This window comes from Tripterygium wilfordii, chromosome 19 (genome assembly GCF_013401445.1).
Source record: "Tripterygium wilfordii isolate XIE 37 chromosome 19, ASM1340144v1, whole genome shotgun sequence".
Lineage (NCBI taxonomy): Eukaryota > Viridiplantae > Streptophyta > Magnoliopsida > Celastrales > Celastraceae > Tripterygium > Tripterygium wilfordii.
In genome coordinates, this window is record NC_052250.1 from 3758423 (window position 1) to 3830511 (window position 72089).

General features: G+C 35.2%; 7 protein-coding genes across 9 annotated transcripts in view; 5 read left to right on the forward strand and 2 right to left on the reverse strand.

The window, feature by feature from the left end:
• Window positions 1–13277: 13277 nt before the first annotated feature.
• LOC119985488 (probable disease resistance protein At4g27220) lies at window positions 13278–18285 on the forward strand. Its single transcript, XM_038829781.1, has 2 exons — window positions 13278–13878; window positions 16496–18285. Exons 1-2 carry the CDS (start codon window positions 13302–13304, stop codon window positions 18283–18285), a joined length of 2367 nt encoding a protein of 788 aa, XP_038685709.1. The 5' UTR covers window positions 13278–13301.
• A 1459-nt stretch (window positions 18286–19744) lies between these two features.
• LOC119985856 (zinc finger BED domain-containing protein RICESLEEPER 2-like) lies at window positions 19745–21579 on the reverse strand. Of its 2 annotated transcripts, none has more exons than XM_038830301.1 (2): window positions 21438–21579; window positions 19745–21314 (listed from the first exon to the last, which is right to left on the reverse strand). In XM_038830301.1, exon 2 carries the CDS (start codon window positions 21299–21301, stop codon window positions 20261–20263), a length of 1041 nt encoding a protein of 346 aa, XP_038686229.1. In that variant the 5' UTR covers window positions 21302–21314; window positions 21438–21579; the 3' UTR covers window positions 19745–20260. The 2 variants fall into 2 exon arrangements, with proteins under 2 accessions (XP_038686229.1, XP_038686230.1); XM_038830302.1 differs by having other exon boundaries at window positions 19745–21352.
• Window positions 21580–23797: 2218 nt separating this feature from the next.
• LOC119985489 lies at window positions 23798–24610 on the forward strand. The gene is made up of 2 exons (XM_038829782.1): window positions 23798–24158; window positions 24467–24610. The coding sequence occupies exons 1-2, from the start codon at window positions 23799–23801 to the stop codon at window positions 24608–24610; spliced, it is 504 nt and encodes a 167-aa protein (XP_038685710.1). The 5' UTR covers window position 23798.
• Window positions 24611–28622: 4012 nt separating this feature from the next.
• Window positions 28623–32053, forward strand: LOC119986022 (BES1/BZR1 homolog protein 4-like). Its single transcript, XM_038830551.1, has 2 exons — window positions 28623–29194; window positions 30863–32053. The coding sequence occupies exons 1-2, from the start codon at window positions 28979–28981 to the stop codon at window positions 31670–31672; spliced, it is 1026 nt and encodes a 341-aa protein (XP_038686479.1). The 5' UTR covers window positions 28623–28978; the 3' UTR covers window positions 31673–32053.
• Window positions 32054–36577: 4524 nt separating this feature from the next.
• On the reverse strand, window positions 36578–46948 carry LOC119984952. The gene is made up of 5 exons (XM_038829079.1): window positions 46791–46948; window positions 44390–45307; window positions 43685–43885; window positions 39220–39415; window positions 36578–37035 (listed from the first exon to the last, which is right to left on the reverse strand). The coding sequence occupies exons 1-5, from the start codon at window positions 46857–46859 to the stop codon at window positions 36851–36853; spliced, it is 1569 nt and encodes a 522-aa protein (XP_038685007.1). The 5' UTR covers window positions 46860–46948; the 3' UTR covers window positions 36578–36850.
• Window positions 46949–48895: 1947 nt separating this feature from the next.
• On the forward strand, window positions 48896–51388 carry LOC119984933 (replication protein A 70 kDa DNA-binding subunit D-like). Of its 2 annotated transcripts, XM_038829053.1 has the most exons (6): window positions 48896–49076; window positions 49929–50221; window positions 50325–50619; window positions 50700–50982; window positions 51104–51169; window positions 51247–51388. In XM_038829053.1, exons 3-6 carry the CDS (start codon window positions 50552–50554, stop codon window positions 51334–51336), a joined length of 507 nt encoding a protein of 168 aa, XP_038684981.1. In that variant the 5' UTR covers window positions 48896–49076; window positions 49929–50221; window positions 50325–50551; the 3' UTR covers window positions 51337–51388. The 2 variants fall into 2 exon arrangements, 1 of the variants encoding a protein (XP_038684981.1); XR_005465018.1 differs by lacking the exons at window positions 49929–50221; window positions 50325–50619; window positions 50700–50982; window positions 51104–51169; window positions 51247–51388 and adding an exon at window positions 49352–49413.
• A 14654-nt stretch (window positions 51389–66042) lies between these two features.
• LOC119985967 overlaps window positions 66043–72089 on the forward strand; it is a 9427-nt gene continuing 3380 nt past the window's right edge. The window contains exons 1-4 of the mRNA XM_038830477.1: window positions 66043–66911; window positions 68787–69020; window positions 69439–69528; window positions 71959–72089. The exon at window positions 71959–72089 is cut by the window's right edge and continues 19 nt beyond it. Of these exons, the coding sequence (XP_038686405.1) occupies window positions 66342–66911; window positions 68787–69020; window positions 69439–69528; window positions 71959–72089 (1025 nt within the window). The 5' untranslated portion in view covers window positions 66043–66341. The remainder of the gene's footprint in view (window positions 66912–68786; window positions 69021–69438; window positions 69529–71958) is intronic.

The window sequence follows — 72089 nt, forward strand, 5'->3', positions numbered from 1 at the left end:
CAGACGAACTCTCGGGGGTTCTATGGTCATATCATACAACAGTTAAAACTTCAACTGGTGAAACTCCATTTTTTTTACTTATGGAACTGAAGCAGTGCTACCAGTTGAAGTTGGCCTCCCAACAGCACGATTTGAATGGCAACGAGATGAGAAGAATAGCATCGTCCGCATGAAGAGTTAGATATGCTCGAGGAACGATGGAACAACTCATCTGTTAGAACAGCAGCCTAGAAGCATCGGATCGTAAAATATTACAACAAAACAGTCAACTCAAGAGTTTTCAATATTGGTGACTGGGTTTTACGAAAAGTTTTCCAGAACACACAACAGTTGAATTCTGAAAAACTGGGGGCCACATGGGAAGGACCACACGGAGTCATAGATGTCATCTTACAAATTGCAAACCAAGGAAGGGAAGATACTTAACAACAATTGGAATGCAAAACATCTCAGGTTAAATCTGTCCTAAAAATAAATAATAAATATATATATATATATATATGTCTATTATAAGGATCTGGATGATGAATCACTGAAATGTATATATTTTCTCAATCGAGTTGAATATATACATATATATGCTTAGCATATATAAGTGCCTGACAGACCGCATTACATCTCCCCCATCGTTCTATACTTGATTTTTGTAGGATCCATTGGCACATTGGATAAAATATCCAAAATCTGAACAAAGGTCAAAGCGACGAAGCTTGATATGGTCTAATTTCCTAAAAGGTCATGTACACTTAACTCTTTATTTAAGCACAATTTTATTCTAAGATTATTATTTGCATCATAATTAAAACCATAAGCAAATAGTTAAAGTCATAAATTTGATAAGAGAGATAAAAGAGTTACAATTGTATTTAGGGTTACAAAGATAAAAAGGGAGATGCAAGATTCCAACAATAAACGGTATAAGCCTAAATATCATCTTCGGCTTCAGAGGCAGAAGTTTGCGTTGCATCGATAACTTTGAATTCCTCATATTCTTTGATCATTCGATCAACTTCTCCCTCATTTAAAGTACCGGCCTTATATTGCATCATCACTTCCCCCAAAGCCTTTATTCTCTCCTTACCAGCAGCAAGAGCACATTCTCCTTTATAGAAATCGGCATCTTCCTTTGATTCTATCAGTTCATGTGATAGCCGATTCGCTTTCTCGATGGAAGCACTTAGCTCAATTTCACAATCTTTCAATTTAGAGTCAACTTCCTGTAGATCCTTCAATTTGATTTCCTTTTCTTGAAGTTTGACTTTGAGAGCCGAAAGTTCCTTTTCCGAATCTTTCTGCCACTGCATTATGTTGGACAATTGCCTACCCTGATCTGTAAAGTCAGTTTTCAGAGTGACGTGCCTTCTATCCAATTCATCAAATTTATCTTCAGCTTTCTTTAACACTTCAGCAGCAGCACTCTTCGTCTTCTCCAATTGAGCTTCGGCCTCCATCCTTAACTTCTTCTCCTGCTCTTCGGCCTCCATCCTTAACTTCTTCTCCTGCTCTTCGGCCTTCGAAATTTTTTCAATGTCAGCTTGTAATAATCCGCTAGAAAGACGAAGACTTTTTATTTCCTCCCTTAAATTTCCGATTTCTTTATCAACGTAAAGCTGAACTGACAAAGCTTGAAAGAGAAAGACGAAGGTTAATCTTAATTTAACATTGAAATAAAAAGTAAATTAAGTTTTAAGAATACCTGAAAAGCATGAGAAATACTATAAAGAGAAGCATCCTCAAGATCCAACTTAGGAGGAGTGAAACCAAGGGGATAAGCCAATTTACGTAAATCAGGAAATAACTCAATAGGCCTTGAATAAAGGGGAATGTTAGGGATCGACATTTCGAAGCTCCTCGTCGGAAGATAGATGGAAGATCAGCACCCGATAGTCTCAACTCCTTTTCAATCAAAGCTCTTAGAGGTGAAACTGGATGAACAAGATTTTTTCCCTCCCTTCTTACTGTTTCCTCTCTCACATCATCATCAGCTTCCTTGCTCAACCCTGCATTTTCACCTACCAAAGAAGGAGATGATAGCCTAGGTTTCTTCTTCCTTACAAGTGTAGAGTCATCATCTACATTGCTCTCAAGAACTTCAGGAGTCTCAATAACTTCAGCAATTGTTCCTAATTCACTGTGAAGTCTTGAGCTAGACTCATGTTTCTTCTTCATTCTCTTTTCCTTAGAGTTTCTCTGGATTTTCTTCTTCTCAGCAATCTCTTTTGGAGTCAAAGGAATGATTGTTCTTGGGGCCATATGAGGTTCTGTCAAAAATCAAAAAGAAATTGTTAGAAACAAGAAACAAAACCAAAAACATAGATGTTTCGTCAACTTACTTCCAAAGAGATACTTTGCTGAAACGAGTTTCCAATCTCTTTCAGAACGAGGAATCGTCTTCAAAAATAATTGACAATTCCTCTGAGCTTCTTTAGTAATGGTTATCTTAAGAGAGTTTCCTACAATAAAAAGACAATTAGTCATAGTAGGATTAAATGAAGATAAAAGAAATCAAACTAATTATACCTTGAATACTCCAAGAAATAGGGATAGCATCATCATCTTCCAAAAGAGTTTCCTTCCTCCCCAAGAAATACCTCTTTTGCCAGTTATGATCACTAGAAGTAGTTCCAACAATCAAATTTTCCTTATCTTTCTTTGATAACATAAATCTTCCTACATCCTTTTTATTTTCTTGCCAAGAATAAGCAGCAAGAAATTCATGAAGGCCAAAGGTAAGATTAAATTTTGTACTTAAAGCTTCTAAAGAAATTAAAATACGCCAAGCATTAGGCATAAGCTGACTGGGGGCAACTCCAAAAAATCTTATCACAGATCTAACTAAAGGTCCTAAAGGAAATTTCAATCCACATCTCAATGCTAACACATACACAACAATCCACCCTGGAAATTCATCCGAAGCTGACTCACCAGGAGCAGGAATTTGCATTTCTATCTCTTGAGGAATTCAAAATTCTAACACAGAAGAAGGATCCTTGTCCACTATTATATCTTCCTCAACAGCCTTTTGAGTCTTACTTTTTGAACGAGTGGTTGGTAAAAAGCTAACCTTAGGTGGACTAATCACCTTTTTGCTCAATACTCCTTCAGATTCAGAATATGATGAAACCCTAAGACTAGTGGTTTGATCTCCTAGTTCTTTTTCAGATATATCGCCTTCAGGAAACTCATCTTGAGTATCCATAATAGCCTGACTTTCGCTCGGAATGATCGAGAGACCAAAATTAGATTCGTCCCTTTCATTTTCTCTCTCAAACCTATCGATAAATTCTTCGGAGGAACCAAGCCAAGCCATGCTTGAAAGCTCAAAAAAGAAGAAGTCAAGAAACATACCGAAAGTCGAATCGTGTTCTTGAAGTTTGAGATAGTGGGTGGTTACAGTAACCCATTAAAAACCCTCAATGACTAAATAGTAAATTCGAAACTCACAAGTTAAAACTGCTCGAAAATCGTTCTTCTCGAACTAATCAGAGCCGTTCGATCAAAAGTAACTTCTCGATAAATGGCGAAAATGGGGGCACTACATTATCACATCTCCTTAAAGACTAGTTAGAATCGAAACACGATTTAACTTCTAAAGTTGTGCTCCTTTCCCTATAAATAAATACACTAAGGAAAACCAAAGAACCATCACTGCCAAAACCCAAGAAACTTCTACAGTCATGAGTTCTTCCAAGCTTCCTATTAGGCCAGAATATCGAAAAATAATGTCCAAACCATCAGCCAATTCAGATGAAGGACCATCTGAAATTGCAGAAGAACTTCAACAATTGAAGTTCTATCCCGACGGGTATGATCCTCACCAACATGTCTCCGATCTGCAAGATCTGGTGATACGCTTGGATAAAGACCTCCATGAAGCAGAGAGAAGGATAATGGAACTTACCAGAGCCTACAAGTTGGCAGGAAGTTCACTTTATCGGCTTCAGGATATGTCAGAATATGCTGCCATGGAGGAGGATCCTCAGAAGCTACGACGAGCTTTAAAAAACATCAATCTTTTGATGAAAAATAATCTAGTTAGAATGTATCACGCCTTATGGCCAAGACCCTAAAGGATTGAGTAGCTTATATGTTAACTTTTTCTAAATCTTATTCCATGTTTATTTGATCTTCGTCAAACATAAAGTTCTTAGACGAAACAAAAATTTCCTCGTTAAGAAGACGAAGCTTCACAAAGTTCCAACGATAACTCAATTTCAATAAATTAACAGTTAACACTCAAGCAACCGAAAGGCATTCCAACTCCTCGAGAAGAGACGTGGATTAATTTCGCAACCGTCCATCTTCCCATTATCTATCACAACTTCCAAGGGAAATATAACTTCCTCCATATTCCATTTCTATAAATATGTTAAAGAAGGAATTAACAGAAAACAATATTTTCCCCAAAAAATCTTCGAGGATGGATACTCCCAATTCTCCACCCACGAAGAAATCCAAAATCGATGAAGGATCTACTTCTAAGGGAGATAAGGATGGAAATGATCCCAGATTCAACTTCTCTCCTATAAGAGAAGAAGTATATGAAGAAGATCATCAGAAAACCATTGAATCTCTAAAAGGAGCTTTGATGGAAACCAAAAGAAGACTAGAGAAAACAACCGACAAAGTTCAAGACTATAAAAGACAACTTATGGTCTCAAAGTATGCCATACAAGGCATTCAATATATGTCATGAGGCAGACAAGCAAGTAGTCATGATCCAGATAAATTGCACGAAGCAATCACTGAGATCACAGTACAGCTTAGATCTGTTGTAAATGGAATAGATAATGTTCTTTACACCCTAGATTAAAATTTATGTTTAGTTTCCTTCCTTCAATTTTATTTCAAAAAAGACTTCCAGGAAATTTCATGTTATTTTCTTGAAAAGAAACGATTTACCACGAATATAAAAGGCGGGATATTTGAATCATTTATTTCAAATTCAATTCTAAAATACGAAGAGACACTATAATATTCAAAAAACGGTACAACCGTTTAGCTTCCCCACGTTCTTAAGAAGTAACTACTTCTTTGAACGTGATTCCTTCACCCTTAAATATACGACAAGAAGGAGGGAGAGGACATTCCTTCTTCCTTTCAAAAAATCTCTCAACAAAATGAGTTCTTCTGATTCAACTCCTACGAAAAGAACATTGGATGACAAAGAGAATCCCATTCCTTCAAAGAAGGCAAGAAACGAAGATCCATCATCTTCAAAAAAGGTAGGGACCAAAGGAGAAGGTTCCACATCTCGAAACAACGATGAACCAGACGATTCAGTCATTGAAATATTTGTAGTGTCTGAAGAATTGTATGAGGAAAACCCTCAAAACTCCATTGAAGGCTTAAAAGGACTTCTGGAGGAGGCCGAAAGAAATCTTCAAAATGAATACGAATGAAACCAATCTTATACAGACGTGCTTCGAGCAGCCAGAGATGCGTTGAACAGAGTTCGTGATAACGCTTGGGGTCATTCTCCAAATCAGAACGTTTATCGATTACAAGAATCTCTTTTAGACCTTGCAACCCATGTTGGGAATGCAATGAATATCGTAAATGATGTTATTCGTACCTGCGCTCGTTAAGAGTCATATCATTGCATATTTATATCCATGAATGAAGTATTTATGTTTTATCTTGAAAGAGATATCTTCACGAGATATCTTCACTGTTACTCTCATTGTTCTGAAATTGTAATTGCAGAAGAACTTCAACAGTCGAAAATACAAAAATCGCAAACAGAAGTGAAGAGACGAAGAACTCTAAAGAAGACACAACCCCAAACAAAATATTTTTAAGTTTAAATCAAACTTAAAAATAGGGGGCAAAGTGTACGTAAGCTTTCGCTTGGTTGTTTTCATTCATTTTGAGTTTATTTATTCTCTTGAACTTGCTAGAGATGATTTACTAATCCGTTTTTGTGTTTTTTATGTTCAGAAGATGTAAATCCCCAACTCCTCCATCAGTTAAGCCAGGAAGAAAACCTCCACAAAAGAATAGCGTCTTGAGAGAGAGGAGAGTTTCTCTTCCAAGTTTCGTGATCCTCGGAGTTGAAGAGGATGATAAAAACCAAACCGCATTAGATTCTCCCGCTCGCAGGAACTCTACATCGAGGCATTAATCTGCGGTTAAATGTCTGTAGAGAGGGCATTAGAGTTACTTATTGCAAAGCATGTCTGTAATACCATACAAATCCATCATTATTAGCACAAACATGTATATCAATATTCTTTAGATGTGTTCTCTAATAGGAAAAACACAAGTCAGTAATGCCAATTAATTCATTTCTTAAAGATGATTGTACATGATAGGGTGTAAATTTGTTGCTTTCAAATCTTAAAATTGATAATTTATTATCTTAAATTTGTGTCAGGTGTAATATTATGTTTAAGTATGCTTACTGATTTCTCCAAAACACATGTATGTGATAAGAATCGATCTCTTAGAGTGGCATGTAAAGTTGGGTGGACAAGGTGAGAATATGTAATATTGGGTTTGATGCATATCCTCCAAACCCTTTTAATTAACTAGTTTTGTTCAGGAATCATAATCTCAACTTCAACATATATAACCACTTAAGGATGAAGTTAGAAAGCACTCTCATATCAAAACTATATGACTTAGCCTAGTTATTGAACAACATGTCACATCAACAGGTTGATTGATCGAAATTGGTAAATTATGTCCGAATGACGAAATTAGAACAAATTAGAGTTTGAGTGATTAAATTGACAAATTTTGACGGTTATTGATCAGTGAACAAATTGGAACACGGGTAATTTTTCAATGACAACATGTTTCTATTAACCTTTGAAATGAAGATTATCCAAGTAGTACCCAGAAATTTTTAAAGAATCAAACACACAAGATTACTTTATTAAAAAAAAAAACTAGAACATTAATGTATTGATGTGCAAATTAAAGAACTGTAAATAATATATGAATGGAATGAATTCAAAACCGGGAAGATAGATTTCCATAAAATGATTTGTGGACGGATGGCCTACAGCCAATCCCGTTGACCGGCAAGGAGAACATATGACCGGACTGGGCAAGCAAGGAGATCATACTAAAGGACAAAAAGCGGTAGTGAAGGGGCTGGTAAGATGCGCGAGAGCGGTAACTACTGCGAGTGATTCAAGGCGAGCCGGTTAGAAAAAAGGGTAAAATTGTAACATCTCGTTATAATTTAAAGAAATTGAAATGGATTAGAGAAGGAAATGAGAAATAGAAGAAGAAGGTGAGAGAGTTTGGCATAATCCACTTGAGTTATTATTCATTTTGGACGCAAGACCCGTACGATTTTATCCTTTAAAAAAGGTGCCTCAAGAGTTTGTGGGTTAGCTTGGCCAATTTTAACAATTTGAGATATTGTCCCTAGGCCTTATTGAGGATGCCTTGGCGTTTTATTTTTTTTATTGGCGTCTCATGTAATGCCCTATTCTAATGGGGGTCTACCAAACTACAAAAATATCTTCAACTACATTTATTATGCAAAATTTCAAGAGTTGAATTCAAATAAATACTAGAAAAATTATGAATACTGTCCATAATTAAGTTTAACAAATCGAAATATGTGGAAGAGTGAAAAATCAAATCATACGCTAATCATTCCTAACCCTATAGAATTCTAGTATCCATGTCATCGTGAATCACTCCGCATGAAATCTGAAGTTGACTGGCACTCGAAAGTCTGGACTTGTGGTGCAGGATTTGTGTGAGATAAGACTTTTGGGTCCAGTCCAAGTTGAAGAATAAGAAATGACTCATTCCAAATCCGGAAAGGGAGGGTTCCAGGATCCTTCAGTACTCGTGACCTTTTGGTAACTAAAATGTGTTTAATCCTTACCATCTGGTGGCTTTGAAGGACAGGAGAAAGTAGATATCGATCTTCTCTTTTTTGGCCTATTTTCTCAGTTCCTTCAAATGGATCAAGGATGTGATTCATTGCCAGAGACACTCCAACGCTCGCTCAAGTCAATACTTAGAGAATCAAAATGAAAGTGAATCAGTGAATAGTATGAAGCGTACCTTGTCTCAACCTCATCCTCCTTTATATATGAGTTGACAAGGTGAGGAGATAATTGCATTTGATGTTATCGTCCTAGAGTGTGATGGTAGGATCAAATATTTTGATCCTGATCTCTTGAGTTTGAACGTGTTTGTACATTAGCTTGACATATTCGCTGGGAAGAGCTGAGAGTTATCCTAATCAATATTCAATTCAATGCAAGATGTGATACAATATGTTGAATGATCAAATATCAAATAATAAAGAATTGCACAAAACAGATTTTCAAACAACACACTGCGGACAGACTTTGCAACACAGATTTCACCTATCAAATGATGTCGAAATGCAACGAAATTTTATATGCAATGTCAAAACGCTTTAATAGACACTATATCTAAATTTTAGATCAAAATTCAAAGTTTAAGTCAGCCTGCTAATTTCGGACAGATTAGCATTTTTGAAATTCCTACAGTTTGAAACAAGTAGCAAGTAGAAACAAGTAAACAAACAAAATCAACACAGTGATTTATAGTAGTTCGGAGACCATTCTCCTACATCTACTATCTAGATTCACCAACCTAGGATTTCTCAACTCCACTAAGGTGTGGTTTTAAGAGACCCAGAAAACTCCTTATCCAAGGGTTATTTGCACACCCCCAAACTCCTTACACAAGGATGTAGGAACTTCCCTTTTGCAAAAGCAAGAGTAGTGAGAAGTCCTTGATTGTAGACGCTTGTATTGGAGAAGATCGAGAAGATCTTTCACTTGATGAAGAAGATGACGTAGCAATATAGCAAGAAAGTTTGATGATTGTTGAACTTGATAGCAATTTCTCTCAAAGATAATTTTCAATTTTCTTCTCCAAGTTTTCCAAATATGAGAGAACCATAACTTCATTTGTCTCTAAACATTCTCACTCTCTCAATCTTGGCCTTCCAGTCATGACTCAATCTTGGCCCTTGATATATTTGAATCAACAAATCCTAGCCACCCATAATATTGCCGTCGGAAGCATGTAAGAAAGATGCAAGCTTTATCTTCATTGTGTTGTCGCAAGCTCCTCTCTTGGATCAAACTTGGACGTTTCATCTCGACCTTTCATAGAGGGAAAAAAAAACACAGCTGGGCCGTAGGATGTAGATTGTAGGCTTGAGTAGATCTGATCCCTTGAACACATACCCGTTAGAAAGGAACAAGTCTCAAGGAAATCCTTAATTTGATTGTAGGAGCCAAGTGTTGTTTGGATGGGGCAGGGAGTACTTCTTTGCAGCTAAAGACATCTTCTTCTAGTGGCCAAACAAAGCCTTGTCCACTTTTGGAAAACTGAGCTTAACCATCCCTTCACATGCCCATGCTTTGACAAATCTCACAATGACCTTGTTGGCATCTTCCTAGCCAAGTCTTTTAGGCTCCAAGAGTGCTCCTTAAAATTAAGTTCTTTTAGAGCTTCCCTCGAACAAGAGACAAGCTTCAGAATATATTAGGTCACTTTCCAGCGTAATATGTCTTCAATATACTGTCCAAACATTTCATGTGTGTCCCGATCGATCTCCCACTGATTCAGATTGATCTCAAATCTGTTTTGTCGCCAAAATTTAAGACTTCTTCAATTTATGAAATTTGACTCTGATGACTGCTTGAATACCTTCCATATGACCCCACTGCTTAATCCTAAGGCTCTTTTCGATCATTGCATCAAGTCCTTAGTGGTAAGTTGATGAAACTTAGGATTTTCCGTAATTTCCTTGAGCTCCAAACTCATTCTTAGAAACCGAACTTCAATTCTCTTGAGCATACTGAATTTTGAGTCATATGAGACCACAATGATTATTAACCTACAAGGAAATAAGTGGTACAACTCTCCAATCGCATGTAAGTTCATAGAGTTTCATATAAAGTACATAGGTTAATTATATTCAAAAAATAACCCAGAAAATTCATATTAATGCATGATAAATAAGTTTATACATATTAGAATGCTCTTATAAAATTTCATAACAATCGAAAAATCGTTTGGTCGCTCAACCAAGCAAGTAGGTCACTTATAGTGAAAACTAACAAATTCTAAGTGTAACCTTACTACAATTTTGCAAACTTAGTGTAAATGAAATTTTCTCTTGAACTTTCCTGAGTAAAATATGTTCATAGTGATGAAACTAAGGTGCACACAAAATTTCATATAAATCAGAAGTCATTTGGTTCACCACATTCACAAAGAACACGTACACAAAATTAGGTTAAACCTAGTTTTGACGGAATTTAAGCATATGACCAAATATATATGCGATTCACTTAATTTCAGATAATTATCGTCCTAGAACATATATTAGACCCTCATGTGCATGTGGTTCAAGTTTCAAGTCATTTGGCTCTAAATTGGTTAAAATATGATAATTGAAGAATTGATGCCCTAATTTAGTCCATTCCAATTCAATTGCAAAACTGAATTTCCATCATATATTAAATCATGTGTACATGTCAAATTCACATAGTATTAGGCAAAACCCTCACTTAGAACATGTGATCATATAAGATAATTAATAAGATACGTTCATTTAAATTCAATTCACATAAATCAAATATTGTTTTAACGTTTCAATATCATTTAATATCATCAAGATTAGACATGTAACATTGGATTCCGGGTTTCATTCATAAATTTGCTCAATGTCGAAGTACCACTGTATTAGCTCGGCCTGCAAGTGTGGTTGGTCGCTGGATTTCTCCTCAGCATGGGGAGACTTCCGTCAATGTTGATGCCAGTAGAGATGGTGTTACGCATATGTCAGCTATAGATTGTATAGCACGTAACTCTGCTGGACAGCTGCTTCGGGCCTCAGCAGTTTCGGTGGGGATCGACTCTTTCATCTGTGGTGAGTGCAGAGTTGTATGCCATAAGGGAGGGTATAAAGCTGGCGGCCGGTTGTGGAATGGACGGTGTGATAATTATTAGTGATGCTAAAGGTGCGGTAGACAGGATTAATTTCGCCCTCGAACGTATAACAAGGTAGCTCATAGCCTTGCGAGATTTGCTTTAAGTTGTTCAGTTTTATGTGTCTGGAGTGACTTGAATATGTCGTTTTGGCTCCAAGAAGCTGTATTGGCAGATTTATTGCCTATTGATTCATAATAATATATAGACTTTCCTTTCAAAAAAAAGATTAGATATGTAGGACCAAGGTTCAACACGTACATCGTGTTTGTCCATGACCTCGTCCATTACGGGAACCTTGTGCATGTTAGTTTTTTTTTTTATAGTTCTTAACTTCAGTCAACTGGCTTATTTGTTGAGGTTTAAAAATAGGCAAAAATATACATTTGGTCCCTCAACTATACCCTTGATTTCGTTTTTGTCCTTAAGTTTTTTGCTCTTAAAGTCGTTCCTCAACTATTCAAATGTACCCCGTTCGTCCATCAAATGATTTCGACATCAGAAAAATCATACGTGACATCTTAGTTAGCATAATTTTTACATTTGTCATCCCACTTGACTTAAATTTAACACTTGTCATCTCACAAAACTCCCAAAATACAGAACTCTTCAAAATCCCCTAATTATTTTGTTGTATAGTTTAAGTACTAAAAGTGTCAGGTATTAATAGTTTGTCAAAATTTATCAACTAGGATTACTTTGATATGCCAAATAGATGTCATGTTGGATTTTTTCGGATATTCGTTCATTTGCAGGGCGAAATAGATATCTTTCTATAGTTGAAGGATGAAGTTAAGAGCAAAATAAGTTTAAGGACAAAAGTGAAACTAGGAGTATAGTTGAGGGACCAAATATTATATTTTTTCTTTAAAAATATCACTACACTCAAGAGCTAAATTGATGCCCACACTTACTTCCAAGAGAATCCTCCTCAAGACATCCAGATTATGTTCCTTAGATGTCTAACTTGTTAGTAGGGCTCAACATTTGGCCCGCGGGCCTAGTCCCGGCCCGAGCCCAGCCCAGGACTACGGGCCAAAGTGCGGCCCGGCCCAAAAGTAGACCGGGCCTGGGTAGCCCGGCCCGACCCCTTGGGCGGGCCTAGGCTCCATTTTTAGGGCCCGGCCCTGCCCTAAGCCCGATACCTCTGGCCAGTTTTGACCCAGCCCGAGCCCGAGCCCGAGCCCGAGCCCGACATTATTTATTTTTATATGTATATATTTACATATATATATATATATATACACACACACACATACATATATATATATACATACACAGACAGTGCATGCACTGTGTACTTATATATACATACATATATATATGTAATATATATACACACACATATAAAAATAAAATATTGCAATGTATTATTGCAATGTATGTGTATATATACACATAATACGTATATATTTCACCATCTATAAAATATTGTTCAATTGTATAAAAATTAAAGTACAATTATGGCAATAATCAATTGTAAGAAGGGATGACAATTTGTCCCCGCCCGATCCGACCCGCACCGCGCGAATTTAATCTCCAAAACCCTAAAGGCCTTAAACTCTAAACCCCAAACCCTAAACCCCAAAACCATAAAGGCCCTAAACCCTAAACCCTTAACCCTAAAGACCCTAAACCCTAAATGTCCTAAACCCTAAATATCTTAAATCCTAAACCCTAAACCTAAGCACTAACCCTAAAGCCATAATATGACCATCTACTCATAAATGTTAATAAAATCTTAAGACCCTAAGATTTTAAAAAATAAGTATAAAATTAAACTATTTAAAACTATAGATGTGTATAATATAAAATTTAAAATCAATACTCATTAAGTAAAACTAAAATTATTTAATTGTGTTAAAAATATAAGAGGTGATATGTAAAGATAATAATTTAATTAGTTGACATGTATAACATGAAAGTAGCTTTGGCTTGTTGGTTAGTTCATTACTCTCCTATCTCAAAGTCCCGAGTTTGAATCCTATGATGAAAAATTTAATTTTATAATTTTCAAAAAGGATAAATAGTGACGGGCCGTGAGAGCCCGGCCCGAGCTTTATGAGCCCGAGCCGGGCCTGGGCCTCATATTCTTAGTTTGGGTAGGCCCGAGCCCGACCCAAGGCCCGAAGAACTAAACCAGGCCTGGGCCCAAAAAAGTAGGGCCGGCCCGGCCCGGCCCGATGCCGAGCCCTACTTGTTAGTTTAGGCACCGTAGATTGCGTTAATGATGCCTAAAGACGTAAAGTGATGCCTAAAGACGTAAAGTGTGTTTGGCTGCCTAAAGACATAAAGTGCGTTTGGCTGATAACCTAATTGGTGAATCAAGAGCATGGCATTTGGAAAAAACTATGGCGGCCTTAAAAGATCCTACTGTCAACATGATTGGTGTTTGGGGTACGGGTGGTGTGGGCAAAACTACTCTCGTGAAGAAAGCTGCTGAACAAGCCAACGTAGATAAGATTTTTGATGTGGTGATTTTATCGGAGGTATCTTTAAATCAAGACTTGAGAAGAATTCAAGGAGAAATTGCAGAAGCCTTAGGCTTCAAATTCGAGGCGGAGACAATTTCTGGGAGATCCAACCAGTTACGTGAACCTTTGCTGAAAGAAACAAAAATTCTAGTGATTCTTGATAATATTTGGGCAACGCTTGATTTGGGAGAGTTGGGAATACCTTTCGGGGATGACCACAAAGGATGTAAAATATTGATGACATCTAGAGATGAGTGTGTATTAACAGAGATTGGTACTGGTAGTTTGAACATCAGGGTTGATGCATTAGATGATGGGGAGACTTGGAATTTATTTGAGAAAATGGCAGGTGATGTAGTGAAGGTTCATAATTTGCAACGTCTTGCCATTGAAATAGCTAAAAGATGTGCAGGTTTGCCAATTTTGATTGTCACAGTTGCAAGGGCTCTAAGAAATAGTGTCGCAACCGGGGTCACGACGCGGACCGGCGATGAAAGGATGAAAAATGATTTAGAGTCGCCACCAATTGATTTGAGTGCAATTGGACACTAAAAAAATGGTCTACGAACCAGAAAATGGGTAAGGGGGTCTATTGAGTGTGGGGAAGGTGTTAGGCACCCCACAACTCCCTAAAAGGTTACCTAGATTGATCTATGTGCTTTTTCTTGAAAAGTTATTTGTCCAATATAAATGATATTTTGATTTGAAAAGATAACGTAATTAAAGCATAGGCAGGAGCTGAATGTCATCAAGTCCTCCTCCTAATTAACTTCAATTTAGTTACCATTATGTTTTCGCGTACAAATGATACCTTAATTTGAAGAGATAACATAATTAAAGCCTAGGCAGGAGTTGAATGTCATCAAGTCCTCCTCCTAATGAACTTTAATTTAGGTATCTAGTAAATTAATTTATCATTGTGTTTAGAAGTACAAATGACACTTTAATTTGAAAAGATAACATAATTAAAGTCTAGGCAGTAGCTGAATGTCATCAAGTCCTCCTCCTAATGAACTTTAATTTAGGTATCTAGTAAATTAAATCACCATTTGCATTTTGTTTAAATAAAGATAGCAAAATTAAAGTCTAGGCAGGAGCTGAATGTCATCAAGTCCTCCTCCTAATTGACTTTAATGTAGTATCCAATAATTTGTTTATGTGAAAATTTGGTAAAGACGCGGTTGTTGAATTGACAGATTTGCGGAAAATGATCTACGCATACGATTTTAATATCCATTCTAAACATGCATCATAAACTAATAACCCCTAACATGCATACTAATCAATTTAAATATGCATAAATATAAATTACACTACTCTACACTACTTTTCATTATTTTTCCACTATGCTATTACATGGCTTACATTTACAAGGATATACATGCCAAACAAAAATAAGACAAGAAAATATACAAATAATAAAATATAAAGGTAAAAAATACACATATAAATATGGCCTATGGAGCCCATTAACTGCTCAAGCCCGGTCCAATCTCCAAATGAATTCTCCGACCCAAGTCCAATCAAGTCCGGCCCATATAAAGTCGAGCCCGGTCCACATTCAAAAATCAAACAAGATAAGGGGGAGTCAAAAACGGATATCCACATGCTAATCAAGAGATCAAATTCACATATATCCATATATTTAATGAGATTCACATATAAACATTTGTTTTTATACCAAATCTGAACCTATCATACAAGCAAAATTCATATTCAAATACAGCCCTGCCCAATCAAACAGATCAAACAAGTAACTCCCCTTTAACATCTGAACACAAACACAAACATCCACAATATAAATTAAGCCAACTTCAAAGAAATCAACTCATCCTCAACATCTCAGATCAAAAACACAAGCAAACCAAATTAAGCGGGATCCCTGCATTTCACTTTGTGTAAGACTGCTCACAATCAGACTAACTTACAGACAAACAAACTTAAACTCCATTTCATTCAAATCCAAACATAAAACCACAAATAGAATAGTGGCATGATCAAATCCCAACATAAACCGATGAAACAACTTCAATAGGCAGGATCTAACAGACATAAACAAAGCAGCCATCTCAGCTTAATCAAGCCATAATGCAGATAATTTCCACCCAAACTCCAGCAAAGAAAATCAAATCAAACATAAACAAACCCCACTTCAAAACTGGAAACATGAAACCCATTTCAGAACCCACTTCAAAACCCATTTCAGAACATGTATCGTTCAGAGGAACAAAACAGACGTAAAACCGGAAATGGAAACAGAGAAATGGCAGAGAAATAGAACAAAGAAAATGTACCGATTATTACCTTCTCATAGAAATAGAACAAACGAAACCCTCTTTTTCTCCTTGCTCTCTTTGTTGTGCAGCAGCCAAATCTCCTCAAAGAACACTTCCTGTAGTTCCTTTTTTATTCTCAGCTCCCTTTTTTTTTGATTCCCTTCCCCTCTTCCTTCGGCCCTCTTTTATCTTCTTCCTTTTTTTTTTTCTTCCTTTTTTTTTCTCACGCCACCTTTCCTTCTCCCCCCTTTTTTTTTCTCTTTCTGCGGCTCCCCCTCTCTCCCCCCTTCTTGTTGTGCGGCTGCCTTCCTTTTTAAATTATCTCTATTTCAAAAAATCCCAAAATGCCCCCAAAAACCCTATTTACCTCTCCTTCTCTAAAACCCTCAAGACTTACATTTTTGTCTTTTCCTTATTTTTGTGAAACCCTAATAAAGGAACCAACTTTCTCTCTTAAGGATTTTCTTTTGTTTATTATTTATTTAAATGTCCTATTTTTTAGATATTTTCTAGGGTTTAGTTATATTGGGCTTGGGTTGGAATTTTTATGGGCTTATGGTCCAAGAAATTGGCTTTAGGATTTTTGCACGCTTATGGGTCCAAGAAACAGGCTTAGAATTTTTTGTGAGATTATGGGCTCCAGAACGAGCTTTTGAATTATTATTATTATTATTGTATTAATTATTTTTTTTTAATTTTTGAATTTTTTGAATTTTTGAATTTTGAATTTTGAATTTTGAATTTAATTATTATTTTATATTTTTTTTTGGGCCGGACGAAAACCGGGTACTACAAATAGAAATGACTCACATACTTGGAAAGAAGCCTTACAACAATTAGAAAAGTTTGAAAATGATGAATTTGATGCACGAGTGTATTCAGCTCTAGAGTTAAGTTACAATCACTTGAAAAGTAATGTGATCAAACAGTTATTCTTGCTTTGTGGTCTACTGGTAAATAATGATTATGCTATTGAAGGTTTGTTGAACTACTGCACGAGCCTTGATTCTTTCAAAGATATCAATCACTTGGAAGATCGGAGAAACAAGTTGCATAAATTGGTTATAGACCTGAAATCCGCGTGTTTGTTATTAGATGGTGAAAGAAATGGTTACATCAAAATGCATGATGTGGTTCGCAAGTTTGCTGTGTCATTTGCACGCCAAAAGCATAATATGTTCATTGAAGAATATGATTGTGAATTGGAAGAATGGCCCAGAAAGAATACAATTGCAAAGTTCTCCTCAATATATTTTCCTCACAGTTATATTCACAGACTACTAGAAGGGTTGGAATGTGAAGAGCTAAAGTTATTTATTCTGCATTCCAAAAATCGTGATTTGGAGATTCCCAGTTCATTTTTTCATGGGTTGAGAGGAATTATAGTCTTAGATATTAAGAACATAATAATTCCATCTTTGCCTTCATCCCTTTCTTATCTGAAAAACCTTCACACTCTCTCTCTTGAGGAGTGTGAGTTGGATGATATAGCCATAATAGGAAATTTAGTTGGACTAGAAGTTCTTCGCATTGTGAATACAGACATCTCCCATTTGCCTAAGGAAATAAGGGAATTGGCTCATCTAAAGTTGTTCAGTGTCAGCGGATGTTATAATCTTGAAGTGATTCCACCAAATGTGATTTCATCGTTGACTCGATTAGAAGAATTGTCTATGGAAAAAAGCTACGTAAACTGGGAGGCTGAAGGAGTTAATGGTCAAAATGCTTGTCTTGCTGAGTTGAACAAATTGTCTAAGCTGACTCGCTTAGACATTCACATTCCGAGTTCCCATATTATGCCAAATGACTTGTTCTTAGTCAAGTTAGAAAGATTTGAAATATCAATAGGAGATGTCTGGGATTGGCATCGGTCTAGCAAGTATGTAACGTCACAAAGGTTGAAACTGAAACTCCCCACGAGCATTCATTTGAAGCATGGTGTTAAGGAATTGTTGAAGAAAACAGAAGATCTATATCTCGATGAATTGGGTGGTGTTAACAGTGTTTCTGAGTTAGATAGGGAAGGTTTTCCAAGATTGAGATGTTTACATGTCCAAAATGGTCACAACTTCCAATATATTGTAAACTCAAAGACAAGGGCTCCTTGTCACATTTTCCCAGACTTAGAGGTATTGTCTCTTAGAAAATTGATGAACCTTGAGATGATATGTCACGGCCAACTTGGAGTCAAGTCGTTCAGTAAAATGAGAATTGTGAGAGTGGAAAGTTGCAACATGTTGAAGAACCTTTTCTCATTCTCTATTTTCAAATCCCTTTTGCAACTACAAGAAATCAATGTAGTTGACTGTAAAAACATGGAGGGGATCTTTTCTTTTGAAAGTGAAGAGGATGGCACGGGGGATGTGATTGAGTTAACGCAAGTACACTCCCTAGAACTACGGCGTTTACCGAAGATTGCTAGCTTATGCTCTGAGGTGAAGATTGTAAAACGGAAGCTGCAAACAACGGACTCATCAGGGTCATCTCACAACATGCGTCTTATGATGAAGGTTGAGCCCATCCCACTTCTTAATGGGAAGGTACCTTTTCTTATCCTTCTATCGCATTCGTCTCTCTGTGATTGACATTAACAGAGCATACATTTTTACTAAGGTGGTAGGGCATGATATTAAAACGAAATTATACGAAAATAATTCTTTCAACTTTTCCCATGAATTAATCCATTTTTGAAAATATATTTGGGGATGTAACTAGGGGTGTTCGCGGTCGGTTTCGGTCGGTTTTTGACGACATTGAGGGTGAAACCGACATGGTCGGTTTTTGCATAAGATGCAACCAAAAACCGACCAATGATAAATTTGATATTAGTAAAACCGACCAATCGATTTAGGTCGGTTTTCGGTTTTTGTATGACCATAAAAAATAAAATTGGAGTATTCTTTCTCCATGCTTATAACTCCAAAAATTTATATGTACACACAGTTCCAAATAGCTAAATTTATGACATGTACACAAATTGATTCCATAATGTCAAATGCATAACAAATACGCAATAGCTAAATGGTAAATAGTGACTCTATCACATTAAATTAAACAAACATGATTAATTAATCCATATATGATATCTGACATAATCACATAATAGCTGACCATCAAAGAAAAATCCAATAAAAATAAAAATAAAAATTTTACAGAGTTTCATACATATAGTTAAACATTTAAAATAATCAACAAAAACACCAAAACCACCATGTTCTCATGAGACTTCTTGCTTGGCAGCAGCAGGGGCACTTCTGAAGTACTCTGGTTTGAAGTTTGAACACATGAAATTACACATAAGTTTTAATACTTCAACAATAGTAATAAAAATCAAGTTAGCTTAAATTCACATACACTTGATCATACCTCTTCAAGATCCTCGCATTCCTCGACATCATTTTCTCCCATGTTTAATGCCTGAACTTTTTCATGAATCTCTGCAATAAACAATCATAAATCATATATAAGGCCATAAGCTACATAGAAAAATAAAATAAAATGGAGCATTTTATAATTTAAATTACCACCTTCAAGCTTTTCGTAGTCTTCAATTTGATCCATAGCTTCTCGAAGATTGATTGGAGTAGAAGATTTACGGATCCAATTTTGGGTGCAAATTAGGGCCTCAACTGTAAAAGGGCATAAAGAACTGCGAAATGGATCGATAACTCACCCTGCCGTGCTGAATGTCGATTCGGAAGCCACTGTAGACACGGGAATCGCAAGGACATCCCTTGCAATTAAAGAAAGCACATGATATCTACTTGCATTCACCTTCCACCAAGCAAGTAGATTAAAACCATCTTTGTCATTCTCCAGACTCTCTCCCAAATATCGATCAACTTCAGATTTATTTTCCAAAGATTGAGAATCCTTCAAATGTTTTTTAAAACTCGCCAATCTCGCTGCCCTCATATCCGTTGGCAGAGATTCATTGCTTCCCAATGTATTTGATTGACTCACCTTCTCTTGTGTGCTACTAACTCCATTATTTTGAGCATATGCATCATATAAACGAGTCAAAGTACTTTTAACTCTCTCTGGCAATCCCGGGACTGAATTGAAAGAAAATTCAATCATCTTTAATTTATATCGAGGATCAAGAACAAATGCAACAAACAACAAACCATTCATAGCATTAATGCTGCCCCAGTATTTGTTAAACTTAGCCATCATATTCACAGCCACATTTTTCAGCATTTCATCGCTTAAAGCACAGTCAGACTCAATAGTATCTTGAATCATTAACAGCTCCATAATAAAACCATTAGATGTGACATGTTGAGATCCTGAGAATCGCACAGTTGCATCATAAAAAAATTTCAGAAACTTCACAAATAACCTTACTTTCTCCCAATCAGAAGCAGTAGGAACCCCAAAAGTGATCCTTCTCCCTCCATCACCACCCTCTTCCTCCATAGCCGCACGTAAAAAGTTAGTATCATCCTCCTCTAATCTTTCAAAGGCCTTTTGGTATTTTTCAGCCCTATGTAACATCTCATAAGTGTAATTCCATCTTGTAGCCACATCTAAAACAACTTGATGTTTATAAGGCAATTTTTATTTCTCTGCACACAATTTAAATGCCTTCAACCTTTGTGGAGAGGATCTAACATATTTTACTGCATTTCTAACCTTGGTAATGCACTCATCCATATCTTTCAATCCATCAGTAACAATAAGATTTAAAATATGCGCACAACATCTCAAATGTAAAAATTCATGTCGCAAAATAGTCCCCTTTCTATGTTGTGTCTTCTTTTTCAAGAAATCAATGACCAAATTATTTGAGCTAGCATTGTCAACAGTAAGGGTAAGAATCTTATCTATCCCCCATTCAAGCAAACATGTTTCTACAGCTTTACCAAGTGTTGATCCCTTATGGTTCTCAACTTGACAAAAATTAAGAATTCGCTTATGCATTTTCCAATTACTGTCAATGAAATGCCCTGTAAGACACATGTAATTCATATTTTGGACAGAAGTCCAAGTGTCTGTAGTAAGACAAAAACGTTGTCCTTTAATGGCTTTTTTCATCTCTGACTTTTCCTTCTCATACAACAAAATACATTCCCTTGAAATTGTGATACGACTTGGGATGTTTTTCCATTTAGGACAAATTTCGGCCAAAAATTCTCGAAACCCCTCCCCCTGGACAAATCTAGAAGGCAACTCATCCTTTACAATCATGCAAGCTAAGGCTTTCTTAGCTCTTACAGGATTAAATTGTGTAAGTGAGGACAATGTCTCACCTGGCTTTACAGGCTCGAAGTTCAATGTAGTCTGACCCTTCTCCAACTCAATCTCTTTTTCTCTAAAAGGGTTTTCAGAAGATAAGCAAACATTGACTAAATGATTCCCCAAAGATGTGGTACCATTTTGTTTAGGATCAGCTGCATAACTCTTACTACAAAAGTCACATGTTGCCCTACGTTTACCATTTGCAGTTGTAACCTCAGTAAAAAAATCCCAAACCCAAGATCTTTTCCTAGAAGTTTCAATTTTTGTAGGTTCACTAACCTTTCTTGCAGTACCAGGATCTGCTTCTTGTTGCTTATTGATAATATTGCCCTCCGTTGGATTTGGTGGATCGTTACCCATCTTTCAAAGCAAGCTGATTCGCAAATGCCAAATAAAATTCACTAACAGGGTCTGTCAAATGCAATAGCAAATCAAGTTATGATAGTAACAACTAACAAGAATTAACAAGAGAAAAGCGGGCTTGCTCAATACTAACCTCTCAATATCAGTCGCGAGCGCCGAGAAGGGCATCAAGGTCCAACCAACGCACTAGGAAACCAATGGAGTGTTGCGGCCATCAAGAAGACAAGAACAATAAGACAAATGAAGTTAAAACCCTAGCAAAAAACGAAAGGACAAAGGTAATCGTCATTTTCAATTACAAATGGGCCTGGCTATTGGGTAGTAGTCACTAGTTTAACTGTTTAAGTGTTTCTTCAATGAGCCTACCTAAACAAATGGACAATACAATAGAATAATTAATGATATCTTTGACTTTGAGGAGTATTATATATATATATATGTGTGTGTCTGTGTAATTTTAACTTTTAAGAAGAAAGTTCGGTCGGTTTCGGTTAACCGAAATATGTTTTTAAAATTATGAATACCGACTGTTTAAAATATTGAGTTTGTGTACACCGATCGAACCGACCGAACATCAAAAAACTTTTATAACAAAACCGACCAATCGGTCGGGGCGGTCGGTCGGGGCGGTTTATGCGGTCTTTTTGAACACCCCTGGATGTAACATTCGCTTGTGTATATGCAGATAGTGTTTCCCAACTTGGAGAAGTTAGTTCTATTTCAGATTGGTGCTGAAAAAATATGGGACGACAGTCTTCTAGCAATGCCACGTTGTTTTCAGACTTTAAGACATTTGCAAGTGTGGGGCTGTTAATAAGTTAAACTTCTTATCCCCTGTTGGTGTGGTCACAAGTCTAACTCAACTCAAAGAACTTAAGGTATCTGGCTGTAAATTAATGGAAGGGATAATAGAAGGAGTGGGAGGTCAGATGATCTTCCCCAAATTATGTATCCTGGATCTCTATAATCTTCCCAAACTGAAAAGATTCTGCGCAGGAAATTCTATTGAATTTCCATCCTTGTTCGATTTGTGTATTCATAGTTGCTGGGAATTGAAGTCGTTCGTCTTTGATGAAAAGGAAGGCAGCAATGATGACCTCCCACCTCCTCTCTTTGATGAAAAGGTTAGTTTAATTTGTTTCATTACTTTGATTATGTTGTGTTCTTTTGGATTATTAGCTGATGCAGTCAGAATGCATTTTTATAGGTGGAACTCCCTACCATTGAAACATTACGCATCTTGTCCACTAACCTGAAAAGAATATGGCACAATGAACTAGTCCCGGAATCCTTATGCAAACTAGATGATTTTTGGCTAGATGGTTGTGAAAATCTACTGAACATTTTTCCATCTAATATGCTGACAAGACTCCAGAACCTGCAAAAATTGGAGATAGGAAATTGCAAGTCAATAGATGTGATATTTGATTTGGAAGGGCCAAATGATTTGGAGATGCACATTACGAAGGCCCCCACATTCAGAAAACTAAAGTCCATAACAATCAATGATTGTCCAAGTCTGACATATATTTTTCCACTCTCTATAGCCAGTGGTCTTCAGGAAGGGGTATATGCGGATGTTAGGTTCGAGACCTACCAAAACTAGCAAGTTTCGTCCCTGTAATTCATACCTCAGAATGGCCACTGTTAAAGGAATTGGAAGTTATTGGATGTGACAAACTGAAAATATTTGCTTCGAAATGTTCGAATGTGGAAGAAGGGACGCATGATGAGCATCTTTTGGAAACCTCACTTGAGCAACCCCTTTTTTTGCATGAAAAGGTATGGACTTAAAACTCTCTGCTTAGAATATCTAAACGTCATTGAGAACTCAAGCAATAGTTAAAGTGTAGCTTAGATGTATGTATATCATTAGAGAAAAGTAGAGCGATCCAAGTAAAAAATGCATGTCCTCCATCTTTTAAATATTATTATTCATTTATGAAAAATAAATTGTAATCAATATTTTAATATTAACCCTTCAATTTACCAAGAACCATAATAGTTTTAATATCAAATTTCTATATATGTATGTATTTCATTGCACGTTGAGTGAATAATAACTCCTTCGACTTTTTACATTTACATAATATTTTGACAGGAGATATTCCCCAACCTAGAAAAATTGTCATTGGGATGGAATTACATTATGAAGCAAATGTGGCATGGAGAATCTCGAGCTGAAATGTTTTGCAGATTAAAATCGCTTAAGATTATTGATTTCCATGATGAAATCATCACTTCTTTTCCACCAGGTTTCTTTAAGAAACTGCCTAATTTGGAAGAACTTTATGTATGGGATAGTGCTTTCAATGAGATATTCCCAAACGGAGGAGTCATTTGCAACGCTGGAGAGCTCTCAACATTTTGCAATCTCACAATTCTGTATGTAGACAAATGTGACAGATTGGAAATTCTGTTTCCATACTCACTGCTGTCATTCTGCAATTTGATTCGACTAGAAGTTTGCAGATGTGACAAATTGAATTGCTTAATGTCTTGCTGGACAGCTAAAGGCATGATGCAGCTCAAGATATTGTGGGTGTCTGAATGTGCGATGATGACGTCTATTGTAGAATGTGTAGGGGAATGTGAGGCAGAGGATGATATTATTTTCCACCAACTGAAACAACTACATATTGCTTCTATTCCAAACCTTTCAAGCTTCTGCGACTCAGCGAAACATGCATTCAAATTACCATCCTTGGAATATGTAACTGTAGAAAGTTGCCCCAATATGAAAACTTTTTGCGAGGGACCACTTTCCACTTTTAAGCTCCGGTATGTATATTCTCATGGAAGGCGTTGGAATGGCAACCCCAATGCTACCATACAGACCTTGCATAAAGAAATGGTACGCATCTTCTTTTCGCTCCTGCTTTCCAATCAAGTGGCACTCATATGCATTTTATATGTCATTTCACAGAACTCTATGCAGCACTTCTCTTTAGCTTCTTGATTGTATGCTTTGCTGCATAATGCATTCTGGTTTTAATTAATGTATGGGTTGATTGGCGTAGACTATGATTTTAAGTTGGAATACTTTATCTGCCTATAGATGTTCTCAATCCAATGAGTATGAATTTCTTCATGCGAAGAGATTAATAGAGATGGATTAGAATAGACACAATATAGTGATTCTAAATATGGCCCCACCTTCAGATAATGGCCATCAGAATCCAGAGCCAATTTCGGAGGCACGTTGCTCGTAGAGATTTCATTGCACTGCGGATGGCTTCCATAGTAATACAGTCTGCAGTGAGAGGTAAGGCATCAAAATATGTAATAAACTACATGAAGCGTTAATCTTAGCAACTACTTGGTCCCCTTCACATCATTATAGGGGATTCTACAATATATATATAGAATCACAAGGCGTTGACTCAATATTCTCACATACCCCATCAAGTTGGCGCACGTATATCACACGTTTGTAACTTGTCTAATGAGTCAACAAACAACCTACTAGTAACAGCTTTGGTTAGCACATCTGCTAGTTGATCTTCAGACTTCACAAATAGAAAATCAATAACCCTGGCTTCAAGTTTTTCTTTAATAAAGTGTTTGTCAATCTCCACGTGTTTGGTCCGATTATGTTGTTCCGGATTGTGAAAAATCACGATTGTTGACTTGTTATCACAATGTAGATTCATAGCAGTTCTTTGTTCAAACCCCAAGTTAGATAAAAGATCAGTCAATCACAATAATTCACAAACACCGAGAACCATACCTCTATATTATGTTTCGGCAGTCGACCTAGCCACAACTGGTTGCTTCTTGCTCTGACAAGTTACAAGATTCCCACCTACAAACCTGAAATATCCTGAGGTTGACCATTCTATTACCGGCTGAGCCAGCCTAACTTGGCAAACATGGCAAGGAGTTCTCCGATCAATGAAGGGATTGGGAAAGTAAGAATTTAGTGAAACTGTGTACTTGTAGAATTTGTCCCTCTTATTTACTTTTTTTTAATTAATTTTTGTTTTTTGGAAAATTAGGATTAATAGCCTGAGAGACGAAATGCATTATATTTTTTGGAGGATTACGATTAAACTGCCCATCTTAACTGTTGATATTCATGTTTGCCATGCTTTTGCTCTCTTTTCAACCTTTGGGGTGTGGTTAAATTTTTTTCAATTTTTGAAGGGTGTAGATATATCAAAGTATAATTTGTAAAAACTGATGTGTAAATAGAGTTCACCATTTTCTTAACCAATTTGGGCCAACAAAATAGTGGCCATTATCAGACATTGCCAAGTGACAAATTGTCTTTCAATTCTTCACATGGGCCGAGACCCATGATATAGGTCAATTTATCAAACAACTCAATGGACCTTATAAGTCAAAACTCTGTAATTCTGTAACCAACAAATGCCCAACATTAACTGGATCAATTTCATTTAATTGGGCCTAAAACATAGCCCATCCCATATCCCATTACCATCTCCCTCACCCGACGGTACAACTGTGCAGCCGCGGATGAAGGTTGTGGTGGTGGCTCGGTGTGGGCTCCACGAGACCACCTGCACCGATTAGGGGTGTGGTTTTCACACAAATTTTCAAATGGGCTTCTTCCTAAGTCCACAAGTAACTTTCGGCCCATTCAAATTTACATTATTTTGTTACTTTTCTAGCTAAATTCTCAAATGGGCTTCCTCCTAAGACAAATAAATTTCGGCCCATTCAAATTTACATTCTTCTGTTACTTTTCTAGCTAATTTTCCAGGACATTTACGCTGAGGTTCCGTACCCAACTAAGCCCCGTATTTTTTTTCGGGCTAAACAAATCCTCGAACTTTGTATATTGAGCTAAACAAGCCCCTCATACTAAATTTGTACTTTGCTTAATCCGGTCTTCTAAATTTGTATACAAATCTTTGTGAACTTTTATAAGACAGTGATTTGCATTGCTATTTTTCAAAGTAGAAAACATTTTTTCATTCCCACACTGTAAATTTGTAATTCATACGTGTTCGCATTTCTTTGAAAGACTGACCCCAAGTCAAAATTTCTGCTTAGTCCAAGTCAACGCGCAGCATATATTGCTGTGTATAGATACGTATGGAAGGAAAAACCATGGCTATGTATAAAATCTTTCCAAGCATTTGCTATAACAATGAAGTTCTCAAAGCACTCTCTACAACGAGGCGGGTTGGACTATTGAGCCCGACGGCACCACCTATGGCTAGATACATTGCTTGATTTCTCATCGCCACATTGCCATAAAACTTTTCTCGAACAAATTAATTATTGAATCGGTTATGTTAGAGAAAGTGTCTTTGTAAGACTGTAGTTGGATTAGAGCTTCCCAAACCAAGTGCTCTAGATAAGAGCCCAAGACTCTAGATACCACCTGTGGCACCATCACTAATCCATTTGAGTTATTTTTCTCTAATTACCTTAAGATTTCTCATCTCTCCTCTTTTTAGTTAAAATATGTTATATAAAAGGAAAATTAAAAATAATTTAATTACAGCTAAAGACATATTTGAAAAGACATGTTCCAATAAGTACTACTTTTAAAAAAAAAAAACTTATTAGTAAGGACACAACTTATTAAATTACCTATGTATCTCTTTTTATTTAATAAAATTTCAAAGTTCGAATGAATCGACTTATTTTCATTTTATTTCTCCTACATTTTGTCAATACATGTATCATCAGTTTAAAAACTCTTTGAAAAACTCTTTCAAATAAGATTCATCTTCAAATAAAATTTCAAAATACATGATGAATTTTGAAAAAAATATATAATCTAAATTAGTTTAAAAACTCTTTCAAATAAGATTCATCTTCGATATATTATGAGATGAAAATTTGTTCATATAAATTTATCTATAATAATCACATCAAAACCACAATGGAATATACAAACAAATTATTGCAGATAAACTAATTCAGATAAATTTAGTGTACATAAATTCGGTGTAGATAAATTTCAATATATATTAATCATAACAAAATAATAATAATAATACATATGAATTTTAATATATAGTAATCATAAAAAATCATAATATACAATGCAAATGTATTTAGTGCATATAAATTTCAATATATACTAATCATAATAAAATCACAACAAATACAACGTAATAGATAGTGCAGATATATTTGGTACAGATAATTGTGAGGCGGATAAATTTAGTACAGAGTAATTTAGTGTAAAATTGTGTTTATATGATTCACATCTCCAATGCGCAAACTTTGAGCCTTGATTTGGCCTCCAAAATGTTCGAACTTCCAAAAATGTATAAGACAAATTATGTCATTTTTAGAGTATTCTTTCAAACGTCACAAGAATCTCTCAATCAAAGCTCAAAAGAGTTAGTTATGGTTATCCGAACACACTAATGATGAACACAATGACTTTGAGTCTCAATTTTACATCTAAAACATTTGAATCTCCAAACATGTATTAGATGCACTTTTGAGGGTGTTAGAGTAATTTTTCGAATGCCATAAAATTGCCTCAATTAGAGCTCAAATGAGTGAGTTATAGCTGTCTGAACACTCTAACATCATAAACACAACTTCAATAAGTAAACTTCGAGTCTCGATTTGACTCCTGAACCGTTCAAATCTCTAAAAATATATTAGATGCAATTCTGTAGGTATTAGAGTCTTCTTGCGAATGTCATAAAAATCGTATCAATTGGAGCTAAAACGTGTGAGTTATGAATGTTCGATCATACTAACGTCATAAAAAGATATTTGATTATTGAAATTTAGAAGTAAAACAAGAATTGATGGTACTTTGATTAAAAAAATATATTTTTAAATTATTTTTCCTTAATGAAATATATTTTATTAATTTATAAATCTTATGAGTTGAAAAAAATTAGAGTGAATTTATTGGAATTAAAAGTTATTTCGAGGATCTATTACTAACTAATCCATAAAAAATTATGAAAAATTCATAAGAAAATCATTTTTACATAATAAAATCAACATCAATTATAAATATAAATAACAATACCACCTAAGAAAGATCTATCATTATGTAATGTGGATATGCAATTTTGTTTTCTTTCTTTTGTCTCGCATATATATTGAGAAGAAAATAAAAAATAATCCAAATGGATAACAAACGAAAAAAAAAACACAAATTAACAAATACTAAAAGTTAAAACAATGAAAAAAACAAAAAACAAAAAATGATGCAACAACAATAGGAAAACCTTTATGGAAAGGAACGAATCATCAGGGGCCCACTAAAGCAAATGGCAGCATTGTTAATTAACAAGAAACTAGGGGTAATCAAGAACTGAATATGCATTTTAGCTGACCATCACTATCTCATCTACAAACAGACACACACAGATGATGAGATGAGCCGCGGCGTGTGCTTGTGCTTTTCCTTTCTCCCGGTTTGACTACAGATTCCTTGCCTTTTCCGGCCGATATGTCACCGGGATCTAGCACTAGCATGCCTGAAACGCTGCCGTTTCCCGTCTGATACACTCGTCTGATTCCACAAACCAGAGTTTCCAACTATACTGCAGCATCTTTGGATCATACTTTCTCTAGTTTTCCCTCCATTTCTCATTTTCATTCTTATTTTTATTCAAGCAAATTTATGATTCTTTCTGCAGCTTTTGTTTATTCAAGCGAAGAGTGCAGTAGATCAGTGACTGAATTCTGAATTGTGGTTAGTTTAGAGAGGTGGTCGAAATGACATCAGGGTCGAGGCTGCCGACATGGAAGGAGAGGGAGAATAACAAGAGAAGGGAGAGGAGGCGGAGGGCCATTGCTGCCAAGATCTTCGCCGGGCTCCGGATGTTTGGAAATTACAAGCTTCCCAAGCACTGTGACAACAATGAAGTCCTCAAAGCACTATGCAACGAGGCGGGTTGGATCGTCGAGCCCGACGGCACCACCTATCGCAAGGTACATTGCTGGATCTCTCATCACCTGTCATAACACTCGTTATTGGATTTCTCATCACCTGTCATAACAATCCTTATTGAATCGGTTAAGTTAGAGATAGCGTTTGTTAGGTTGTTTTCTTTTTTTTCTTTCTTGTTTTCCAGTTAATTACTTTTATGCGTCGGCTCATTGGATGCTGTTGTTCCGCTGTCTGTCTCCGGCGTACCTCTGCAACAGTTCCGATGGTCTATATCTAACATTTTGTTTGAATTCTCCGGCGTACATGAGATCCGTGTCTGTATTTTTTTTTCCCGCTTATGGTTACTCTGAGCGGCTAGATCGGGTCAGCACACTGTTGCTCTCCCTTCTTGCTCTTTTTTTGTTATCAGACTTTTCTTTCAACGCGTGACAGGCGACAGCACAAGATTCTCTTTAGCTTCTCTTTCCTCAGGGAGAACGTGAATCAGCTCAGATATCTGTTATTAAGACGAAAACGCCCTTAATCCCAGTTCAAAAGCAACTTACTTAGACGTGAACAATGAGGGGTATTTTTGTCGTCTAGTATATTTTCCAACTCTTTTCCTCTCTGACCCATTTGATTATTGCAACGACAGAGCCAGTCCCTTTCACTTTTTGCTCAGTTTCTTTATTTGGGAGATTTTTTCTTCAAGTTGTGGAGATGATCTGGGGGGTTTTTTTTTTACCTCAAGTGCTGTCTAATTATTAGGTTCATTTATTTCTATATGTTAGTAATTAATACAATGCATAGATGGAAAGACAAAAATGAGCTTTGGTTTTGTTGCCTATAAATGCTAGATTGGTGGGTCTTTGGATGATTTGGGTGGTATGGACAATTATTGATGTGCTCCTTACAACAAATAATAAACCACTTTGGATAAGCACCCTTTCCTGAAGGTTATTAAATTGTTTGCTGTTTTTGATGAGTAAATTTCTCTACTCCTGATAGAATGATTGGGGATTAAAGTAGTGGGAAGGATTATATTTGGCAGGTTGTAGAGTTCTACTAATCACCAAAATGCTTTTGCAATTGGGGAAAGGGATCAACCAATTCTTACTACATCATCAAATAAGAAAGAAATGACACTGTTACCAACTATAGGGGAGCTAGATCACTTCAAATGATGTTACGACTCATCAGTACGAATGGCACGCCATGTTAGGCTATGGTGATTCCCTCAATTCAATGGGGACTACTCTCTGTTTTTTACATTGGACATTTGAATTACCGCATTTCATGCAAAATCTTTTTATTTTTTTGAAACATGGCATAGATTTTCCACATCTGGAGGTGATACCTACCTTGTAGTGGACTTCTTTTGGATAAATTGTTGTTGTGTCTTTTTGTTGTTATGAGCTGTGTTAATGTCTTGTTCCCATTTGATGTAGTGTCTTTCAATTGAGTGTGAGCCCTGGCATATATGTTAAGGATTTTTGGATAATGGTCATGTAATATTGTAATTTGAAGGAACTATGGCTTTATCACACCCACTAGTCATCTTAATTTGGTTTGGAATTATATGTTTATGGTTAATATTTGATATCCATTTAGTTACCAATGCAAACTATGAGCTAGATTATTGCCAATTTCCAATTCAATTCATGGGAATTTTTTGATTTCCTTGATCTTTTCTCAAGTTTTCTGCTGCTAAACATCATGTGATTCTGCAGGGATGCAAGCCTGTGGAGCGCATGGACATAGTTGGGGGTTCTGCAACTGTAAGCCCGTGCTCTTCTTATCACCCAAGCCCCTGTGCTTCATACAACCCAAGCCCCTGTGCTTCATACAACCCAAGCCCCTGTGCTTCGTATAACCCAAGTCCTGCATCTTCTTCCTTTCCAAGTCCAGCTTCATCTTCATATGCTGCCAATCCTAATGCTGATGGTAGCTCCCTTATACCATGGTTAAAAAATCTTTCGTCTGCATCATCATCGTCATCCTCCAGGCATCCCCATCTCTACATCCATAGTGGTTCCATCAGTGCACCTGTTACCCCTCCTTTGAGCTCCCCAACATGCCGCACTCCCCGAGTCAAATGTGCCTGGGAAGACCAACCTGCTCGCGCTGGCTGGGGTGGGCAGCACTATTCTGTCCCTCCGTCTTCAACTCCGCCAAGCCCTGGTCGTCAGATTGTTCCCGATCCAGAATGGTTTGCTGGGATTAAAATCTCACAAGGAGTTCCAAATTCACCTACATTCAGCCTTATGGCTTCAAGTCCATTTGGTTTTAGGGGAGAAGCTGTTGCAGGTGGTGGATCCCGGATGTGGACACCTGGGCAAAGTGGGACATGCTCTCCTGCAATTGCAGCAGGCTCTGATCATACAGCTGATGTTCCAATGTCTGATATGGTTTCGGATGAGTTTGCATTTGGTAGCAGTGCAGCAGCAGGGCTAGTTGTGAAAGCGTGGGAAGGCGAGAGAATCCACGAAGAATGTGCAGATGATTTAGAGCTGACGCTTGGGAGCTCAAGGACCAGGTGAGTTCGCGTAAGTATTGGATTCAATAGACTCATGGCGTCTTTACTCAAAATATGCTGCTACAGATAAGCAATGCTTGCGTACTGAATTCCGCTGTCCACATCATGATATTTGCCTCCATAGCTTACTCTCAATTCAAAAGCACTGCAAAACGATTCAAGTTACGCGAGCTGTTGTTTGCTCAATTAGTCTTTTCTTACAACTTATATGATGTTTTCAAGATCTTTTCATTTGAGAGTCTCCAAATCTAAACTCCATTAGATGAATTGATACCAGTGTAGGAAATGCATGTCTGTCTTTCTTGATTTACTTATAGTAATGCTTTATGATTCAATTGAATTTGACTGTGTTATCATGGATAATTCTCATTGGGTTTTTCTGATAGAAGAGCATTGTTTCTTTCTTTCCGGCAAAAATATACATTTGATCCCTCAATTATACCATTGATTTCATTTTTGTCTTTAATTTTTTTTTCTCTTAAAATTGTCCCTCAACTATTCAAAAAAGTGTATGGACGACAGTGAAACTAGGGATATAATTGAGGGATCAAATGTTATATTTTGCTGTTTCTTTTCTGTAGATTTTGTGACATAATCATGTGATTTTCATGGCATACAGAGGTGACTTCTATCTTTTGACATTATGAAACAACACTTTATATACAGCCACAAATCCACAATACATCCTGACCACCACCACTACTCCATTGCCACCGCAATTCAAGAGGAAATTGTCTCCTTTGAATGCCAATGTGTGCTTTGCTTTTTTAGTATCTTTTGACCAAAAACCCCTGAAAGTGGATTTCCCTGTGCATTTTTTTTTGTTCTTTTGTATGGTCAAAAGGCTATATGATTATGACATTGATGTGTGCAAAGCACCAAAGAGCCTGGACCCCATTTGCCTTCTCCACTTTGTTGCCTGGTTCATACACTACTGATTAACTCAACTGGCTTGGTCGAGCTAATTATGGTACATGACTAATTATGTTGTTTGTTGGACTTATCCAATCCAATTCCATATGCCTGTGAGGAACCAATTATTGATTTTGACGTCATCCTACTGAAAATGACATTTTTATATAATATGGGCCTCAGTCATTTTGCCACTTCTTGTATTGTATTAGTATTAGGTTTCTTTTATATATATATATATATATATATATATATATATATATGACAAACAGCTGGAGCCAAATTTGTCTGGTGAACCAACTCCAGACAAAGTTGGTGTCCAATTTCATTTTGAGAAGGTGGGCTCCAATTATTCTATTCACTGAACTTGGTATGCTACTGAAATAGTGAAATGAGATGATTTTACTTTCTTTTTTTTTTGTCTTTGTTTTGAATAATATTGACTCAATTCAAAGTAACAAATAATGCAAAAGACACACCTTTAATAAGTTTCGGTAAACTGTCTACTTCTCAAACGAAGACAATAATCACACAGAATTTCAATAAGAAAAGTTTTCTATGCCAAAAACTACTCAGAATCTCACTTGAAATAACAAACAATTCTTTCACACTCTTCCCAACGAAAATAGATCAACAAAACCTCAATGATGTCAAAGGGTTGTTGCAAAGAAGAAAAAAAAAATGTCTAACTTTTCGTCTTTTTCTCTTATTAGGATTTACAATATATAGTCTATTTATACCATATAAGAAGTTTCAGTTGAGTGAAACCCTAAAAGATCATAAATAAACTTCTTCGACGAAGGGTACCTTCTTTGAGGAAGGGCAATCTGTTCTCCAAAAAATCCATTTTTCGCCAATTTTCCAACCATCGTCAAATTATTACTTATTACTTGATACTGTATTCAAATTAGGTTGTGATATGTCACTAGCATGTGTGTTTTACTTTTTATGGTTTAAATAAGCTGGAGTGCCAGGGGACCATACTTGAGTCTTTAAATTGAAGAGACTCTGTTTGTCTCAACAAAATCATACTTCAAAACGGTTCATGAAGAGGGATTTTTTAAACAACAAATTAGTTTTAATCAAGAATAGGGAAATTAACTATTTTCCAATGAGGTATTTCTTTTTGTAAAATAATTTTCATGAACAAGCACTTTTCTACAAAACAAACAGAGCCTTAAAATGTACAATTTTTTTGTTTAATTTTGTACATCTATGTACAAAGTTGATACAAATAATGTACAAGTTTTTATAGCTAATGCATACGTATATGAAAAACGCATATGTTTGTATAACTGTACATGTGTTAAAAAAAAAATGTTTTTGGCCTAGTGACGGCCACTCTTTAGATTTTTGGATGAGTTGAAGGTTTGAATCTTCCCACACGTTAAAAATAACTAACATTAAAATCAATATTACATTCACCAAAAAACACATTAAGGTTTGACATAGATTTTGTTGGTGTATTACTGTATTTTAAGTTAAATAGAAAATAATATATATAATTTGTTAATGTGTAATCAAGTATTTGTTTTGTTAGCTTAATTAGATTACTAAGTGTGTTTTCTTAGAATCATCCCACATTGAATAAGAGAGAAGATGCACATAACTTGATAAGAATGAAAACCTTCTTGAGTTGTTAAGGTGGGTTTGGATATGGATCTAATAACCTGCGATCGAAAGGAAGTGAGAAGAGAGTGTTGAAAGAAGTACGAGATTACTAGAATTAATTTTTACCGATTTATTCGAATTTGAATGTGTTTTGATTCGTGGAGGAAATAGATATTTTATCACTTTATTGATTTCTAGGTATACATATATTTACTTGTTGAAAAATCAAAGTGATACTTTTGAAAATTTAAATAATTTCTTCAAAAGGTTGAAAATCAATTTGGTAGAAAAATCCAAAGAACTAGAGGTCGTGAATATAAATCTTTCAATTCAACTATTTTATTCAATCTTTGAGAATAATTCATGAAAATATTGCATCGTACTCACGTGTCAAATGATGTTATTGAAAGAAATATTAGGACTTTAATACATTGACAAATATGATGTTGATTAACGTTGATGCTCCCTCTAGTTTTTGGGGTGAAGTTATTTTGACTGATTGTTACGTGTTGAATATAATGCCATATAAAAGAATAAATGTTTCATCTCAAAGAGGTTATACGTCAAACTTATCCTATGTGACTTTTTGTGATTGTCTTGCCTATGTAAAGCATCAACAGTGAGCAGACTTGTGCCCACGCTCTAGACACCCTAATCTTTGTTCAACTATCTATTTAACAAGTGCTACATTTCAATATACTTATAATAGACACACTTGAACCAACACTTCATACTCTTTTCCTCCTTCTCTCTGTCTTTCTATCATTTCTCTCTTCCCTTATTGGTTTTGTGGGTTTGCAAGGCCGCCACATCCACTTTTTTCTCCCTAAGAGTTACTCCCTATATGGAGTATCAGCTAAATTTATGAAAAATTTGAAGTGTCAAAAGATGCCCACTGTGGGCATCTATTGCTTGATATATCAAGAAAATACCATTTGAAGCACTCTAAATTGCTCCCACAGTGGTTGCTCTCCAAAAATTCTATCCTTTTTTTTTGTGCAATCGAAACTTTTCAAGAGTTACATACAAATTACTAGACAGTAGTGTTGCGGTTTGGATTTTGACTTTTAACTCCTCACTCTCGTCAGGGCAAGATGAGGATATGTTGGCCACTTGGTGTTGAACCATTGGTTAATTGGGTTCCACTTGTTCAACTAAGTGGCACTCCATAGTTGGAGTGTCGCTTAATTTTGGAGCACTCTTTAGTGTTTTTCAAGAGTGAAAAATGCCCTCATTGCAGACGTATAGCACTTGATATATCAATAAAGCAAGATTTGAAGCACTTGATACGTAAACCATTGTGGATGCTCTAAATCTATCACAATTTATACTTCCTTGGATATGCATTGCATGCTAAAGCGAAACAGATTTTTTGACTCACAAAAATATTTTTGAGTTTGATAATGCAATTTTCCATGGAGAAAATTTTCCTTTTAAATTGTAAATGGTTGGGTTAATCAAGTTAAACAAAATGAGCTTCTGAATTTACTAATTCGAACAATAGAACCAAGGAGTAAAAGCTTTAGATTAACTTTGGTTTTCTAATTTTTATGGTTTAATTTCTGAGGATCCTCTCATCACTTCATAAGAAATTTTGACATCATTTGATGCAATATTTTGAGGAGATACTGTAAATGATGAGATGAAGTCTCTAATTTCCAACAATACCTGAAAATTAATTGACTTACAATCGACCGTCGGAAGTTTTTTAAAGTAAACTCTTGAAGGTTGATAACAGTAGAGGAAAGTAGACATTCACGTCTGTCGAGAAAATAAACAGTCCGATCATATCTGCTGGTTGTTTGCAAGTGAACAAGAAACCAGACAGTCATTGTCTCTCGGGTTGTTTGTAACTGTCAAAAAATCTACGCCACAAAATAGTTGACTGTTGCTAGATTTCTTCTTGGCTAGAGAGCAATGATTCTTGAACAGTATATTTTGGTAAAAGCTAAGTGCAATTTGGCAAAGGAGTGAAGAGGATGGTCATGTTGATTATTGATAACAAAAAGGGAATGATCGTGTTCATTATTGAGAACAAAATCGAGATTGTTATATTATAAAAGTTACTCTAGGGATAATATGTTGATCTTCCAAGAGCTCACATCGACGGTAAGGTTTGGCACCTCAACGTCGGCTCTTTGTCACCTGTGGCTGTAGTGTGTTCTATGGGTTGAGTTGTTCGTCCATTAAAGCAGAACGTGAGCTGGTTCAGAACGTCATGAGATAGTTCAGTCCATATCTGGTGTGAGCGTTAGAACAAAAAACCTGCTAGTGGTGGAAGACCTAGGGATAAGAGACGGCTAAAGAGAGAGCAAAAAAAGGATCTTTCGTGTATAAATCCTGCATGATCTCGAATGTTAACAGTTTTGGTACGTAGACCAAATGATACAATGCAAGCAAAAGTTCCTAGATTCATCATATACGTTATCATGCTATTTATTTTCATTTAAGGGCATATAAGACATTTTATACAGGCCTACAGGAGTAATCATCTAATTTCCCACAATTCTTTAATCAGTACAAATCATGTGAGATCCAAGTTATTCATATTGAACAATGAATTATAGGGTTTGAAAGAGAGAGATCAGAGCATTAGAATGTACAAATAGATGCCCAGCAAAACATCATGAAGTGTTCCAAAGCCAGAACTTATTACCACTCACCTCTCCTGCTTCCCAAATAGGTTTGAAAGGGCATGGTAAAGTATGTTAGCAGCAGGAGGCCTAGGCAATGACCCAAGTAGAATATCTGATGCCTTGATAACTTGATTTCCATAGAATCTACAATTTTCTTGCGATCGAGTCGTGACCATACTCCCTTGAAGTGAGCAACCAACGAATGCACCTGCGTAATTGGATCATCATCGCACATTACAATTGCATATTAAGTTGGAATGCAGTTGTGAGAACCAAATCGACGGATCCTAGCAGAGTCATCAAATGAAACTTCAGAGAGAACAAACTATGAACACTATCAAGTTGGGAGAGCCAGAAAAGAAAATCAGGGAACATGGATGAAAAAGGTACGCTAGAGAGTGCCCGATGGAATACGTACTGTGCTTAGAATAATTCATATCAGCCACATAAGGCTTTAACTGCTGTACCCTAAGCAGTCTCGCAGTGCCTTACGTGAACTATCCATATGCATTAATGTAAGCACAAAAGTAAGGCATTTTCACCAGCATACAATATGAAATATATGCTCCGAATATTACGAATAGACATCAAAAAGCCTAATGTTGTAACGCAAGAAGTCGTCTTGCACCCTAGGTATGTAAACAATATGCACAACCATGTAGTGGATTCAAATTGATCTCTTATGAATTCATGCAATCGACCCCAAAATGCAAATAAAAATGGTCCAGGTTCGAGAATATTATTGGTCCCTTTAACCATGTTTGCTTGGACAGATTAAATGTTTATTCAGCAAAGTTTGCCCTCAAAAGTAGATGTAAAGGTTACCAAAGGAGGGCAATGAAAAGGGGGTGAAAGCAATTTTGTGTTGCTATATCACAATTTCTATGAATATTAATATACTTCAACAAACCCAAAAAGAAACGAAAAGAAAAAAAAACTGACCAAAATTAAATAATCCAGACAGATTATAACCCACATGCAGGAAATAATAAATTATTACAGATTAAAATTGCTCTTCAATCTCATACTAGACAGACAGTTACTCTACTATAACAAACTTAACACGGTAATTGTACTCAAAAAAAAAAAAAAAAAACTTAACACGGTAATTTACTTCAAATTATCAATTATCTTCATTCACAACGAACCAAGCACAATCAAACTAAAAATTATTATATTCTCAGCATTAACTCCCGATAATGTTATTCGTAACATCTGAAAATGCTTTAATGCAAAAGAAACTTTGTTAAGGACCACCAAGAAGGTGATGAAGCCAGCAAAAACAGATGCAAAAAAACAAAAGGAAACGGAAGTCTAGAATCAAAAGGCAGCAACTAATTTACAGCAAGGCCAATTGTCCAAGGAAGTTGTTACACTGTTGATTTACTAAGTCCTCCCTTCCAGATAAAATCATATTCGTCTCTAGCCATGTAAGCCAGCAAGTGATGAACATCTCACCTTCTCCCCCGTTGAGAATGGACCTCTAAATCCTATTTTAACCTTTAAACAAGCACACATCCTAATTACTAACTTTGGACCTTTCAAGTTTCAACTTAGTCTAGAGCAGTACAAAGCTCTCTTCACCATAAAAGACACGGGTTCTAGGCCATATCAGAAAAGGAGTTGAAAAATAAAATAGGATTGACAATATTAAGAATAGAAACACAAAAGAAAATGCTGAGAGGGTTACAAGTTTTACAAGAGATTCTTTATCTTTTGATTTCAACTCATATTTATGGTAGTTGCTCCCACCAAATTATAGCTTTTAATGTTAGTTCTTGAATAACCATAATCCTATAGCTGTTATTAACGTCAAAGTCACTCGAGATGGGTCATAGATATCCCCTATGCCCAGCTTGCAAATAATAGACCTTACAACTGTGACCTTTTGGCAAAGGTGTCATCTAGTTGATCCACTCTCTCTCTCTTGATCGTTCAATGCTGGTGGGCATTCAAACCCATGGTGAGGAGCTTCACCACTTGAACCAGTGGAGTTCCTGAAAAGGTGGCACAGGCACAAAAGAGGATTTCTCACGAAGTCACACATCCTACCTAATACTACTCCCTTCCAAACATAGTTCCAGTGTGATACTGTCCATTAGTGTCAGTATGAACACGGTGCCATCAGCCAATCCAGACGACTCACTTGCATTAGTTGAGCATCCATTCATGCATGTAAGTAAACGAGCTACTACAAATGGATCCATGCAATATATCATAATCCTCAGAGAACAAGCCAGCATTGAGAATATACAAGTCTGTTAACACTGCCAACGTTCTAGAAATCACAGAATGCCAACCCCACAAAAAGCCAGCACCAAAGAAATACAAGGGGGAGTATGATGCCCAACATAGCTATTTGAAGCTTTCAAAAATTCTTGGAAGAGAATACCTTTACTGCAGCTGTATGTATAGCAAGCCGCATAACCAGCATCACCAGCACGTAGATCAGCTTCAGCAGCTCGTCCAACAATGCCAGCAGCTGCACTCAGACCAGCTCCAACCGAGAAATGCACATTTCCACTAAATGTCTTAACAGCACCGGTAGTTCTCAGCACAATTATGAAATCTGTCAATTCCCCTCCCATCTATCAACATTAAAAAACCAAGTTAGATAGAAGTAAGACATTAAAACATTTGAAAATCAAAATGTATTCTAATTACGTAATGAACCCACATTAACACTTGATCCTAAACATTGTTTCCTTTCCCTTTCTTAATCCTTTAATTCCAAGAATTTCTCCTTCTTTTCTTCATCTTTCATTCCTTTTTCCCAATCTATATCATGCCAAAATACATGATTTGCAAGGAAAAGGAAAAATAAATAGAAATTTCCAAAAGGAAAATGAATGCACATTGCATAACCATCCATAGCCCCAAACTTAAAATTTTGTCGGAAACTAAATATCTGTAACACTGAACGGATTTATCTTGCGAGTAATCTGAGTTTACGCGAAAAGTTATTAAACCAATTCATGGCCACTTGTGAAAAAATGAACATAAAAATTACAAACCTATGGTCAAGTAATTAAGTGTAACATTAAGGGTCGATTCATTTTCTGTTATGTGAATGCATCATAAAGTGTTCTTCCCAAATTTCCAATCAATAATTAGATAATGCAATTTGGTAAATTTAATTATATTCAGTATTCCATTCTAATATTTTAGAAAAGTAGGTCAAGGGCTACTTTTGGTCATTTTAACAAATGTGTTTCGACACAACATTCTCCCTAGCTTATGTAGCCACTTGTGCACTTTCTTTACTCTCTTTCTCCTAAAGAACTTGTCTTAAAAATAGTTTCGTTAACTTGCACATGTCAAATTTACCTGGCAATGCAGGAACATAAACTGTATTCCTCATTTTTTTAAATATTTTTTGATATTTTATCGCAAGTTAATGCTTCTAGATGTGCCATAACATTTCGTACGCATTGGGCACTGTTCAATCAAATTACACCATAATTGTATGATACATAGATTATGAGTTCATTTATAGCTGCAGAAATTAACTTTTACAAAATTGATTATTGAAACTCAATATGAAATAATTAAATGAATTTTACTTGTGTTAAGACTAAAATAATTAAGAAAGAGCCCACAAATTCAAATATATATATATACACATACATACCAACTCATGCACATATCTAGAGTAAACTATCAATTTGGTCACCCGAAGATGTACCATTTTCCAATTTGGTCACCAGAAGATTTTTTTCCCAAACTAGTCATTCAATGAACAAAAATTTATTACAGAGGTCACTCAGTCACCGGAATTGATGACGTGGACACCGGAGTAAAGATACTTCCATTTTGGTCACCAAAAGATACATCGTTTTCCATTTTGGTCACCCAAAGAAATACTTTTTCTGTTTTGGTCACCCAAGACACATCTAGAGACAGAAATCCCAACCTTAAAATCTCATTATTTATATCAATTGTACTTCATGAATACCCGCAAAAGCTAATGAAATGAAACCATGTCAACAAAGTAACCCCACAGTATCTAGAGTCTAGACCATTCATTTCAAATCACATGGTTATCATCACTAGTCGGGTGGACTTGTGGCTGCATTAAGAACCCTGAACTCGCACAATCAAAAACAAAGAAAACAGTAAGGTTGAGCAAAAACTTCCACTTCCCCATCGGTCCCAAAATGTCAGATTGTATGTTTCATCAGTGCCAAAACTGACAATTTCAAGCAGCCTTTTCTCATGAAAATCTAATGGCAATCAGCAGGCATCCAAAGATACATCCAATATGTACACAAACGGAGAACGAAAGGCATCTGAGAGATCAAGAATCCTACCAACTCGCAACAACTCCATAATTCCAACAAAAAATAGTTAACGAACTACCTAATTCTCTACACTGATTAACTAGTGCCAAGGAAGTACCAGCATTTAAAGTGCATGATGTTCACCTGACATAATATGCTAGCCAGTGTCAACTAAGGTAAAAGGTAAACAACACCCACGTGCACAAGGATCCCACAGTGCGCAGGGATCGGGGACATGCAAGATGTATACAGACCTTACCTTCACGTGATATGTGGAGAGGCTATTTTTGGGAGGTTGCACCCCTGCAACTCTACCATTGAGCCAAATGTTTGCCTGTTAGAAATTGCCAATTAATGAGACAAAATTTCTCAAAATGTGGGGAAAACATAGCCGAAGTTAATGACCATCAACTGAGCATGAAACCAACTAGTAACAGTTTGTGTTACTGTCAGTAATACTTAAGAATAGCCCATATAGCCACCAAAAGCTACAAAATACAGATCCTTTTCAACCCCATCAATAAGAACCATAATCCCCGTACCTTAAGACTTCAGACAATAATTAATCTCATGGACGATTTTGTGTCATGCGACACGCTCTAGACGGCTTTAATTAATCCACCATTAACTGTATTGCCACAATAAGTTTCCATATAATACACGTGAGGAAAATCTAGGATGTTACACTTACATTCTCTTCATTCAATAATGGAAGGTCTCCCATGGGGGGAGAAGCAAAGCTCTCAAGGTCATCCAATATTTAGACAGTATACCCAACCAATTTTCTAGGCTGGGAACCAAACAACCTATACTTAACATGGCATAGGATGGAAGGTTTCCCGTGGGGGTGGAAGCAAAGCCTTCAAGGTCATCCAATATTTAGACAGTATACCCAACCAATCCTCTAGGCTTGGAACAAAACAACCTATACTTAAACATGACATAGGACTTGAGAGTTGAGAGTACTAAACTGAATCATCATCAAACGGCCAAAGGCAACACTTCTTCTCATCAACACCCCAGTTCATTCATATTATCCATTTCACAAAGTTTTCCATTAAATTGTAACTGAGAAGCTTATCAAAAAATAAAACTTATAAAAGTGCAACTGAGAAAATAGTTCTATTTCTCAAAATGAGCAACTACTTCCAATCACCAACTCTATATCTCATTCATACTCTTCCCAGTACATCTAAAGGCATCTACTCCCTTATAATAAGGGAGATCAAGTTCTATTCCCAGGCTTTTAAAAGAGCAACAATTAGCTCTTAATTTTTTCCCTTTTAAGCCTTCATTTCATATACAATGACATAGATTAAAGGGAAAAAGGAAAACAATACAGACCAAATGAATTTACTACATCCAGTGTGTATCCATAAAAGTAATATAATCATCTATTCTTATAATATATTTCACCATTCTAGTTAATACCTTCCGCATTCCAATATGGCAGGCATATGACTATGAAGAACATCCTCAAAGACTCGAAACATAACACACCAACATGTGTAATATACAGACATTACCACAGGAATTATAGGCAAAGATTTGAAAATTTACCATTTTGTGATGCTTAGATGAATCCTCAACAACTGTATGCAATTTCAATTTTCCAAAATGTTGAAATGCTTAAGGCTCATCATTTACCACAATAAAGAGGAGGGAAAAAAAGATCCTCTAGATGCTGGGAGGGTTTGGAATGAACTTCAAGAATGGCAGGTCAACCATGATATTCAAGAAGTTTATTTCCTCACCTTCTTTTGAGGTTATGGGCAATAGTTTAGCTCATTCTCCCAACCCAAAACCTTCTTGGAGATAGATTCCAGTAAAATAACCAGCCATACTTCAAACCTTAAATGTGGGATTACTAATGAATCTTCATTCGCCGTTTGTTTTGGTAATTGGTATAACGCTCTACAATCACCGCAAATCCTAGAATAGTCATTACCTTTTGCTTCACTTCCATGTGTATCTCTTTTCAGCCTCACTTTTATCTTCTTTGTAGCACCAACTTGAATTTTCACAGATTTCACAGGGAAACATTAACTTCCTCGCATTGCCTGAAACATCTTAATCCAAATTTTGCCATCTGTCTTTGATGAAATGTTGCCCCTACCTGTGATCGAATAATATGTTTCTTAACATATGCTTCCATGTGTTTTTGTCCATTAGTAACACTTTTATTATTCCACCTACATTTATTTTTAAAGCTTTTTTTTATAACTGCCCAATAATCCATTCCTATATCATTGCAGGACTTATAAGTTATAACAGACCTATGGAATTTATTATTTAAATCCAACTAGCTTAATCTTGTGGGATAGATCTAACTACTACCTTTGTCATTCTGAATATTTGATGCAAGGTATTAAAGAACCCCACTTTTCAGTTCCTCTTTGCCATCAACTTTAGTCGATTCCTCATCTCATCTCGTCTCAAACGCTTGCTGAACTTTTATCCAACCAAAAATTAACAAGACCAACTAATGTACTAAAAATGAAACCATATTGAAAAAGAAACATTGGCATGAAATCTGCTAAAAACTAATCTGTCAAAATAAGGGACAAATTTAATTACCTGCACTCCCCAGCCAATACCAAAGGTAGAAATGGCAGATGGTGGAGACCATAACCCATCTTCCTTGCGTGCTACAACCAGCCCTGTTCCTATGTTGTATGTCACCATGGCACCAACCTTCGCCACAGAAAGGATTGCAAGGCCCTTTGCGTGCTTTAAAATAGCATCAGGTATGGACTTTTCAGGTACCAAAGAGCCTACCTGAGTAATGCTATACCAGTGAGTTATAAACAGTATTCCAATTAAGGGATCATAATGAACTTTACATATTTCAGAGAATATCCCATGAATGAGCTTTTAATTGATCCATCTACCATCATTATTCTACGTTACAGCGTATAGAGGGTAGCTTTTCGATTTAGGAACTGATAAAAAAAGAGAGGGAAAAAAATGAAAGAAACGGGAGTAGTCCTGAAAGGCATTCAACGCCCCGGAAGAATATGCAAGCAGGTATCAACTGCAGCACTATGTCTTGTATGGTGATAAATATAACAAGGCCAAAGGTTTTGACAAGAATACAGAGATAAAAGCTATTATTATTCTAGCTCAATAAATTAGTAGCTTCCTGAAAAATGGAATACAGAAGTCTTAATTAACTTGTCCTACCTTTCTTCTATTTACTTCTTCACAAGGTTGTCTTAAAATATAATATGAATGAATTCAAACCCAATCCAATTGAACTCAGGTTAAGAATGGAAATGTCACCTTGTTATATCCCTGAATGATGTTTGCAGCCTTGTATATCTCATATTCCATTGACTGGCCCCATGGGAAATTAAGCCACGATCTTAAAGTACTGAGGTCAGTCAGATCATGAGTTGGCAATTGAGCAGCTCGACTTACTTGGTCCATCAAGTATGGTTGAACAGACTCCAGACGTACACAACAGACATCACAGACGCGTTGAGGGTTTTGTGTATGGAACTTCTTGGGCAACAAGCTCCTTCCCTTCGAGCACTTATTACAAAATATCCCTCCACAAAAACGACAGTGGTGCCTGGAACACATGATTGGATGGAACCGCACACTACACAGCATGCAAGCAGAAGCAGAACTGTCAGGCAACCATTTGGGTGGCTCTGCTTCAAGAATTTCCATGATGTTGCCAAAATTAGCCTCTGTAAGAGTTTGAGCCATTTCCTTCCAGGCCTGCTCAAGAAGGTGATTTGACATCCAAGATGTTTTACCTCTATGAACATCTTTTGAAACAACAGAACTCACTTTCCCTCGAGCTGCAACCAGCATCTCAGTAACCACATCCCACATAGTCAGTTCCTTACTTTGTCCAATGAACTGATTCCAGCCCATGTCTTCGTCTGGAAAGTAACCCCCATTAACCGAGAGTCCTCTATTCCATCCTTCCAGTTCACTTTCAGGCAGGGGCGGAACAGACACAGGTATCCACATCCCAGTTTCTTCACACAAAGGTGTATCATAATAGAAGCATTTACCCTGTTTCTGATGCCCAGCTTGTGAAACCCCTTGCAGATCACTATTTGCTCCTGCGCCTTGAGGTCCTTCTTCATTTTCACAACTTCTTAGCGGCATCTTCTCTTCTAGCACAAAATCCTTTCTATGAATAAGATTATTGTTTTGCCCGTGTTCCTCCACCTCTCCAGAAATCTAACATCAGGACCAGGAAATTGGAAAATGTCATGATCAGAAACAGAAAAACAAAATTTACCTATCCCACCAGAGAGAGGGATTTCACGTTTCCAACCGACCAATATGAAATTATGCTAGACATGCTTATCAAACAAAAATCATTGATGAACAATTCCAGCATTCATGGAAATCTCAATCACAAAAAAACACACAAAAACAATAAGCAACATCATGAATTCATGACCCCCAAAGGTACAATAATGATTCCTCGAAATTGTGAGAATTCTGTACACAGATATTGGTAGGAAAATATTAACCAAGGATTGCACATATTTACTTTCTTGCATAGTTATTTGATAAGAAAACATTTACTAGTACCATTCAAACATATAAATAAATCATTTACCGTTCAATTTGATAAGAAAGAAAATATTCTAGCACCAATTGCACTGACCATTTAAAACCAATTGCTCTACCCCATCAAATCCGTCATTTGCATCTTATATGATCCATCATTTCGTTCCTTTTTCAAGCCTTCAACACCCATTCAGACTCACTGACAAAGAAATTCAAGAGTTCACATAAAGCACGGAAAGAATGTGCTTACTACCTAAAAGAATATTTGAATCGCTAAGGGTCATTTCGGCTACACAGCAAGAATGTATCCTTAATCATCTTGATGTAGGGTTTGTTATAACATCCCAGATCAAAAACCTTCCTTTTCTTTTTTCTATTGGTTCATGCTACCTTTCTAAAACTTGCAAGAATTCCCACCATAACCATCATGGATGTATCCTTTTCTTTTGTCATACCTAAAAGGTTATCCAAAGAAAGACACATTCAGAACCCAAAGTCCATCTCCCATTCAGACTTGCAATTTGGGTCATTTCAGACTAACTGCGAGAAGGCCCCAATAGTGTTCTTCCATAGGTATGTATACATTTAGAAAATACAGTAACATGGATTCCTTAAGAAAAAAGTTGTGCAAATTAGTGCCGTCAAACAGTTAATACATCAGTTAACATATCCCCCAGTGTCGTGGGTCAAAGAAGTTAATCATCAGAAGGAAATAGTTTTACCCCACAACTTACCACAAACCTACTCAATTTCTGTTGATAAATTTTGTATACATAAAATACACTCCCTCTCATGCCATTAAAACAAATCCTCTCAACAGAGAAGTCTACCACAACAAGCATACATCACTTCTAATCAAAACAACCAACTATGCCTTTTTGCAGCGTAAAAAAAATACAAAACTTTAAAAAAAAAATCAAGAGAGTTTAAAATTCTTGATCTTTCACTGTATAGGGGCCAAAAATCCCCGATTAAAAAAAGAAGTGACACCCGGTTAAGCCTAAAATTACTGACGACTCGCAGCTTCAGGATTCTAACAAAAAACCAATTCAGCCCTAGAAGTCAGGAATCTTAAATTCTCTGCTTCTTTTCTTTGTTTCATCGTAAACCACTGAACATATATGTTGAGAAGAGAGGAAATTACAGGGTGGGCAAGTGATTTCGGATGATCGTCTTCGACTTGGATTCTGGGGTACTGAACATGTCCTTCCATGGATGCTCCTGCAAAATAAGTTGTTAATGCACTTTTGGGACTCGTTTGAGAGGAAGACCATGAGGGGAAGTTAAGTCAACCTGAAAATACTCAAAGTTGAAACTTTGATCACTAAAAAAGATCAAACATTTTAAGTTAGTTACTCAAAGGTTTTTTTTTATACAATTTTTTTTTATACAATTTGATCACCCAACCAGATTATGAATATTTCCGTCGGTCAATACGTTGACATGTTGTATTGACAACTAAAAACAAATGCATTTTGCTTATGTGGCTGCCAAATGTCAAAATGAAAATAATAAATTCATATATATCAATTTCTATACCTATATATAAAGCAGAGGCTCTAACAACCTCTGCTAATATTGTGACACCTGGTCTGTTAAAACTCTCAATTTCTTCCTACGTGGATACTCTACAATTCCTTTATTTGTTTTTCGGACGCTCTCAGCTCTCCCCCTATTTCTCTAATACTCTCTCTCCAAACGTCTCCCGTCTCCCGTCTCCCGTCTCCTACGGCAATAAAAGAAGAGAAGGAAAAACGGCCATTTTTTCCCCTACGTCTGCTGCTCCCCTACTCTCTTTCCATCTTCCAATTAAACATGGCCGTTTCCATATCCCACAAAATCGTACAAAATCGTTCCTTTGGTGATTACGTCCCCATAAGCCTCGAAGCTAGGTGCAGGCACAAAACAAATCCGTACATCATATCGTCTGCAGTCGACTCTGATTTTCATATAGATGGTTGGCAGTCGATTCTGATTTTCATATAGATGATTGGCGTGCTCCTGAATTTGGTGGGGGATGGAGTTTTTGATTTGCTGTGGGTGATGGAGTCTTCGATTTGCTGTGGGTGTTTGGTCTGATTTTTAGCTTGGTTGCAATCGGTCGACTCAGGTTAGTGGCAATCGATTCTGATTTTGGTATAGATGGTTGGCGGCTCAGCTTAGTGGTAATTATAATGTTTTGTGGGTGTTTGCCCTGCTTCCTCGATTAATTGATGTTTAATTATAATTTTGTTTCTAAAATTATTGCATCCTGTGTGTGTTCTACAAATCCTGATTGTGATATGATGTTGTCCTTGCCTAATATGTGTTCAGCCCCCCAAGGTACATTATGTTGGCAAACTGAAACAAATAGCCCATTAATTGCTCTCCAGTCTAGATTGTCTAACTTAACATCAGGTCCCTGGTATCCATTTTGTTGAACATCAAAGGCTTGCTCTAAGCTACTATCACGATTTCTCTGTGTGTCACTAGGTCCATCATTGTATTTGGCTGGTTCCCCATAAGCCTCGAAGCTAGGTGCAGGCACAAAACAAATCCGTCCATCATACCGTCTCAAATGTAATATTTTAAATCATATAAACTTGAATGCTCTTGCAAATCTGAAGTTTACACGGACTTGCTTATTCCTTGCTTGGTGAACACTTGCCTGGTCATTTTTAATTGAGCCCCCTTCAAGCAATTGAGAAACTCAGTCTTTATGCTAATTATATATCTAGGCCCTAAAATAGATGCATCTTGCTCTTGCCACTGCCCATCTCTTACAGCCTGTTAGGAGTTTTGTATGTTAGTAAGGCATGCCCCACTAAAGGAGAATCCAACTACAGTTTTCGGCTTTGCATTGTCCCTGTATTGATTTAATACTCATTGACATGTATTTTGAACGATAATGCGTATACGGGCTTTCATTGTTAAAAGATTCATTCTGAATACTTTAGTTTTGAAGAGAATGAGATGTTAAATCGAATAAAGTTTGTTGTGTTGCTAAATGATTCAAGTAGTCTAAACTTATAAGTTTTTAATTTGTTTGGGGGACATACGTCTTCAATATTAGCCCTTCTTTAATACAACATTTTTTTTACAAACTACTATGGTACTGCTGTAGTAACTACTGCACTATTATTCATTTGACTCAGTTTGTAAAAGTGTAAAGCCACAACAAAAATTTTTTAAAATAAATAATTAGAGTCCCATGCAACCATTAACCAAAAACATCTTAGCATTATGCCATAGAACTTGGGCATAATTGTGCATAGTTACTGTATTGTTAGCTGACAATTGGTTATTGAATTTATTCATTGCAGGTTTTGATAAAACATATTGACATGGTTTCAAACACTTTAATATGTCCACAGGTTTTGAACTTTAATCATATCTTTGTTTACATTGTATAGTGTTTTCAAATGGAGTGCACCCAAGAACGAGATATAAGGTAACACTCTAATATTAGAAAACTCTTGATGATGTCTATGTGCTTATTTTGATATTTTATATATTTGTCATTTCCTAATGTTAGTTGCTAGATCTGTGGTTTTTAAAACTACAGGAATGTTATCTTTATACCTTATAAAAATTTAAATGTTTTAAATAAAAAGATTGTATTATTTGTGGTGAGTGATATTTGGATTGTTGTTTTTGAATCGATTTTTTTTTTTCATTTCGATATATGTTGTTGATGGGTTAAGTGCTATATTTTTTGTGTTTTAGATTTTCTGTTGCCGTGTGGTCTGGAGTTCGGCAACATAGGCATGCAAGATTGTTTAGGCGATTTAAGTTACAACAACATAGATTAAGAAATGCATTTGGCCTGATATTATGTCCTGTTAGAAATGCTTTATACATGATAATATGTCCTCCTGTTATCAATATGTACAAAAGATAAACCAATTGAATTTATGGTGCTCATTGTTATAGTTTTTGACATACAAGGTTAGATAGTTCTCTGTCTGGAATACTGTACCTTTTAGGACCTTTAAACTCTTGGTGTACAACTTATAAGTCCACAAATTTTTGTAGTTGCTGAATCGTAAAATAGAAATACATTCTACCTGATATTTTGTCCTATTATAAATGCTTTAACATGATAATATGTCATCCTGTTATCCATATGTAAATATGTACAACCTAATGTAGATTTCTATTCCTCTTTAAGTTTCAGTTTCTTCTACCACTTGCCATGATTTGTTGTGTGTGCTGTATTTATTCTGGGATGAACTACCCCAATGTTATTCACTTTACAAAGTAATTGATCCTAATATATTTTATATACTATTTACAAATACAGGAATAAGAAAATCAACATTGCTCTTTGGGGAGGAAAAATGACAGACTTTCAAGGTCAATACGCAGAAAAGAAGATAAGTACATCTATTGTTATTGTTTCTTCAACAACTGTCAAGACATATATGGGTATACATTCTCAAAAATCTTCAAAATATTATTTTAATAGTATAAGAAATAACAAACTATAATCTAAATTACCTAATACCATCTTTTTGTAGGTGAATATTCGCTATCAACAACCAGTTCTACAAAAATATACATCAACCTTGACATAGCAGAAACTGAACAACTTATGTGAGTTACATAATTTTTCTTAATCTTAAATAGTATTAAAAAAAGTTCAGTTCAAGAATATGAATTTTGATTATGTCATTAAACATATGTTTCAATTTAACAGATCAAGAGATGAGCAACAAGAGGTTCATACAATAGAGAATCAGCGACCCCCCCAACTTCCACTGGCAGAACAGATGTCTTTAAATAGGAAAACTCTAAAAGAGCTAACAACAATATCCATGGCAGATGTTCAGAATAGTCCTCTAATAGTCACCACATTTGCAACAATACAAACGATATATAATAAGTACGGCTGGTACTATTTGTCATGCGAAAACTAAGAGGAAAATGGTACCACGTGAAAAGGATTATCATTGTGAGAACTGTGATCGAAGCTCTATTTTCCCAACAGTAAGGTACAAACTTTGAATGGATTATTATATAATTATTGATTGTCAATTTACTTAATGATGAAAAAATGTTAAAATAATTACAGCTTCAAGGTTGAAGTGGAAGTTGTTGACTCAACTGGGACTGCTGGGTTCACCATGTTCGAAAGAGAGGTAGAGAAGCTGCTACACGTATCAGCAACTGGACTGTTGTCGCAAAACAATGGTGATATGAAAGAGGTTCCTCAACGCCTCAATGATTTATGCGGACAGAAGTTGATTTTTCAAATCAGAATATCTGATAAACAATTTAAGAATGGTTGGGAAAGATTCACTGTCACCAAGATATTCAACCCTGACAATGAACCGGATCAACAGAAAGGGAAAGAGGTGAGTAAAATGACAGCTTTTTAATAAGACTCATTTACAGCAAATATTATTTTCTCCTCAATTACTATTTATATAATGGATTATTTTCTAAAGTATTCAACAAACAATTAAATCTTTGTAGATTAATCGTGGAAGTGATTACAAGCGTCTAAAAAGAATGCAAGACTTGCCAGGACCAAGTTCACAGGTATTCTTATAAATAATCAAATAAAAAAAATATATATTTAAAAAAAATTAACAAATATATCTGATTTTGATGTGTAGGACAAAGAAAAAAACAAAGCATCCGATTCTACTCAACCAAACGATGATGACAGTGGAGAGAAACCAACCGGGGAAAACAACGCATATTGAAGAAAAATAGCAAAAATTAGTAACTCTCATTGCCTTTTAAGGACCAGCAAAGGAATTCATCCCCTTGGATTGTTATGTTCAACCATGTTTTTAGTTTTAGTTAGATTTAAGAGTAATGAACTATTTCAAATTTGGTGTGTTAGAATTTAATTTAATCCTGAAAATAGAAATCAGTTAGTTATCAAGTTTAATTTAATGCGATCACGTTCTTTTGGTTTCATTGTGTGCTTCAAAATGTTATTGAGAATGTTTCAAGAAAGTTTTTGGTCTTTTTTTTAATATATGATGGATGTCTAAACTTTTACAAAGATCCTTGATGAATATATCTTCTATGAAATTTGATTCATGGCCTGCAATCATCCCATTGCAAGATACCATGTCTATACTTCTTAATTTCCTCATGAATCACTGTTCTTCATATCCTCGAGGATGTTGGAATTCGTAGAAAACAAAAAAAAAATGCAGGTGCGGTAGGATTAAACAAATATGACAAAGGTCCCTTTTTAATGTGCTTCAAGTAATTGAGATGGCAAAACAATTTCTAAAGCCTGCTACAGATTTTAAGAGCACTGCATCAGTATACAACAAATCATGACCCATTCCTCGAACACTTGAAAAATTTTCATACGAAATACATTTTTTGCAAAAATGATGCCAGGCAAAGGGAAAAAATCTAAACACAAATTCTAATTGTTTCTAAAACTTTATGAAAAACAAAGATAGTGAAACATTGTATTGGACAAAAAACACTAAACAATAACAACCTAAAAAAAGGAATGAAAAGAATAATTCAAATAAAAAAAATATGACATCTAATGACTAATTATTAAAAATCAAAACCTTATCAATACCATATTATACATGAGGTTTAATAATTATCATCAAATAACACTAAAGAGGACACACAATAAATGATATTTAATATTTACCCACAAAATTTGAAATACAAAGAATGTACGTTACTAAAAAAAATCATGCATGTAATCAACTTTTGAACACAATATTAAAGAACATTCATTATATTCAATCAATACAAATAATATTAGATTAGTCAACAACAAAAAAATAAAATAACAAATCAAAAGAAGGAAAAAAAAAACACCGGGAAAAAATTGGCTGCAAATTCAATAACAAAAACGGTCAAAATAAATAAAATATATGAATCTTTAATTATAAAATAATTATGTGATATGTAAAATTATATTCATATAAATAAATAATTATTACTACATATCTAACATCATATATAAGAGATGAAAGTAAATGTGAATATTAAGAAAAACTTTAACAAAAAGTATGAGCACAAAACAACAAAACGAAGAAAACATTGGTATTCACTCACTGCCCGAAGACCTAATCATAAATATTATGATTAGTGCAGCTAGACATGGCTACCAAACGTTCTTCGCATTGAAATATAGGTAAGTTGTCAAATATTATTACTGCAATAAAATCAAAAAATCATGTCATATGACAAACACTTAATTTTTTCTCAAAAAATGGACTAATCTAAATTATGTTTTCTCTCTGTTTACAATAGTTGCCGACAATTCTACAGTCTATCAAAGAAATGGAGAATAATGGCAGAGGTTGGAGTGTGGACATGTACAAAGACCATGCCAAATCAAGATGTCAAAACTCGCAATATGCTTCAATCACTGTGCAATTCCGGGAACATAGAAGCAACAATTCTACTTGGCACATATTATTTCTTCAACAAAACATTCAGCAACCGTGGCATCAGATTGCTCGATAATGCAGCTATGAGTGATGACCCAAGAGCTTTATATATATATAGTATTGCACTCATAACAAGAAAGGAAGAAAGAGGATACCACATACTCAGAATAGTGGTTACAAAGCATCTACAAGAACGAATTAAGTTGATCAAATTAAGACAGGATTTCAGAGATATGGTATTGCAAGGAAATGAAAAAAAAATAACGATCACAAACGAGTGTATGATATCAGTAGCCATGCATTGGGATGGAGATTCGACAAATATTCAAGGAGAAAAAGAACTCAAATTTAATTGTGTCGATTGTGTAATTGACATAGAATCTTTCAAACTGTATACATGTCTGATTTAGAAAAGAAAAACATTACATTTCTGTATTTTACTATTTGCAAATTATTTTTTAAAAAAACATAATCCATTAAAAAAAGAAATAATATATTAGGGAAACAAAATGTTATTCACAATTAAATAATAAACAAAGAAAATTAATACTTCAAAAAATGTGTAAAAATATAAACCTACAAACTTCAAAATAAAAGACACCGCAAAAAAAATGTTAAATAAAAATTAGAATACTTTTACAAAAAATAATATCAACCCGTAATAGTTTTATCATATAAACATAATTAATTCAAAATAATTAACTATTTAACTCATGATAATTAATAGAATATTTGATATATAAAAAAGGCATAACAATATTAAAATATATATATATCTCTAATATAAAAATATTAAAAACAGATTTGATATAACTTTTGTATATCTATGATTTTGGTACTACACCTACCACATGATTCCACGCGTTAAAAAATTTAGATTTCATAGATCATATGTAAAAACATTTGACAAATAATTGCATATAAATAACAGTCAGTGAATAAAAAAAATTGTTCAAAAAAAAACCGGTAACGGACAATCAAATCAAAACAATTATATTGATTACAATTTAGACTCTACATCTACACAGGCAATTAATACTAATTTTTTTAAAAAAATAACACATTTAATAAGAAAATAAACATGGCTATTAAATACATTAAAAAAAACCAATAAGAGTTTAAATGAAACACATTCACATACAAGTATAAATAACACACAAAAACATATAACATTATAAAGAAGATCAAAACAATTCTACAAGAAGGCAAGGGGAAAATGAACTACTTCAACAAAATCATTGAAGATCTGACATTGCAAATCATGGAAATAGCGGTCAAACAACAACCAAATGATTACGGATCAATAAGGCAAAGGTACAAGTATTATACATTTTTTTTATTGTTTTTATACATTTCTTATAAAAAATAGCAAATCCAAAATAAATAACAACAATAATATGAATTATTTTTGGCGTCAACAGTTGTGCAGATTTTTTGCGATTGTCAAAAGACAAAAAAAATTACACAACACATCGACGTGTGGAAGATGAGAAAAAAAGTATTGCTATTAACAAATGAAGGGTTGCGTTTTCTTATGGATCTTCAACAAGAAGGAAACATAGACGCAAAACTTCTAATAGGAACGAGATTGTTCTTCCGTATAAATGCAAGAAATTCGGGGATGGCTTATATTATGGAATCTGCTTCAACTTATCAACCAAGATCGCTATATGTTTTGGCAATAGCACAAATTATGGAAGAAAACAAAAATGGATATGAGATCATCTATGCTTAGAGAAAAATAAAAAGGAAACAAGACATTACAAGAGTGTAGAAGAGCATTAACAGAAATGCTGACAAAAACAGATCGCAAGAAAATCCCGGTTGATCTACTATGCACTGCACAAGGAAGCCGGCATTGGAATGGTTCAAAAAAATATATTAGAGGAAATATAGAGCAAAAAATAAAATGTATAAGGTGTAATATAGAATTAGAGATGTATAAACTAAACTTGATCAATAATTAAATCTAAAAAAAGAACAATTTCAATATAAAAAAAACCGCGAATCGCGCGGGGTTCCGACTAGTATATATATATAACTGAGGATCCACAAGGCTTCTCCTCAATTCTTGATGCCACGTGGACGCCTCCATAAAAAAGCTTACACATTCTAATTAAACTTGATAAAAAGGAATTATTGACAACTCGAGTGATGAGAATTAATTTTAAAAAACAAAATGTAACGGACAAAAGAAAAAATTAAAATATATTAAAAAACTTTAAGACTCATAATGGGGATTTAATGTTTCATGAAAGTGGTTTGATGTTGTTTCAGTTTTACTAAGGTCATGTATTGTTAATTATGAGAGTCTTTTGATATTACTCAATTAATGAAATTTCTTTGTAGTATTTAGTTTGAAAACATTTTGTATGTTTTTGGCATTAATTATCATCATTTTGTGGGAATTTTTGTGTGTTTTTATCATTATTTTTGTGTGTTTTTATCATTTTATGTGTTTTTGATGTATTTTGTATGTTTTTGTAGTATTTAATTGATGTATTGTGTATGTTTAGAGTTTGGTCAGGTTTAGTAGTCTGTTTGGATTGCAACATACACAACATGAGAGGTTTTTCTCACGCTATATCAGTATATTATTCTAATGTGTAAGTAAATTCAGCCCATTTGGTATTGGAACATGTAAGTGGTGATAGGAAAACATAGTAGAATTCAATGAGTTGTTAAAGGTCAAAATGATTATAAATATAAATCTACCAGTTATACATAACATTTCAAAAATATAAATTCAAAAATCTTATTCTAAAAATATTAAGAATCTTATTCTAAAAGTATAATTTCAAAAATATTACTTATGCTACATTGTACTTCTCGATATTGAATGTCACTTTGTAGAGAATGTTGTACTAACCATACAATATTGTCTCATAAACATGTTTTGGTGACCTATAACACTTTGTAGATACTAACGACGCAAATAAGAATTGATAAACTCTTAACATACTTATTTCTTATGAATCAAATTTCTTACACCCTATTAGAAATTTTTTTTCTTAGCAAACTAAAAAAAAGGTATTGTACATATTTTATCTTCATCTCTATTTTTTACAATTAAAACCCTACTCTACTGCTCTTCATGTTAACAAAGTACTGAAAAATTCTCACACATCTCTATTTTCCAATCAAAATATGTACCGCGCGAAGCGCGGGCATGCAACTAGTATATATATAAAATCTTGTCATAATCCGTCTACTGTCAAAGTCTAAACTTATAGTTCGATTCCTTTTTTATTAATGTGTTCGAAATCAAGCTTCACGTACAGTCAAGAACTTGATCAAGAACCCCAAAAGGCAATGAAAAATAATGGGAAAAAAACTAGGAATTTCATCTTCATCACCGACTTCGGCAAAACAATTTTTCGCAGGACAAAAAATAGATTCTTTGAAATAATATGAACTTCGGAGAAATTGAGGAGGAAATAGACCAAAAGGACCTGAGAGGGAATGGCAGAGAGATCCCTTCATCCCTGACTTGACGATCGAGATTGTCAAATTCAAGTAAGGTGCCAATAGAATTCTATTGCTCAAGAAAAGAACTTCGTGACTTCGCAATCTCCATATGTTTTCCCGAAGAACTCTAAACCTCGCCCAATCAGTTTGCGCGAGGAAATCACTCGTGGAGAAGAAGTTTGCTTTGCATCACTTGGTCAATCTTGTTGATGAGAAAGTAGGATTGGGAAAGAAAATGAAGGGGGATGAAGGCAAAGGAATCTGAGTTATCGGAGGAGTTTATTGAGAAGGAGTTTTATGTTACTAGAAAATGTTGGAATTGAAGGAATTAGGTCAAAAGGTAGAAGATGAATTTGGGGAAGAAGGTGAGATGGAGTTTTCAATTTTTTTAAGAAAAATTAATATCTATTACAAAATTCCACATAATCACATTTTTTTAAAAAAATGATTTATTTTATTTTTTAAATGTCACATGAACTAGTTGATTGCCCGAAATCCTCAAAATCTGATCGAGTGGCTAAAGTGTATCAAAAAAATCTTTGAGTAACCAACTTGAAACGTTTGATCTTTGGGTGACTAAAGTGAAACTTTGAGTATCTTTTAGTGATCAAAAGTTGACTTAACCCTTCGAAGATAAGAGCAAATGCAATATAACATTTTTGTTGGGTGAACAAAAATATCATCTTTATTATATGAAAAGTAAGTCAAAAAAGTATCTCCATACAATCACATCAACAAAGACACATCTTCCAATACAATCATATCAGTAAAACACAAATTCATATACATTATCCCCTTCCTATCCAAACATAAAGGGCAACAACATTCCACATACCCAGTTGAGATGTGATATGATTGCACATGATGTAATAGATCGTTGTATCGAGTAGTTGGATCATAGTCTCTTACCATAAAAATGGTTGCATGGGCAGTAGCACCAACTATGAGAAACCCACCGATCCACATGTGATGTGTGCACGAGGACAACGGTGTACCATAGTCAATAGCTAGATATGGGTAAGGGGGTATGGAATATGGTGAGCTACAACAATGGTTAAAGAGCCTAACATAGCTAGGTTAAGAGATAATTAAGCATGTCATGACGTTGTTAGGATTTGTTGTACCCAACAAAACTACATCAAAATACAAAATCTCAATACAACCACATCAGTAAAACACATCTCCCAAAATAGTTACATCAACAAAACACGTATTTCAATATAACCACATCAACAAAACGTAAAATCTAATACATTTTTGTTGACCCAGTAAAATTTTACTATTTTGGTTGCTCTAACCAATTTTAGTTGTCAAACTAACAAATTATTTTTTTATTTTTGTGCAAAAGAGGTCAAAAACCGAAAAAAATTTGCTACTAGAAAGATGAAAACTATATGCACTCCAAAATTTGCTAAATACACCCTAATCTAAATAAACCACACTTAAAAACATAACATTCTCAAATACACCCATTTTCAAAAAAATTCCATTTGCACCCCCACATCTTTCTCAAACCCTCCACCATCAAAACCACCACCAGCCACATCGCACTTCTCTCTCAAGCTTCACCTTCTCAAGCTTCCACTTCTCCCAAGCTTCAACTTCTCGTTTTTGATTGGTACAAATCAAGAACTTAGACTTAGTTCAAGCTCTAATTTTTTTGACATCTGAAGCGATTGGGTATGAGGACCAAAGCAATTTTAGCTCTGAAGAGTTGTCTTCTTCTCCTTAGATTTGTTGGCTCGATTGTGTCGTCGTCTACTTGGCTTCCTCCGGATCTAGCAAAGATGAAGACTTCCTCGTCTCTTTTCTCTTCAAGAGAGTCACCTCCGTTGTCTCCTTTGAAGAAGTGGTTGTCTCCGTCAAATAAGTGCTCATCGTTGTCCATCTCCTTTCGTCACCGACGCAGACAAAGATGAAACTAGGGTTTGGGTGAGGCTTCGTGGTAGGGAAGAATGAGATGTTTTAAGAGTGTGATTTTTTAAGAGAAATTGGGGTGCGGTTAGTAACTGTGGGGTGCATATAGCACTCATCTACCATAAAGGTAGAAAAACACATACTAAGGGTTTTTTGAAACCGAACCGACCATCCAACCGAAAAAAATTTCGATCCAAGGTTCAAATGTTCAACCGAATTCAACATAATTAATTATTAAGTATATTTTTTATTTAATATAAATAAAAATTAAAAAAATTCATACTCTATAATATCCATAATAATATAAATACTTGAATAAATATACTAATTCAAGTTTCACTATTGGTGTTAGAGGGAAGTCGTATATGGGATAAAGTGTAGTTATAATAGAATAATAAATTCACTACCCACAAGGTATTAAAAATATCTTAATAGAATGATATGTATTTAATAACTAATTTTAATAAATTCAATATGTTTATTCATTTTTCTTTATGCACATTTAATAAATTAATTTTTTAACTGTTACAACTAATTTTTCTTTATGGATTTGAAAATTTATTTTCGATGATTGTTTTTAGTAATTTATTCTGTAAAATCAAAAACAAGTTTATGTCTTGAAAAATTAGAAAATGAAAGCTGATCCAAGCGGTTTTGGGTCATTTCTCTAAACCGAGTTAAGAAATCACGCGAAATAGCTTCATGAAACGTTGACATATTTGTAAATAAGACAATTTCAAATTCATGAAATACTCCTTCTTTGTGTCGCGAGCCACCAACCTGGGGCATCTACTCAATTCCTCTGGTGCGATACCATATATGCGATTACTCTTGTGCTAGCTTGAATCTGGACTATAGCTCATCGAGACTCATTAGCATATCTGCAATCGAATGTATACAATCTTACTTTATTCGGTTTTGGGGTCTTGTTCGAAATGTTGTTTTAGGTAATCAATCCAAATCTAGTAATTTTCTTGGGTTTAGGGTTTCAGTAGTTGCAATAATCCCCAAATTGTGAATAAATCTCTCTTCATTTGGCTTCTATCCACTATGTATGTATCAATTATCTTAAATCTGAACTTTAGTATGGTTTGTAACGTTTGGTTTGTTCCAACCATGGCCATTTATTAAAGGATCAGTGTCAAGAATGGTCATATATTAATTGAAGCATTTTTATTTGACATGATGACTATCATGTTATTAATACAATTACTTGTGTATGTCATAAGGGTGAGAGGAATGATTGTGCTTTGGATTTAGTCTCTGTTTTTCATGAGATAAGAGTTAATATCTATTTTTTTTTTCTTTTTTACCCATTGCCAGTGATGGTCATGTTATCTAATCATAATTACATTTTCATGTTTAAATGTCAATTGAAGATCTTATGCATGTCAAAATGATTACATGTTTTCATTGTTTAAACCAATATTTATGTTACTATACCTTTGGATATGCAACTTGAATAACCTATTACTTGCATTTGATAATTTTTTGGATGAGATTCAACTATTAATATAGTGACTGTTGACGAAGATGTATAGGCAACTTACTTAAAGTTATTGGCTTCCAAATTGTGTACATTGTCATATTTAATTTGACATTAGATAAGTTGTCTATAATCCTAATATTGTTCTCTAATTGCAGGCACATCTGATTGCACAACAATTCAAGAAAAAGGAAAATTCTATATGCAGATAGTTTTTTACTAAGTTCAAATCTACAATAATGTAACTCTTGGATCGTTGTTTATATGTCAAAACCTATGAAATATGTCTTTGATGATTCTTTATAAATGTACCCTTATAGATAGTTTTTTTACTAAAAACAAATTTGATTATAGTATTATTGATAGGTACACATTCTTACGCAAATTTTTTTGCATGCTCACACACAAATGGAGTAAGTTTGAGATCACACAATTTTTGAAACTATTTTACAGTCTTACATGCAAATTTAGTTTGAGACTACACATTTTTATTTCATTTCAATCACATTAATAATTGAGCAATGAAATGTTATCTTGTGGGCCCTGAAATGAATGAGGCCCTGTGACTCAACAATTCAATCACTTTAACAATTAAATTTTTTTATTGAACACTATGCCCCTTCATCATATTCTATAAATCCAACAAATTTACTTATAAAATTTGTTTTAACCTCCAATTCTCTTTTCATTTCATATATGAAATAGTATCATCATTATTATTATATGAAATAGTCCATATATTATCTTTGTGATTGATGTTATTGCATTGAAATTGTGTCATCTTAATAAGCATTTATACAGCTTAATGAGGTTGCCTTTTGTGACTTACGAGTGTTAGAGACTAAACTAATTTTTTTGGGATAATTAGAGATTAGAGAGAGAGAGTCGCGAGTTGATAGGATTGAAATGACCTAAAAAAGTGTAACTGCAACTCATTTTAATGCACCCGAATTTGTATAAAAAATTTCATGAAAGTGTAAATATATTATTTACATAAAAATCTTAGATATAATTTTTTTTAACAAAAAGGTTGCCTAAAAGGTGCACCTATAAACAACAATCAAAGACCTACATTATTATAGGTCTGAACTTAGTAAAAAACTGTCTGCATATAGAATTTTCCCATGAAAAAAAATTGTGAGCATTATAGGACAACAATATGAGTGCTCCATCATGCTTCAATCGTGAGTCCTCTAAACGCTGATGAGGAGAATGAGATAAAGGTCCAATATAGGCAGTCGGGGGTGCACGTCAATATGGACCTTGACTATTAGGATGACCCATTCAAAGATGAAAAATTGGACCATAAGACATGTAGTGTCAAAAGATTTGCACTTCTACCCAACAGTAAATATTAGTTTCTTATAACAAATTCTCTTACGCTTTTTATAATAATATTATTATGTCACATCTTACAAAGTTGGATTTCTCAGCCCTTGATATCTCTTGGAAGAATTACTTAATATGGGTTAGTGATGTTGAGATCCATCTTGAAGCTATGGGTATTAATAATATTATAATGTACAATGATTTTTCTTCGCTACCACTTTCACGAAGATTTAAAATTTGAATACCTCATGGCAAACTATCCTCTATGATTGCGGAATAACTTAAGGGAGATGTTTGAACAATATATAATTATCATCCTTTCAAAAGCTCTTTATGATTAGATGCACCTAAGCCTATAGGATTATAAATCTGTTAGTGAGTATAATTTTGTACTATACAAATTTGTGTCACAACTTGAATAATGTGAAGAAATTATCATTAAAGTTTATATACACACTTTTGCAATCATACTATCAGAAAAATGACAACAATTTGCGAAACAAACCCCAAAAGGTTAATGAAAATATTTGTTTTAGATGTGGTGCTCAAGGACATTGGTGATCTTGATATTTATGATGGAAAAAAATAATGGAAACAAACTTTGTATATTTTGATGATCTTGATATTTATGATGATTTTACACATTTTGATGTTTTAGATTACTTTGAAAATCCAAATTATAAGTCCATTAGGTTAAAGTTATTTATTCAAGTGTGTTGTTTTAAGTAATAAAAGTTTTTTATACATTATGTATATCAAAACAAAAAATATTATCAAGAAATTGATAGCCCGCGTGGTAGGGATCTCAGATTGTGGCTTATAAAGTCCCCGGATCAAATCCCCACAGTGGCAACGATTTTAAGGTTTTATTTTATTATATTACATCAATGAATAATATTAGTCATGTTTTCTTGTTTTAGAATTATGACTCACAATAATGCATTATGTGGTTGTCATTTGAATGATGAAGACATATGTCTGACAGATGCATCATCTAAATGGTCACACGTATGTTATTGTCTACTCATAATGTTGCATTCGCAAGGTTCTGAGCTCAAATTATTCGCTTGCATGCACAATTTCATGATTATCCTATTAAGTCTGTTCGATTGGATAATGCTAGTGAATTTACTTTCTCGAGCATTCAATGATTATTGCATCTCACTAGAAATAGGTGTTGAATATCCCATTGCACACACTCATACTTAAAATGGTTTAGCATAATCACTTATTAAACATCTTCAATTGATTGCTCAACCAATGCTTTTAAATAATAAATTATTTTATGACACTTGGGGACATGCAATACTACATGTTACATCATTAATTCCAATTAGACCATTAATATGAGACCACAATGACAAGTTGGTATTTACATTAGATTTAATTCTCCTTCTATCATTCGATATCTTAAATCATTATTGGGAAAAAAAGATTCTCAACCATATAAGTATGATGATATTATTGGGAACACTCTGACACAATCCTATTATCGTTTCAACAATCCTCCCATATACGAACCTTCAAACCATCATATACTCCTCCACCAAATACCTTCTTAGACAAGGCCTTTTAACTGAAAGTAGGCTTTGCCATACAAAATATGAATGACAACCTCTAATAGTACCAAAATAATCAGAATGACCAAAGTATTTAGCCTTGAACACCCTACCAACTAAAGAGGTAGGTTCAATCACAATCCTCCAAACTTGTTTCGTCAAAAGAGCATCATTAAAAGCTGCAAACTCACGAAAACCCAAACTCCCATGAGAGTTAGGGTGGCATAAGACATCTCATGAGCCCATGAAAGCCAATCAATCTTCCCATATTGAAATTTATTCCCCCACCAGAAATCCTTAATGATTTTATTCAATTTAGTTTTATTAGTTTTTTATTAGTATCATTATTATTACTACTATGAGTGTGTTTTGTAGTGTTTATGAATATTGGTTGTTACTTCCTTAGCAAATAAACATTAGGTAATTGAGTCATAACAAACTATCTTTCAATACTTAAAAATACAATCAACCTACAACAAATTTGAGAACCACGAGTAGCTCAAAGGACACTTATGTGTATGGTATCTCATAGAGGTCTCGAGTTTGAGCATTCCCATCGGCTTCCACTGTATTAAAAAAAAAAAAGACCTGCAACAAATCTTTTATCCATTGGTGTGTTAATTTAATTTAAACTTACCCCACATGTAAAATCCAATCATTTCCCTTCAATAAAATCTCTAACATCTTAGCCACAAAAAATGAACCATAATTACCCCCAAATCCCCCAACCCCATAGTTCAATTTTTTGAGTTTTTTTGTTATTAGGATTTAATTTATCTTTTATCCATTGGTGCGTTAATTTAATTTAAACTTATCCCACATGTAAAAGCCAATCATTTCCCTTCAATAAAATCTCTAACGTCTTAGCCACAAAACATGAATCGTATTTACCCCCAAATCCCCAACCCCCATAGTTCGAAGTTTTTTAGTTTTTTTTTGTTATTAGGATTTAATACTTGAGGTGTAATTACAATTGAGAGTTTAGTATTTAGGGTTAAAATTATTTTTTCCAAAATTAATTATATTTTGATATTATGATTACCAAAATATTCAAAATAAAAATTAAAAAAATGATTTGTAGATTTGGATAATTACACCAAAAGTAATTATGCTGCGGACAATGCTAAATCACTCATTTCATAACCCTAAAAAACTCACAAATTTATATGGCATTAAAATAAGATGAACCTTATTTACACCCCTCCGTTTACTAAGTATACCTCAAAAACACACTAAAAACACTGATCTATAAACTCGCCCTCATGACCCTACCATTTCCTTCCTCCTCATTCTCCCCTTCTTCTTTTCCTTCCACATTCTCTCCTATATAGAGCATTCTCCTTAAATTGATGCCCAGAGGTTTTGACGGAGCCTTGGCCAAAGCTTTCAACGGAGTCTTGGCTGGAGCTTTCGACGGAGTTATAAAGAAAACAAGAATTTCAATCCCAATAGTGAAGAGAAACTGACTGAAATCCCCAGAAATGGCAGAAGAAAGAACAATGAGAGGTTGTAACCCCTCCTTTGCTGATTCGCCACAATTATGTGCTTTAAGCTCGTTTGCTCCTTCCTTTTCATGGTCATGGTCATAGACGTTGAAATTGCCCATGAATTCATATAAAAAGCAATAATCTCTCCAACGCAGCCGTTTGTTCTTTCCCTTTCAATTATTCAAAATCATATGCTTTGAGCTTTTAACCAGTGGTACCTGACATTGATTTCCAAGGAGAGACATTGATTTGCAAGGGGAGGCTAGGGTTTGATGAAGAAGATAACCTTTTTGGTTTTTAAGTTTCCTTAATCTCAGTCGTTGGTTAGATCTAATAGCTGAAATTATGGGATGTAGTTTGTAAAATTTCAAAAAAATATAAATTTGGGTGCACTCATAATTTTTATGTTTTTAATTAGGAAATTTTAGAATGGGATGTACGTAATAAATAGGGAAAATTAAGGATAAGTCTCTCATTGGAAAGTTTTGTTCCAATAAGGATACTCTTATTCCATAAAACCCATATAGTTTGAACTAATATTTCAAGAAATACAACAAGTCAAAATATATTATTTTATTGTCTAAAATACCCTTATTCCGTCGGATGCTTCGTCTCCACTGCCGGAAGCTTCGTCTCCGCCCATCGTGGCTTATTCGAGAGTTCTATGACATTTTTTAGTGATTTTTCAATCAGATTTTTGTTGTGTTCGAACTAGATCTATTCATACTCACCATGAGACTTGTAGATCTTGTTGGTTTCCTTCGATCTGTCATCACATCATTATTTTCGGTAGTTTCTGTGGTGATTTTCGTGGTTTTTTAGTTCTAATGTGAGCTCTACAAACTGCAAGTGATATGTTATCTGTTTCGATTAATTTGATATCTATCATAATGTTATTTGTTTTGTTAAAATGTTATCTGTCCTTAATGAAATGTTATCTGTTTGAAGTTCCAAAATAACCAAAACCGATAACATATCAAAACAGATCCAAAACATATATAATATCTACAGATTCATATTCGATTTTAGAAGAATATTGACAATACAAAACATATATAATATTGATAGATACAAAACAGATATAATATCATATATGAAACAAATATAATATCTGCAGATTCATATCCGATTTCAAATGGAAAAAGAAAGTTCGAAAAAACAATAAAATCTCAAAAGCGATGCGCCTTGGTCTGTGGAGTTAATTGGAGGTGTTATGGTCGTCAACGTTGGTCGTATTGGCCGGATCTAGCTCTTTTTCAAATGGTGACCGTGATTTCATGAAGCTTTTTCGACGACTCAAGTGATTTTCTACTATTGGTGATGACTGGGCTTTGATCGGGTTGACCTAGAGCTTCATTTTGGTAGTTCGTTCGTCGAGAATTATGGTCGAATGACCAACTTCCGATTTAGTGACGCAAGGAGGAAGAAGAAATGAGGAAGAAGAAGAAATGAGGGAGGATATTTTGATGAGTTGTCAGACTTTTTATTTTTATTGTTTTAAGTTTTGCTTTAGATTATCTTTATTGGGATATCACTTTTAAGTTTTTTACTTATAAATAAAAATCTCTAGTAAGTATTAGGGTGTAAATAACGTTCAACTAAAATAAAGTTGGATTAAAAACAGCGTGCGAAGCATTTTCCTTACACCTCCCATCCCCTTCGCCACACGTATCAAAACCAACAACGTGGCGGCAAAGCAATCTCTTGTGCGCATTACGCACCTGGTGCGCTATTGCCAACATCATGGTAGACTTGCCCACACCCGAACACAGAGATAAAGATATCTACTGCTCCCAAAACGAGCAATTCAATTCAGTTTCAGTTTTCCAAATTTTCTGTGAGTCGAAGATCGATCAATCCTAATTTCGTCGTTTTGAGGTTGAAGGATCGTGTTTAGAGGTTGGATTTTTTAATTTCGTATTGCATTGGAGCTTCAGATAAGCAGCACCTCGAGTTTTACTGTCTTGGTCTTTCTGTAGTTCTTCAGTTTTATAGGAAGAAAGAAGTTTGTATCCTCCTCGATTTATGATTGAGAATCCGGTTTCTTTGGGCCAATGAATCATTGAGATTCGTCTTCAGATGTCAGTGGAGAGATCTTTTGAAGCATGGGAGGAGGTGCAACGTCACGGGTTGGACCTTGCAGACCGGTTCGCTCAGGGCTTCACGGGCCTCATACAGTCTCACATAACTCCTCCTGCGTTCCCGTGGCAGAACACTCACAAATCGAAGCTCTTCGACTTTGAGTTCCCGGGCTATGATTTTGAGAAGAGGGAATTTGGAGTTGCCATTGACAGTTCACGAATCAATGGGGTAACGGCAATTCTCGACCTTGGCAATAGGATTGGGCAGGCTGGGTTAGACTTTGGTGGGTTCTTGAATGGAGTGGTGCATCAGTTCTTTAGGCAGCTTCCGATGCCGTTCAAGCAAGAGGAGAGAGAGGCAAGAGTGGATGTGGGTGTCGGAAAGCAGAAGAGTGGAGAGGGTTTGGGTGTAGGAGTAGGTGGGACTATTCTGGAGGACTTGGGAGCTATAACGGAGAGGTTGAAAGAGTTTGGGTTCACAGAGAGTGAAGGATGTTCGGATGGAATTATGGATGAAGAGGTTGGTGGGTTCAATTTGAGGTCTGCTGGATTTCTGGGTCGACCACAGGTAATATATTTGGAATTTATGGAGTTTTTATTTCTCTACTTCGATAATTTAATGGATGCTTATTTTAGCAAACGGTTGTGGCTCATTGCAATATTTTATAGCTGTTATGTTAGGAGAAGCCGAGAAGGTAAAGGATTGTAAGAGGGAAACACTTATTTTAGCAGCAGATCACTAGTTGTCCTGCTGATGGTCAATCGCAGTGGGTTGTTATGTGAGTTGAAAGTAACAGTTCATGCTACGGTGGATGACAATTCTTTTTACTGTAGAAGCTGATAAAATTTCACAATTTTTTTGAATTATTGAATTAGTAAATTCTGGCGTTTGGATTGTCAGAAATGTATAGTGCAGTGCTGTAAAGTGGTGCTTTAGGTCAAGTAGAAAGAATGACCTACTGAATATAGATCCTTAATCCCACTGAAATATGGATCCTCAAATCTTATTTTTTTTTAGAATGAAAAAGAGACCTGAACCTGGTTTCAAAATTGTGTGGAACAAACTTGTAAAGAAAGATTTTCAATCAAAAGAACTGCTTCCGACACAGTGAACTGGAAGGGTTGGTACTAGGGTACTGCAATCATGTGGAGGGATTCTGAAATGCAAACAAGACGGGATTCTGCAGTTTAGAAGATGAATGAATTTGATTAGAATTTGAAGAATGGTCTCGTTCACTTGTGATGATTCATATTATCATTTTAGCTTTAAATAATTTCTCTTCACTTGTTGCATGCCATATGTATACTTGGTTCATCTCTTTGCTCATCGCATATATATCCGTTTAATAGTATTAAACATATTGACAAAAGGAAATTAATGCAAATTGTTGATAATAATGGAATATGTGGAGAACTGGAGATGCAATTATTACAGTGGTGTTGTGGTGAATCTATCAGCATTTTTCTAGAGTTGTCATAGTCATGTTATATGTTACAGACTATTGGATATTAAAACAACATGTGTAAGCCCCGTGCTGAAGAGGATATGAATAGTAGAAAATTAGTCATAACATACAATAGGCTAGATATAGCTGCAACCATGACTCTCAGATAGCCCCGTGTAAGTAGATGATATATGATGGTGATGTGATGATAAGTGGGATAAGTGGAAGGCTAGAGTTCATGTGCTTGGATGTATAGTAACTGACAAATTTAAGGGATTTGTACGTGTGGTTTGAGTGGCTCAAAGGAACTGATTAGGAACTGATTTCAAAGTCACTTTCTGCCTATTTTTGATATAGGATTCCATTTTCATAATTTCATCATCAATCTATGATCCAATATGTGATCTGGGCTTTCAAAAGAATTAAAAGTCGTTTTTGGCGACTTATGTGTGCCAACAAGGATTTGTTGCCAAAATTTCCTTCTTCAGTTGAATGGTATCATAATCTTGGAATTCACCATAGATGTCTCTTCAGTTCTGTTCTATGTCAAATTCTTATTGAAGGGATAGGGTGGCTGGAGACATGAAAGGAGTAGATGTCAAAATATTTTATAGGTGAACAGAAAAATTGCATGCAAAGTTATGAGTGGATATTTCGTAAAGACTCGATTTTCCTATCTTTTAGATTCATGCATTTACTTCACACTTTGTGCAACAGATTATTTAGCTTAGTCCCAGAGTTTAATTGTGTCATGGTGTAGATTTCTTGATTTTTTTATCGGCAGATTCATCAAGTTTGAAGGAATCGTCAAATAAAACATTTACGGTAATTGAGTGGATTTCTATTAGCATCTAATTACTACATATAAATATTGACTGTTATCTTATTTATTACGACCAACATCATTCAAGTTCATTCTTGAAGAAGAGGGATGATGTTTGGGTCTTGTTTGTTTCATTTGTTCAGTGTATCAGTGGCTCATTTCCTTTGAAATGCAGGGGACTATAAACATAACATCGACATACGACAGCAGAACACATGAGACTGAAAATTCTTTGGTTGCAAGGGGTGATTTATGGAGAGTAGAGGCTGGAGGTTCGGTATCAGGAAATGAAAACTCTTCTCTCTTCCTCATTCAGCTTGGACCAGTACTTTTTGTTCGTGATTCAACACTGCTCTTACCTGTTCATCTTTCGAAGCAACACTTGCTTTGGTATGGTTATGATAGGAAGGTATGGCATATTCACAGTCGAATTTTTATGATCCTTTATTTTTATGAAAAATGATGCTTTTCATTTTATCAAATTCTGATCCATATTTAAGGTTGATATGCTTCATTTCATGATTATTGCTGTGTGCAATATATTTCATTATTCTCACTGTCTCACATTGTGTTGGATATGTTGTCATATAATAGAATGACCATTGACATCGGCCAATCACATATGTGCTGCCATTTTTTGTAAGATTATAGATTTTGGTAGTTTTCTAATACGAAAGAATTGCACAAGATCTAGTTCTATTGAAGATAATGTGAATTGTGTGGATGCCTTTTTCATTTTTGAATTGTACTTGTAACTCTGTCATATATATTCATCTGTGTTTCATTTCATTTCATGGTTTGTTATGAGCTAAATTATGTTGTTGCAGAATGGCATGCATTCTCTTTGTCCAGCTGTTTGGTCAAAACATAGAAGGTGGCTGCTGATGACCATGCTCTGTCTCAATCCTTTAGCTTGTGTAAGTTGATCTTTTTAGTGCATGCATGGTCGAATTTTCGTTGTTCAAATCTGTCTATGTGTTGATGATTACTTTTCAATTTTGATATTTAATCTACTAGTAGTATTAGTATTGAAAGGCATAATGAAAAGGTTTGCTTAACTGAAACTAATATGTTGCATTGGAGTGGAAAAGAAAGTCAAGAAACATGAGTGAAGAAGTGAGTCCGCACTCCCTCCTGTGCCAGCCAAAGAAGAAAAGAGGCACAAAAGGATAAAAAGATAAAATAATTGAAGAAACTAATGTGTGTTGTATAGAATTTGACTTTTTTGAACTTATTTGTTGTGACGGCCTTTTTATGGAGACAATGACCTTCCTTATTATGTTCATGTGTGCATGTTTGGAATTCTGTTTCTTGATCCAGAAATTTATTCGGAAGGTTGAAATATTGGATCTGTAATCTTTTATAGAATAAGAATCTGGTAGTTATGTTGAAACAAGATTAATTGAGTACTTGGAAATCACAAAAATTCACAAAAAATGGTGTATATTAAAAAATAACAAATATTAGTATATCACCATCCGTGTCTAGGTAAGAAACACGTAGATATCAGGTAAGCTTAAAGAAATATATTTGACTAAGCAGCAGAGATATTTCTTTTTGTACTGTTATTACAAAGCTAGTCCCCTGCTATTACCTCTGGATTCAGACTTTCACTCATAACCATGCCTACTCCCATGAAAGGTTTCTGAATGGAGACTCCCATTAAAGGTTGTGCTCCTGCTGTACTAAATGATAATGGACAATATGATTTGGGGCTGAAAAGAATCAAAGATCACACACGTTGTCAGTATGGTTCATTTATTTTGAGAGGTAAAGGAAAAGTTGTTTTCGGGTATGCATCTTATTATGTAACACTTACACAAGGCAGCAAAGAGAAATTTGTTAAGGTGTTGACATCAGAATCAGATTTTCAAAAAGTTCCAATAAATGTTGGTATTTACATGTTGGCGGCTTATATTATTCGGCATCTTGTGTTGAAATATAAGAGAGTGAGATAGCTGACAGGCGATGAAAATATTGATTGACTGAAAACAATCAAAGGCGTATGTGTTCTACCTAAAGAAAAAGCATTGATGGTTTAGTTGCACAATTTTTTTGGAGTGTAAGGAATGAGAAAGCTGTAAGGGGGAGGAGTTACCTCTCTCAAGCCACATGGATGGCCTGACATCCTTTCTTCTGTTTTGCGGGCATAATGTATTTTTGAGGTGTTTGTACCATACGGATTTAAGTGAAGAAATCCTAATGAACTAGGAAGCACCGACTCGAATGTGGGAACACGGGAAGTGGGTGCTGGGACGCTGGGATTCGCAAATTCTCAAAGAATCCTGCATTCAAGTGCGGGGGGACTCGGCAAAGAAAAAATATTTATATATATGTTTTATATACATATTCTAGAATTGTAAGATGTAATATAAATACTCCATAGTAGTAGAAGAGGTTTTACTTAAGGAGAAAATTTTCCTAGAAGCCAAATTTAAGAAAATTTACTACCTCGCTATTAACCGTGAAAGAGATTGGTCTCTTATATGGCATTTGAGAGAAATCTTCTGTTGAAGTTCCTAGTTTAATTTAGCAGAAACACCTAATCATGTAGGCCTTATACCGTGCAAAAGAACAGCATTATCCCAAAGCTAAAGTTGTTGGGAAATGTCAGAATTTAAAATGTTTCTTTGGATACGTGTTGGATATCCTCTCCTTCAATTAGTGTGGCTGAACGTGAAAAGTATTTAACTCTAAAGAATTCGCCAAGTCTTGAACTTTAGACTTGACGAAGCTAGTCATAGGCTTCAATAACAATTGAAAGACCCTAACCAAAATGCTTGGTCCAAGCTTATTGAGAGATAATTAAGTGGCCCTCGTCTAGTACCATTTTTTAATCTCTTTTCCAATGATTGGGGTATCCAAACTCCTGGTCTGAGGCAGGGTGGTGAGGAGCCAACTGATGAAACCTTTGTCAGTATGAATCCTCATGAAAAGAATGTGAAGCTCGATCACCTAAGCTCTTGAACAATTGCAGATGGATGGAAGAATTCTAGTCAATTATCGTGAATAATAAAGTGGTGGGCACTAATAATCCTATGAACAAGAACCCTCCACCTTTTTCCCTTTTGTCTCTCTCTCACAGTTTAAATACTTTTCCTCTCCTGAGCTGGCAAAGAACATTCAATACTTAATGTTCATTGGAAAAATGGTATGGGCTTTATGATATTGTTCTAAGGAATAGAACCTGTCAGAGGTGAACTTAACAATGGTTGCTGTTCTGTCTTGATGGATAATTGGATATGAAGTGTGCACAGTTGAAATAAAATCCTTGCAAACTCACAGAGATCCAAGTATTGGTAACTTTCTGACTTCTCAATCCTCTCCCTTTCTCTATGTGTGTACAGTCATTCGTGGATTTTCAGTTTCCGAATGGGCAGTTGACATATGTGTCTGGTGAGGGGCTGACCACTAGTGCTTTTCTACCTTTTTGTGGAGGCCTTCTCCAAGCTCAGGGTCAATGTCCGGGAGAAATGAG

Bases quoted from the DNA above. Each gene is read 5' to 3' on its own strand.
- LOC119986022 (XM_038830551.1), top strand. From the start codon at position 28,979: ATGACATCAGGGTCGAGGCTGCCGACATGGAAGGAGAGGGAGAATAAC. The intron at 29,195-30,862 runs GTACATTGCTGG...GTGATTCTGCAG, and splicing joins ACGGCACCACCTATCGCAAG to GGATGCAAGCCTGTGGAGCG.
- LOC119985489 (XM_038829782.1), top strand. From the start codon at position 23,799: ATGTCTTGCTGGACAGCTAAAGGCATGATGCAGCTCAAGATATTGTGG. The intron at 24,159-24,466 runs GTACGCATCTTC...CCCCACCTTCAG, and splicing joins AGACCTTGCATAAAGAAATG to ATAATGGCCATCAGAATCCA.
- LOC119985856 (XM_038830301.1), bottom strand. From the start codon at position 21,301: ATGGGTAACGATCCACCAAATCCAACGGAGGGCAATATTATCAATAAG.
- LOC119985488 (XM_038829781.1), top strand. From the start codon at position 13,302: ATGGCGGCCTTAAAAGATCCTACTGTCAACATGATTGGTGTTTGGGGT. The intron at 13,879-16,495 runs ATAGTGTCGCAA...CGGGTACTACAA, and splicing joins AGTTGCAAGGGCTCTAAGAA to ATAGAAATGACTCACATACT.
- LOC119984952 (XM_038829079.1), bottom strand. From the start codon at position 46,859: ATGGAAGGACATGTTCAGTACCCCAGAATCCAAGTCGAAGACGATCAT. The intron at 45,308-46,790 runs GTAATTTCCTCT...TCCTGATGTTAG, and splicing joins CGAAATCACTTGCCCACCCT to ATTTCTGGAGAGGTGGAGGA. The intron at 43,886-44,389 runs GTGACATTTCCA...AGCATTACTCAG, and splicing joins TCATTCAGGGATATAACAAG to GTAGGCTCTTTGGTACCTGA.
- LOC119984933 (XM_038829053.1), top strand. From the start codon at position 50,552: ATGGTACCACGTGAAAAGGATTATCATTGTGAGAACTGTGATCGAAGC. The intron at 50,983-51,103 runs GTGAGTAAAATG...AAATCTTTGTAG, and splicing joins ATCAACAGAAAGGGAAAGAG to ATTAATCGTGGAAGTGATTA. The intron at 51,170-51,246 runs GTATTCTTATAA...TTTGATGTGTAG, and splicing joins TGCCAGGACCAAGTTCACAG to GACAAAGAAAAAAACAAAGC.